This window comes from Helianthus annuus, chromosome 2 (genome assembly GCF_002127325.2).
Source record: "Helianthus annuus cultivar XRQ/B chromosome 2, HanXRQr2.0-SUNRISE, whole genome shotgun sequence".
NCBI classification, from domain to species: Eukaryota; Viridiplantae; Streptophyta; class Magnoliopsida; order Asterales; family Asteraceae; genus Helianthus; species Helianthus annuus.
Genome location: NC_035434.2, coordinates 99,375,349 through 99,447,437, shown reverse-complemented (window position 1 = coordinate 99,447,437; position 72,089 = coordinate 99,375,349). Strand labels below are relative to the sequence as shown.

At 37.0% G+C, this 72,089-nt stretch overlaps 3 protein-coding genes across 3 annotated transcripts; 2 read left to right on the top strand and 1 right to left on the bottom strand.

Annotated features, from left to right (window-relative positions):
• Window positions 1-34,480: 34,480 nt before the first annotated feature.
• LOC110915810 lies at window positions 34,481-36,352 on the bottom strand. Its single transcript, XM_022160563.2, has one exon. It carries the CDS (start codon window positions 35,793-35,795, stop codon window positions 34,635-34,637), a length of 1,161 nt encoding a protein of 386 aa, XP_022016255.1. The 5' UTR covers window positions 35,796-36,352; the 3' UTR covers window positions 34,481-34,634.
• Window positions 36,064-37,367, top strand: LOC110890280. The gene is made up of 2 exons (XM_022137883.1): window positions 36,064-36,067; window positions 36,667-37,367. The coding sequence occupies exons 1-2, from the start codon at window positions 36,064-36,066 to the stop codon at window positions 37,365-37,367; spliced, it is 705 nt and encodes a 234-aa protein (XP_021993575.1).
• A 20,393-nt stretch (window positions 37,368-57,760) lies between these two features.
• Window positions 57,761-58,825, top strand: LOC110890263. The gene has a single exon (XM_022137862.1). The coding sequence runs from the start codon at window positions 57,761-57,763 to the stop codon at window positions 58,823-58,825; it is 1,065 nt and encodes a 354-aa protein (XP_021993554.1).
• The last annotated feature ends 13,264 nt before the right edge of the window (window positions 58,826-72,089 follow it).

The following is a 72,089-nucleotide window of genomic DNA, read 5'->3' as shown; positions in this document are numbered from 1 at the left end:
TAGCCCTAAGACAACCCAGTCTAGGCCTAACTCAAGGCTAAAATGGTAATTTGCCATTTATAAAAGTGTTTTTAAAAAAACCCTTTATATACATACGCCTCATACAGGCCTATACTAGGCATTTAAGAGAGGCAAAAAAGACCAATTTACCCATGCGTACAGTCCCAAATCAGGGGTAAAATGGTCTTTTTCATCTATACGCCCCGTATAGGCCTATACGAGGCATATACGGGGCATATAAGACAAAATATGACATAATCAAAGATTCTCTTGGAAATTGAAAAAGGTTATACGCGACGTATAGACCTATACGAGGCGTATATAAGGGGGTGTGAATAGGCATTTGGGTGTGTGAATATGTAGACCCTTGCTTTTTTTATTCCTTGACAATTGATATGGCAAAGGAAATCAATTACATAACAAACCTTCACTTGTCCATTTGTGGGTGGGGGGAGAGGCACCTCATGGGTAGAGGGTTCTAACCTTCACTACAGCATCGCTGCCAACCCCAAGGGTAATGGTTGAGGTTAAGTTGTTGTGGAAGCCGCAAGGGTAAAGGTTAAGCATTGGGATGTTTGATGAGTTTAAGTTTTAAGGTGTGTGTGATTGGTGGGTGGAGTAAAAGAGTAGGGTCCATGGTTTAAGGGTACTTAGGGTAGGGCGCCGCAAGTGTTTTGTAGTGCACGGGTACTTTGTAAAGAATTTGACATGGCGCCAGTTGATTGGTTGAGGCAAGTGTAGTACCCATGGGTGCCCCTTCCCCCTTATCCAACCAAAACAATACTTTGTTCCCCATCCCTACTTTACATATCATGAAGACACGAGACTAGTATGTGGATTGCACGCCTGGTCAGTATGCAAGAAGTATAGGACGCTCGTGAGACCATGAGATTCATCACATGTATGTCCGGACGAATTGGGAAATAGGGGTCGTGTGGGAGGGAATGGGTCCAACGATTCTTTAAGTACGAATCAAACATGTAAGAATGAATGGTAAGAATGAAGATGTTTGAATCCGTAAGTAAGTACGAATCAAACAAGTCAGAATGAAATTAGGGAATTAAAAGTATGGATGAAAAATAAACTCGTAGGTGGGTGTGGATTAAACATGTATGAACACGCTTGGGTACGATTGTAGCCAACTGATAAAAACGTGAATAAGAATGTACGTACGAATTGAGTTTCTGAAATGTCAAAAGAAGATGATGATGATATTGTTAGTTAGAAAGCAAGTAATGTTAATATAACATGAAATGTTTGATATGTTAACTAAACAAACCATCGAAAGTTGTTGTCGTGATAAATAAACATATATGCATTGTGTGAAAGAATTATTGAATAAAGCTATGAAATGTGCATATTGGAAAAGTAATTCATGAGAGAGTTAGAATAAATGACGGTTAAGACTCGGACGAATGCCTCAAGTATGGACAAAAATGGAAGGTTTTTGCAAGAAAACGTTAAAATGATGAAATGCCTTTTTGTAATTATGTTCGAACTAAAAATAAGTACAGCACGTACTCCAAAATGTATAAACAGTGAGTAATAAATAGCGGTTGACTTTGAAAAGTCAAACTATAGAAGTTGACGATAATTAACAAGCTGTAAGAATAGTTCGTCAGAAACAAAAATGAACAATGTAGTATAGCTTATAAGTAAGAAATTGTGAAAGAATATAGGTGAATTAAGACCGAATACAGTGAATGAACGAATGGAAATGATATGTCAAGGAACGGTCATGTATTGACCCGTTGTGAACGGGTCAAACGAATAGAAATGATATGCTAAGGAACGGTCATGTATTAACCCGTTATGAATGGGTCAGATGAACTAATGTTTTTAAAAGAATCCAGAAAGGATTAGTATGTAAACAAGATGATTTAATAAACGCCATACTTGAAGGAATTTGAATGATATATGCTAATCCTTAATTTTGTAGATAAGGGTGGTAAGTGCACGAGCGAAAGCTCATCACACGGATGAATGAGGTCAATCCGGTTATGGTATGGACTCATGAAGGAGCAGTCTGATCCGGGTCGCGGATCATTGGTTTATGCAATAAAATCAAGGTTAGTAAAATGTTTAGTTCTTGATTGATAAGTAAGAAATCGAAGATTTGTTAGTACTTGTGAAAGAAATGAACGGTAGGATAAATATGGCATGGTATGAAATGTTCGACTTTTAATAATCAACATAAGAAGATATTTATGGCATTAAGAGGAAATCCCAAAAGCCTTGAGTGAAAATTTGGACAAACTGGTTAAACACTCGTACGATGCACTTGCACGACATACTTGTTTAGTAGAATATAAGTAGTGCATGAAAAGAGTTAATAATAAATTGATACGAATGAATTGAATAAAGGTGTGCGTAGTACAAGTAATGATAGAAAATGTAGAATGATACTTCATTTGTGTCAAGTACGAATAAATAAGAATAGAAAGGGTAATTTTGTTGTAGTATCAAAAGATCATTGAATGTTTATAGTATGCGTATGATGATATGTTGATCCCTCATATAATTATGAAAGTAATTAGAAGCAACGTTAGTAATGGAATGTTGTAGTTCGCTCAAGATGAACGAAAATGAAATAATAACTACCTAGTGATAGTGGCAACCCTAAATGGATGTTGATATTAAGTGTGACATTTGTGCTTGTGTAATCAGTATATAACTCCAAACAATTCAAATTATCAATGAAATAATGTGTTTTGATCCCAAAATTTTTTTATTTATGTTTGACATTTTGTACGTTTCGATTTTGTTCGATTTCAGACTCTTAAACACTTTCTGGAAAGTTATACGCGAACTATTACGTAAACATAATCAGTTTAACGCGACATACACTCCAGAACAGTGACATAAGCTAAACATACCCTAAATATCCTTTACATAACTTAGAAATGAGTTTTGAAGGATTCGGTATGGCAAAAACAAGTTTATTCGATCACAGGGACTATTTGCGACAAACTGCAAAAGTCTGCCGATTCGCATAGCAACGTACACTCCAGAACAAGGTCATAAGCTAAACATACCCTAAATACCCTTTACATAGCTTAGAAATAAGTTTTGAGGGATTCGGTATGTGAAAATACGCTTATTTGATCACATGGACTAAAAGCGTCAAAACAACGAAAGTATGCAAATGCGTGCATATCTCACGTTCTGACCATATCCAGACATCCAAAAATTTTTGTAATCATTAAAATATTGTATTTTAGTGATGGGAATGCAAAAATACCATTCCTTGCGTAATTTGGATCGTTTTCACGTCCGTTCAAGTTTCGTCGTAATTAACAGAAAAACGCGATCGTACGATCAAACTAACCGACATCCACGATATTTCCAAGCATATTTCAAGTCCCCTATGCTTTAACATCCTTATAAAGCCTTGAAATTGGGTTAACGGGGTTAAACGCTTCGAAAAACAAGTTTTGGGCTGCAGGGACCAATTCAACCAAACATTGAAACTTCAAAACAGCAGCTGGCTGGCGGGGCACGACTCCTGAGGCCATATGGGTCGCGGTGCACGACTCCTGGAGCTGGCAGAACTTGTTTTCTCTTTAAAACTGCTGGTTTGATGGCTTTGGCTGCTTGTTTCCTTGTTTGAGGACCAAGTAAAGTGTTCTACAAGCCCCCTAATCAGTTCCTAACACATGTATGGTGTGGATCATTCCTTGGAGAACACATTTACACTTGTAATAATCTTGGAAATTCATGAAACACTATAAATACCCATGTCTATCAACCTTCAAACTTGCTCATTTCCCATCTTCTTCTCTATAAGCTCTAAGTAGAGGCTACCACATTTGTTGGAGGCTTCTTAGCTGAGTTTTCTAGTCTTCTTTCCATCCTAGAACACTTAAGTGTTCTTCCTAGTCTTCTTTATTTATTTCAAGCTAAAAGTCAAACATTGTTTGACTTTCAGCTTTGACCATAAATTGGTCATGACAAAGTTCGTTTGAACTTTGCAATGTGATCGTAATCACGATGGTTATAGTCCCTTGCGACTATACCTACTGATTACCACGTTGACTAGTCAAAGTTTCGGTCAAAATGCACGATTATGTGCATTTTGCAACGGAACTATTTTCGGGTATCAAAACACTTTGTTTTGATACCAAATCAGTTTTCTAACTTAGTTAAACATGTTTTAACATGTTTAACTCGTCACTTCTAGTTTAGTGCTTATTTAGGGTCGTGAGTCAAGCGGTCTTAACAACCGCTTAAACTTTCGAACCCGACCCGTTTGGTCGATCATTAGGATCCGACCAAACACATTATGTGACCATAGTTGTATAGGGAATAACCTTCCGAGGTTACACCTTATGGTCACTTCGTTTAATTAGTTGTATGATAGGTAGTTTATATGCCTTAGGAAAATGACCAAAATGCCCTTTTTGCGCATAAATTCAATTTAAGCATATGTAACCTAAATTTTGACACTTAAACTGATTATGCAACATTATTAAACATGTTTAGGCATATAAAACTTATCATAGGACTAGCTAGACAATCCGAACACGCTTTTGCGCAAACGACACGTTAAAGTAGCATAAACTACCTTAACGAGTCGTGACGGGTCATAAGCACTTAGGATTACTTTCAAATCAGAATGTAGGCTTTGTTAAACCATTTCATATGAGTTCCAACACTCATTTGGTTTACAAGACCTCATTCTATCCGATCTCCCGATTTAGGTCCCGATTATTAACATAGTGATTCCATACTAGGGGCCACTTGATTCCTTGACTTCCCAAGCTTTGTTAGTTCACTAGATCAAGGATACTTGCAATCTCAAGTGAGTACGTAGTCCCTTCTTTTACTTTTTGCAAATATTTTGGCGTGATACACATGTGCCTACTTGTTACTTTCATGCTTTTCATGACATATAATTGCTATGTTCAACTAGTACACATATAGTACATGATTTCAGTTATGATTTGCAATGTATGTTGGCTGAGCATGCTAGCACATTGATTTCATAGACACTTTTGCTGCATATGTTTACTCAGCATATAGGCACATTGATTTACATTGCATTTTGCTATGTATGTTGACTGAGCATGCTAGTACATTGATTTCATGGACATTTCTACTTCGTATGTTTACTTAGCATACTTAGTACATGGTTTTTACATGACATGATTACATTGGTTATGACATTTGGTATGTTTAATGGGACAAGAATACATTCATTAACATTGATCACGCCGCTCGGTAGTATGTAATGGTACCATAGGACTTGACAAATCTCGTTCCCCGCTTCCTAGGTTTGTTTGGAAGTAGAGAATGACATAATCCGAATACATTTTTGATAAACCTTTAACTTGATAAGGGTTTATCCGACAGTCTCAAGGTTTGAATGTATGCGATAAACACAACCACATAAATGTTCATATCAAATAAAAGCACTGGTTTTCAAAAAATAACTTTTGATTTAAACTTTTAGTTTATTCATAGACATTGTTTTGTACATAACAGTTGGTTACACAATACATTTTGACATTATTTACATGTGGTTTGAGTAAAGTCTTTTTACTTGCCATACAAGACATTTGTTATACAAGCACATGGTTTATACCTGACATTGTGACATTAGACATTGTTTACACATGACATTTGACATTGGTTTTGACAAGACATTTTTGGTGGTTATTGGTAAGTGATTTAAATAACGAGGTGTGTGTAATATGATAAAAACATGGTGGATACGCCGCTGGTACTTCCTATATATAAGTGATTTCATGATATTACATATCGTAGCGTTATCTAAACCACTTCGACAAAGACATGACACATTTTATACAAAGACATGATATATTGTTCACAAGGCATTGTTTTACAAATGACATATTTTATACAATTCATTTTCATTTGGTTAATTATTTAACCATACATCATTCTTTTATATCATTTGATTTTCACATGATTTTATAAAAGAAAACATTTTACTAGATTCATGACTACTTTTTGTTAAACACTTGTTTTAACTTTCAACTCATGAGTCTTTCATCAACAAAACCTATGTATCTCACAGGCATTTTAATGCTGACGTACCTATTTTCACATGTGTTTCAAGAGCTAATGTATGAGGACGATCATGACACACTTAGGCGAACTTGGGCCTTAGTGACTTAAAATGAAGCAAGACAATTTAATTTATGTTATGTCTTCAGTTTAATTTCAAGACAATGTAAACATCTATTCTAATAAAACCAAAATTTAAATACCATGTGTTATGAAACAATAATTTTGTTACTCGAATTCCCGACGTTTCCGCCGCGGTTTGTTGTTTTACGCGGTCGGGGTGTGACATTAGGTGTATGTAGATGGTCTAAATTACCATGTGCCAATGAAAGTACTTAGAAAGAACGCTAATAATAGAACACCGAGGTAAACTCACGATAAGTACTCGTAGGGCTAATGTTATAATGGAATACCATGTATAATGCATGAGCGAGATTGAATTTAGTCGATTCATTAAGATTGGTAATTAGGTGAAAGTCTTATGCTCATTTTCGAAAGTATGAACAAGTCCTATAATTAAATTTCTACATGAATGAAACTCTTCATATAAACCATAAGAGCTTTCTTGCTATAGTATGTATTTTGAATCGATTAAATAAAAGAACCGGTAGTAATGATGCTCGCTAGTAATTCGCATTATGTAAGAATTGTCTAAAGGTATATATTCTAGAAGTGTTTTCTAGCATGCCGATTTGAGGAATGTCAATGACTGGGAAGAAAAGGTAGGGACCATCTGTTGAAAATAAACAAGGTTTCGGGACGAAACCTCTTTTAAAAGGGGGTAGACTTGTAACACCCCAAAATGTGTACATGTTAGTATCTTAGTTTTTTTAATAATGTAACATGACAAATGATATTATATTGCGAATCGTGGCCAATAGCTAACATGTTGTTAAATCCTAGCATTTAGTATGGAGTTCGTTGGTTGATGCTAACTAACCTAGTTAAAATACCTATGCATATGTCTTCTAGCAAAAGATAAGACGTATTGATCAAATTAAATACCAAATTAAACATGAGGGGCTGAATATGGCATATGAGAAAGTTAGAATATAAGAAAGGTAAAATGCAGAATTTAGGTATGTGTGGGTGTGTCTGTGCGTGGACTAGAGAGAGAGAAGAAATGAAGAACAAGTTCTTCATAACCTAAAATCTGCAATTCTAACAAATTGAAGGGTGAAATCCATGCCAATCTTATGCATGAGCCTTAATAAGTGATCATCTATGCTTGCTTAACATAAGGTAAGTCGAATTTCATGATTTGGTGATTATTGTAGAAAGTGGGTTGCAATCAATCCATGAGTTTATGTGAAATTAATATGGTTATGAGTTAGAATCACCTCATAGAACAAGTATTATGCTTAAATTTGTTCATCTTGATGATTAAAAGTGAAAACCTACTTGTAGTAGGAATATGATGAAGTATGATGATTATGTAGGTGCAAATAGGATTAATGTTGATGTATGAACTTGTATATTATGAAGTATTGTTAGATAAATTGATGTGGGGTGAAGTTTATGTGAAATTGATTGATTATAATCATCCATGTTACGAAATAGGAAGAATGTGCATAGACTACTTGTACATTATGCTTATAGAGTAATGCGCCCATAAGGTGTTTGATGAAATGTCTAAACGATAACAATATGTGAAAATTGTATGCAAATTGTGAGGGTAAATAAGTATAAAAGGAGAAAATGATATATTTGTTAGCAAACTAACATGAAAGGTGTGTTTTAGATAGAAATCATGTGGAAAAATGGATTGTTAGTATGATGTTGTTAGTTGTGGAATTATGAGATGACTAGTATGGAAGGAATTGGTTATGTTGTGTGTGCATACGTGATCTTATGATTGTATGTGTGTTTTACTATATGAGTAGGAAATGTATATGATGTCCATAGTATAATCGACTATAATGATGTGGATGTATGAGATTAATTTGATAATTCATATGATAGACAGTTGACTTTCTGAAAGTCAACTACGCATAAATAGTGTGGTAAGGCTTTTATCACGAATGTTAGGTTAGGGAAATCATTAGGTACATGCTGTATCAATATGTGCTATATGTGACGGCATGAAGAATTATGTGGAATGAAAAGATGCGACTTTTAGCTTATACATTATGTTGTTGGAATTTGACGAGTAAAGGTCAATGTAGGATATGAACGTGAAATGAATGCAATATTAGAATGTGCATTTATACTAATGATGTGGTAACCATGATTGACATGAAATCATAGGATCATGTCAAGGTGGGGAAAACATGGAAGGCTAATGGAAAGGATATGAGGAAGCATGTACGAAACGGGCACTCAAGGTAAGTGATTTCCGGAATCACTTCTTGTTTTGTTTAAGTAAAGTTATTTATCAGTTATTAAAGTATGATAATTGAAACCAAGTAAGGACTAGCAAATAATGGAAATGTTAGGACTATAATGGTTGTGATAGTCGTATGAGGTTAACTTGGTGAAACCTGGTCATAGGGGCAAATGGGTCAAAACCTTTAGCTGAAAGATTTAGCCAAAGAATATGGGATTTGAATTGGAAATGGAAATGGTATGGAATGAACTGGGGATTTGAATAATGATTATTTCACATCCTAGAACCCCGGCCCGGAGCACACGGTTAGAGAATTGAACGAACGAACACATACGTAATGTGGTTCGCTTCGGAATGCAAAGCTAGTCAGTAACTTTGAAATTTTATAGGTATCATACAACGAATAATGTTACGGGATGTTATGGGGCATTACGGGGTGCTACGGGATGTTACGGGACGTTTCGGAACGTTTTAGGTCAGTTCAGGTTGAAACGGAACTCGGACACGGGTCGAACGAGCCAAAATAAAGCAAAACAGTGTTTGGAACATGGGGCTGCTTCCGACGCAATATTCCACTTCCTACGCAAAATTTATCCGATGCAGGTTTAAAGGGAGCGTCGCCGACGCATGGTAGGGCGTCGCCGACGCCCCATACTGGTCCAGAAACACAAATTTTGTAAAATTGAACCACCATGAGTTCTGTGCCTTCTGAAACTTATCCCGTAACCTTTAAAGAGTCCCGAAATGTCTTCCAAACTCGCTGAGGAATGTTTATAAGGTGCGACGAGCGTGTACGTAAGTATATCAGGGAATGAATTATGTTTAGAGGCATATATAAGTATGGGTATGGATTTACTTAAATGTTAGCAATGGAATCCATAGGTAAGCACGATTAGAAATGAGTACGCACGTAGGTTGATACGCATGAGATCTATTTATATGGGTGTTTGTGACTAAGATATGTTAGTATAATCATATGAGAGTGTAAGTGATATGTAGGAACTTGTATGCATGAAGGTATGTGTGTATGTATGAAAGTATGTATGTGTGTATGAATATATATATATATATACATGGTTTCAATACGTTCGAATATTTACGTTACTAATGATGTGCCTTGAGAATGAAATATAATGCAGGTACATTATTATTGTCTCACCAAGGATTAGACACCTAGATGAAATGCTTGAATTTAGAAAGATAATAGAATGGAAAGTATACGTGGATAGAACGTGATAAGACTCTATAATTATGAATCTTAATTATATATAATGTGTACTAATGTTACGAATGTATGTGGTGAGTGCAGGTTGTACAAAATTATGGATCATCATTGTAGGATCGTGTACGGACCCGAACAAGTCGTTCAGAGGAGTTTATATCAGTTTCAGGTGCGGAAAACAAGAAACTGACTTAGAAACAGCTTGTTCTTCACTTTAAACACTAATTTGATTGATATATAACAGATTACATGCAAAAGGAAAACCGGCAGCACCTCAGTATCCAAGTTCACAACTGATACATCTGATTATGCTTGAAAGGTATTTATAGGGTCTTGATTCCGCTTGAAATGGTTCAAGCGGAATAAGGAACTTGTTGATTTCGCTTGAAATGTCACAGGGCACTTTCAAGCGGAATCACCTTTTCAAGCGAAATCACTAATACAAACATCCTATTTTCTCGTACAACGATCCCTGATCTAACCTATCTATTACAAGACTCGATACAAGACGAAGTCGACAGATGTATGCACTAACAGACTTCCCCTCAGATGTTGACGACTCTTACAGTGTCGAGTCTTTGTAACTTCAGTCTTGATCCGTCTCTGGGCATCACTTTTTCAATCAGCATCAACAGACTCCCCCTAACAATGTGCTGGCATTCCTTAAGTTCATCAGCATCATCTGCTTCAGGATCGTAATCTGGCTTTCTAAACACAAGCTTCTCAGGATCGATCAACCTGGCTCTAATAATGTTGATTCAAGATTGTGACATGGCTCTCATCCAGCTTAGGATATCTGCACAATCTCTACCTCAAAGTAAATTTCATGACAATTTAATGTCAAAATATATGCACTAACTCAAAATCTCCCTCAAATCAACCAGAAAGATTTATCAATTATAATGCTGATGAACCACTTGTAGATTTGATTAATATTTATTTGTTTAAGAATATACTCCTCCTCACAAAATGGTCATCATGTTTAGCACTTAGAATTTTGAAAATCAGCTCTCCAACACCAGTTGTCGAAAATCTTTTTGAATTTTTCAAAATTTATACTAAAACACACTAAAAATCTTTTTGGATTTTTATATGAAATGCAATAAAGAAATATTTACAGACAATATTTTTGTGAGTTTGTGAAAGAGGATCATATCAGTTTTTGAGACAAATCACCAACACTGTTACGCTTCATTTCATTTTAAGTTCTAAACAATTCACCAAGATTGTCAGTATATTGGTCCACTTAAATTTTCACACAAAGTTCAACTGTATCGAGGTACGATATTAATGTTTTAAGCACTTAAACTTATTTGCGTGTCCCACTACTTGAATATACTCCCGTATCCAGATCCCAATATTCAGTCTTACAGGTGAGTATACCACAGATGATATCTATAAAGGGGTTCAATGCGAAACCGTGAGAGCTCAGGTCAGAACTTCCGTTCAGCAGAGAGATGACGGCTCGACTATTTGGTGTGTCCCCTTTAGAGGATCTTTTCTTCAACAGCAATGATTATCAATTTTATTGTTTCATCATTTTTGCTGAGGGCGGACTTATATTTCAAAGCATTTGCAGAAAGTATTATACAGGGACTAGGTCAGAATTTCCATTCAGCAGAAGTCCCGGGATAATACCCCAGATATCACTGAGTATAAAGACCTAGTATCTCAGAAAGAGGGACCTTTCAAACAAGATTTCGGGGGTTACCCATATATCCAAGAAATTGTTCCCCACGAAATAAGCAAGTTTGAAATTTAGGTTTATATCTCGACACAATCTACTAAATGTGCAAAAACCTACTGGCATGTCCACAGTGAGATTGTTTATCACAATTTAACTTTTCATTTCTTTAGCATGTTGTGACAGTCTACTGATGTAATATCATTTCCTCTTTTATACACCAAAACTCATTTTTGAATTTATCATGTTTTTGGCTTTTTCAAAATTTTCAAATGTTTTTGAATTTTCTGAAAATTTTTACTCCCCCTAAAATGCAAACACATTTTAAAATATTTGAAAACACACTGTACACACAAGATGACAACTAATATCAAATCACTTCAATTCGCCATTCATTTGGCATAAACAATCAGAACTCCCCCTTTCAACAAACTATTTTCTCATTAAGATTTCAAAACACTTAAATTTGTTTTAATCAAAATGATTTTTCCGAAAATAGGTTTGTTTTTACCACTTGTAAGGATGGGTTCATCATCTTGTTCATTCAATCGCATATATAAGAATTACATCAAGTTTAAACTAATGACCTTGACGAATCACTTTCTAAGATCCAACCTCTTACCAGTTGTAAGTATATCCAAAACATTTAACCACATGTAGGAATAAACATATACACAAACCATTTTACCAAGCAAGATGCCGATTCCTGCTTCACATTTACCTACCTGGAAGCTCCGGCATAGTCCATCACCTGTAAAATTTAAACAATTTTTAAACTCTTTCATACAAACAGATTTTAAGAAAGATGCCGATTCCTGATCCGCGATTACCAACTTGGGATCTCCGGCAAGTCAGGTTTTTTCAAGCAAAGAAAATGTCCACCCAAGCCTGACCATCCTTGGGTGAAATCAATTCATGAGCAGTTGGGGTGTAAGTTGCCTTCTTTTTAGCATAAAACTCTTTTACCCCCTTAACCTTCCTATCAATCATCTTTCCAAAAATTTTCTTTACATTTCCATTAAACGCCTTCTCCACATCAAATTCATCCTTTTCAGAATAGAATTGATTCGAGATCTTAACTTTCCCAATTTTTGATTTAAAATTTTCAGTCCTCAATGGTGGAAAGTTCTCATCATCCATTTGAGGAACTGAGTTTTCACTCTTTTTAACAACATGTGGCTCCTCTGATTTTGTGGAATCAGATTCATCGTCATTTTTCACATCAGATTTCTTAACAACCCATTTTTGGTTCTCAAGTTTCACACTTCTCCTGTAAAACCTTTTCGAACATTCACCAACTTCATATGTTGGATTTTTAAACACTTTAAATTTCTCAGTTGGTGGTTCAGTTTTATCAACAACAACTTCTTTCAATTTTCCAGAAACTTCCTGTTTTGTATTAGTTGCTTTAGGACAGTTCCATGCAATGTGACCAATTTCATTGCATCTAAAACAGGTTCTTGTTTCTTTTCTCTGAACTTCATTCTTCTTCTTTGCAGCAAGAAATTCTTGATTTGATTGTCTCTAGAATGAGTTCTTCTTTTCCTCTTCAGCAGATGGTCCATGGTCCTGAAACAAATTTTGTATTTTTAGAAATCTTTTCATTTTTATAATTTTCAGGTGGAATAAAACCAAGACCTTTCCTTTTGAACTTACCATTATGGTTTGGTTTCTTTTGAAAACCAGAACCAGAATTGTAATTCTTTTTCTTGTTTAACCGTTGTTGAATTCTTGAAGTGTATTTTTTAGGTTTTTCAGTAAGATTTAAATCTTTTATTTTAGAAATATTAATTTCTATCATTTTGAAAACCTTTTTGATCATTTCAAATCTAACACTTCTTATTGGAAACTCTTTATCAAAATATAATCTGTCAGAATCATTCAAAGTATATGCAACTTCAAATGTTTCGTCATTCAAATTAGATTTTGACAACAAAAATTCTTTACTATAAACCCGTTTTCCCAACGATTTTGAACTTTTTCCAGACGAACTCGAACTCCCGACCGACAAACACGAACTTTCGGACTCAAACTTTGACTCTGACTCCTCATCCTTATCCAACACCTGATCGACCATTCTTTTAATTAATTCGGACTCATGATCTGTGCCGGACGTTGTGAATGTGATGTCAATGTTGTCTGGTAATACATCGGTTAACTGGGACTCTAACTTAATATTGACTGCCTTTTTGACTTGTTCCTCATTCGGTTTTCTAGGCGAGTACCCTTCCCAAATTGGAGGCGGACACTTATTATAACAGACACTCTGTTTCTTAGAAGTATCCTTTTTCTTCTTTGGTTGTTCGTCTTTAAACGCTTCAAAACCTACAACAGTTGGATAAATTCGGTCAATTAAGTAATCAGAACTTGTATAACTTCTCAGTAAACGTCTGATTCTTTCATTTTCTACTTTTTCAGTTTCTAACTCTTGCTTCTGTTTCGCACATTCTTCAATATAAAAATTTATCTCTTTCTGCTTTGACATCATTGTAGCATTCATCATCTTCAAAGCAGCTTCTCTTTCAGTGTTTGTCTTCTGTAAACTATTCACAGTTCTGTTCAATACATCATATGATTCTTTCAAATTCTTGATATCAAACAACAACTTTTCTTTCAACTTCTCTGATTCACTAAACCTCTCGTCTTTTTCTTCACATTGTTTGCAGGATTCCAAACAAGTAAGACACGGTTTAGTAACTTCAAAAATCTTTTCGACCTCCACAATTTTCTCTACTTCCACAATCTTTTCCACTTCAACTATCTTCTCAATCACCTTGACTTCCTTCCTGTCTTTTGCAGCTTTTCTCTCTTTGAGTTTCTTCAGTTTATCTGCAAAATAAAATTCAAAACTGTCAGAGATAAATGAGTTTTTCCAACATTTATCTGTTCAATCTCTTCATCATCATCATCACTTGTATCTGATGGACTATTTTCAGATGAAACAGATCCTTCATCTTCACTTTTCTCTTCATCTGATAACACTGCTATCCATTCCTTCATTAACCCCCGCTTTTGAATAATCTGAGCAATAAAATTTTTAACATTTGGATCAGCTGGAATGTACTTGTCCCAGCTAAAACCTTCAGCCACTTTCTCATCATCTTGATCAATAATGCCATAATAAGCCTTCTTATTTGCATCTTAAATCTTTTTTCCATGTGCAGTTTGTGAATCCTTTTGTTGATGCGGTTGATTGGTGATTTATTGATATATAGCCTTTCGATAGTAATCATCTTTTCCAAAAGGATTCTTTGCTCCACTACTCTCCTGATTTTTGCACTCTCTTTTGAAGTGACCTTTCTCCCTGCATTTAAAACAAGTAACTTTAGATTTATCAAAACCTAAAGATGAAAGATGAGCATCCAAAAAATCATTTCGTCCTGTAATCATTTTGAACTTTTCAGCTCTTCTCAGAACACTAGCTAAAGCCCATTTTATATCCATAAGCTCCAATTCTTCTGCATCGATCTGGTCGTAATCTTCCTTTGTTAGCATCGGATTACCAATTCTCCCAGCAATCAATCCTTCATAAGATTCCAATGCAGTAACTAGTAATGCCATATGATTTTTCACAACCTCTTCAGAAAAATTCTGTCCATTTTGAAGATGCAATGCCACATTGCACTGAATCATATGTCCATTACCAACATTCGCACTTTGAACACATGGAGGATTCACATTTGAAAATCCACTAGTGTTGACTGAACTTTGACTGACTGTTCCAGATGAATTTCCTGCACTAAAAGCGGTTTAAATTTTTGGACTAGCTTCAACAGTTTGAACATTCCCTTTATAGTACAGTTTAATATCTTGTTGATGACTTGAGATGTTCATTCTTGCAATTTTCTGCTGTTCAAGATCCTGTGCCTCAAGCTTTTCAATAAACTGTCCGATCGACAATCTGCTAAACTCTCCAGAATTCTTCAGAATCATGAGATATGTACCCCATTCCTTTTGTGGTAATGCGTCAGCAAGCTTTTCAACCCATTCTGCTGGAGTTTTAGTAATCTTCAACTGAGACATGGTGCGCACAAGATGGCAATATCTCTCAATGAGAGTCTTTGTAGTCTCACCAGTCATACTAGTAAACAACTCAAACTCCTTTTTCAGCATCTCTGTACTTCCTTCAAATTTCTTCTCAAGTGCTTTCCAAATTGAAAACGCATTCCCATCATGCTGAAGCAAAACAAATATATCCTTTTTGATAGCTTGCTGCAACAGACTTATCATCATTTTCTCTCCTTTATAACTCTCTCTCTCTGTATCTGAAAACTCCAAGATAATTTTATCAACTTTCATAGCAGTCTGTGGTCTGATGTATTCTGTTTCAATGCTTTCCCAAGCTCTTAGATGGTTTTCCTGAACCCAATTCTCAAAACGATTCTTCCATACATGGTACTCTTCCATTCCCATAAGTTTCGGGGGGTTTTGCATTGTTCCAGTTTCATTTTCCATGTTCATATTCTTAGCAATGTCAGCCGGAGTAGTCGGGGTTGTAGCAAATGCATTGTAGAATTCAGAATCCATGTTTCGGCAACACGTTTTTCAAAATCAATCAATTTCAAGCGAAATACACAGTTCAAGCGGGATAACACTTCAAGCGGAATACCAACTGAACAGTTTCAGCGAAATACCAATTGTATACTTTGGAGCGGAATCACTCAACTCTCAGTTTCAAGCGGAATACCCAACTGTCACTTTTGTAGCGGAATAAGCACTAAAGTTGAAGCGAAATCATAATCAATGTTCAAGCGGAATATCACTTTTGAAGCAAAAACCCTGATTTTGCTTGAGTATTTCAAGCGAAATAAGACCTTTGAAGTGAAATAACAACTTGTTCGTTCAAGCGGAATCTAGTCTAAGGTCCATTTTTACCACTTTTACTTTGATTTTAGCTCTGAAATTTTCAAGGGTTTGTTAACTTGTTGAATTATACAATTTGTGAAAAAACTTAGGCCTTTTTGACCGGTGAAACTTGTTCAGATGAAGAAAGAAGGTGTAGAAAACAGAAAACACAATGATATCCAGCTGAATTCGACCCCTCCTCCTGAGCTCTGATACCACTTGTAGGATCGTGTACAGACCCGAACGAGTCGTTCAGAGGAGTTTATATCAGTTTCAGGTGCGGAAAACAAGAAACTGACTTAGAAACAGCTTGTTCTTCACTTTAAACACTAATTTGATTGATATATAACATATTACATGCAAAAGGAAAACCGGCAGCACCTCGGTATCCAAGTTCACAACTGATACATCTGATTATGCTTGAAAGGTATTTATAGGGTCTTGATTTCACTTGAAATGGTTCAAGCGGAATAAGGAACATGTTGATTTCGCTTGAAATGTCATAGGACACTTTCAAGCGGAATCACATTTTCAAGCGAAATCACATCTAATACAAACTCAAACATCCTATTTTCTCGTACAACGAGCCCTGATCTAACCTATCTATTACAAGACTCGATACAAGACGAAGTCGACAGATGTATGCACTAACAATCATCATGAAGGGCAAGTGATTGAAGATCGAGTTAAAGAGACATGGATTGTACGGAATGGGTGCTCATGTAATATGTATTTAGTATGTTATAATCGATACATTAATGAAGGATAAACGATGTAATTCTTTAAAGAAGTTGTTTTTAAATGATTTTCAAGTATAAAGGAACATTTTAAGAAAGATATTTTATGGTACGAATTTCCGTTGTGTCTTTTCGGTTAAAACGTGTTAGGGTGTCACATAAAGTGGCGTAAACCACTTTAACAAGTCAAAACACTCCTAGATACTTCCAAATCAGAATGTAAGGTTTAACAAACCATATTACACGAGATCCTTCACTTGTTTAGTTTATACACCTCATTCTATTCGTTCTTCCGTTTAAGTCACAATATACACTAACTTATAGTTATCGGAAATATTAGGAGACACTTAACCCCATTTGAGCTTTGCATATACAATTGAACAAAGACATCTACGCAATCCAAGTGAGTATATAGTCCCCTCTTTTACGACTTCTAAATGTTTTGGGGTGATTCATATGTGCCTATCACTATTTTCAAGGTTTCAAAACAATATGATTTATATACGTAGTACCTTATTCAATAAATTTCAAAACCACTACATATGGCTTAAACTCAATGATTTCTTAAACTTGTATGACTCTTGTTGGTGCGTAATTGTATCAATGTCTAAAATACATTCATTAACTTTGATTAAGCCGATCGATAGTATGATATAGCGCTGTAGGATTTGACACCCCATTCCCGCTTCCTAGGTTTATTTGGAAGTTTGATTAGGGAATGACAGAAACAGAGTTATCCAAAACAGATATACCTTTGTGGTTAATCTAAAACTACAGCAAAAAGGCTTGAATGTAGTACCAAACGACCACACTTGTTTATACAAAGTTTTTCTAATTAAGCCATACAACTTATCTTTTGTTGAATACTAAATGTTTTGTTCTCAAAAACCAAAGTATACTTTACGTATACTACAAGTTATATTTCTCAAAAACCAAAGTATACTTTACGTATACTATAAGTTCTGTTACCCAAAAACCAAAGTTTATTTTATATATACTATAAGTTCTTTTATTAAAAAGCAAAGTATTGCAATACTAATTATTTCACAACAAAGCTTGATTACAAAATAAATTTCCATAACAACTTTTATAGTTGACCAAAGTATTGCAAATACTAAACTTTTTGCCATATTCATGTCTACAAAACCTATGTTACTCACCAGCATTCAATGTTGACGTTATTTTCACATATGTTTCAGGTACTAATGCATGATCAAGTATGGTACACTTAGGATCTGGACTCAGGTCTTAGTTGCCTAAAATAAAGAGCAAGACATTTGTAGTTGTTTGTGTATTACTTATATTTCAAAGACAATGTAAATTATGAATACAATGAAACAAAACCTTGAATACCATGCGTTTGAAACCATTTTTGTAACGTAACTCCCCGACGTTTCCGCCGCGGGTTGTTTTATACGCGGTCGGGGTGTTACAAAGATTGGCATCAGAGCCATGATTGTAGGGAACTAGGTTATTATTAATGTTTTTGACCTAGACTATAACCTTCCTAGGACCCTAATGTGAGGTAACTCGCTTATAGATTCTTAATACAATACTATGACATATCCTTAGGTGATTACAAAACAATGCAAAGCCAGTAATCAATTCTAAAAGTCAATTTTTTTCCAAAACATTTGCAAGAATTCATCATCTATCCTTAGATGATTTTTTTTAGGCTTTAAGCCTTGAAAGTTTTCAAAACCTGATCAAAGTTTGGGTTTTAATAATGTGAACACGTGCAATCAGGAAGGGTGGATGCCTGTACCCTGAGTTTTCTGTCTAAGGCTAGAGTGTTCGTACAAATCCACTTAATCGGACCAGTCACTCTTACCTAGGAACTCTTGGGGTGAGTGTCCACTTATAGGCTAAAGCATGTCTTTGTGATACATTATAAAGACCCATTTACTTTGATTAGTCACTGTGTCGTTTGTTCGTTTTAAGTAACAAATAAACGATCACAATCCTTATTTTTTGTCAATATTTTTAACGTTTCTTTTTTACTATCCAATATCAATCTCACTCATTTCCTCTCATATTTTCCTTCTCTTTTAGAATGCCACCTCGTCGTAACGCTACCCAAGACGCCGAAATGGCGGCTATGATCGCACAGCAAATGGCTGCGATACTACAAAACGTTGTGACCCAACTCAATCAAGCCAACAATAAAAATAACAACAAAAATGTACCCCTATCGTGTAATTTCAAACAATTTAATTCAGCTAAAACACTCAAGTTCAATGGGTCTAAGGGAGCTACTGGGCTCCTACAATGGTTTGAAAGCATCGAGAGCATTTTCCACCATTATCAGTGTTGTAATGAGTGCAAGGTAGAATTTGCTTCGAGTGTTTTTCAAAAGAGAGCACTTACGTGGTGGAATGGGATTATGAGAGATAGAGGTGCGGATGTGGCTGTGGCACAAACGTGGGAAGAACTTAGAGCTCTAATGATGAAAGAGTTCTGCCCACGCAATGAACTAAGGGCACTCGAGAATGAATTCCACGATCTTAAGCAAGATATTGGGGAACATCGTGCGTATACCGACAATTCTGAAGAGTTAAGCTTACTTTGTCCCACCATGGTCATGCCTTTGGATAAGTCCATTGAGACATACATTGATGGTTTACCCGATCCAGTTCAAGACATAGTCACTGGTAGTAAACCCGCTATAGTTGGTGAGGCTATCGAACTAGTCCCAACTATAACTGATTCTCAAGTCAAGAAAGGGAAACTCTTTTGCAAAGGTGACAAGAAACAATCTGCCAAGACTACTCAGAAGAAACCAAAGGAAACCAAAACCAAACCCTCCAAAAATTCAAGGAAGGGTAAGGCTTCCAAGAATTTTGAAGTTGTTACCCTAGCTCCTGTCAATCAAGTTACTCTCAACCAACCAGCTTCACCTTGTGCTAAGAGACCCTATGCTGGCACTGCACCTTTGTGCAATGGTTGCAATCGTCACCACCTATACCAATCACCATGCCGCCAATGCACCCTCTGTGGACGATTCGGACATTTGATCAACGCAAGCCGTTTTGCTATTAACACCCAAAACCAAATTGTCGCAAACCCTAATCAACCCATTGTTCCTCAAATATTTCCTACTCGTCCTCATTATCCACCTGGATCCTGCTACAATTGTGGTGGTCTTTCTCACTATCGAAATGAATGCCAGAAGCTCGTTAATGCAAATCCAGCCCGTTGACGAGCATTTAACATAAATGCTAACGAGACTCATGCTGACAATGATGTGGTTAATGGTACATTCCTTGTCAATAATCATCCTGCTTCTATTCTTTTTATTCAGGTGGCGATACAAGTTTTGAATCGCTAGACTTTGAACCTTTTCTATCTATGCCTCGAACTAAACTAGGAAAACCTTAAATAGTAGAGATAGTTAGTGGCGAACCTCTTGTACTTGATTTTGTTATTCATAGTTTCCAATTAAACCTCAATAACCATCTTTTTCCCATTGTCCTCATGCTAATGCAACTTGGGAGTTTTGACATCATAGTAGGAATGGACTGGTTAACCAAACATCATGCTGAAGTTATCTATTTCGATAAGATTGTTCGCATACCTCTTCCATCTGGCGAAATCTTAGAAGTTCATGGAGAGAAACCCTCTAGTAGCCTAAAACTCATGACTTGTACCCAAACCCAAAAATACCTCCGAAAGAATTATGTAGCCTCTTTGGCACATATCATAGAGGAGAAAGGCAAGAGTAAGAGTATTCAAGACATCCCCGTTATTCCAGATTATCCCGAAGTGTTTCCGGAAGAACTACCTGGCTTACCCCCAGTACGCTAAGTGGAATTTCGAATAGACCTTGTACCTGGTGCCAACCCAATTGCTAAATGCCCTTACCGTCTTGCACCATCTTAGATGCAAGAATTGGCGAAACAACTCCAAGAACTTTCGGACAAAGGATTTATTCGTCCAAGTTTCTCACCCTGTGGTGCTCCGGTGCTGTTTGTGAAAAAGAAGGATGTTGGGCGAGTAAAGGGGGTGAGGTGCTTTTGTATTTAATTTAAATTTCATCCATTTATATTTAGCCACCTCAACCTTAATACCACATTTCATATAAGTCCCCAATAAAGCCACACATCACCTCCTTTAGAGCCCCTTCTACCAAACTTACTTGACCACATGGCAACACTTTTTCATCTTAAAGTCCATTGATAACACCATACAACACATAGTCTAATTCAAAAAATCGAAATAACATAGAAGGTTTTGTAGTTTTTTATGTTTTTTATTTATAATTTATAATTTTTTATGTTTTTTATTTATAGTTTTCTTATATATTTGGGAGTGAGTTACTTCTTTTATAAAGAGTGATTGTAAATGGTTATGAGTGGGGACAGAGAAAACATTACTGTTCATTTGTAAATATACGAGAAATAATGTTCACCCTTATAAACTTTTTAATATATTTGAAAGTGGAGAAGAAAGAAAAGGTAAAGATAAATGTATAAAAACTATTATCTAAATTAAAAAAAAAAGAGAGAATGGAGAGAGAAAAAGTATAATACTTATTATTTAATTGAAACAAAAGCGAAAAAATAGTGATTTTTATTGTAATCAAAAAAATAGTGCGTTTAAAATTGATGAATTTTGTACTTAATATTTGAAAATGTTGCACGTTATGTCCTTTAGCCTTAACTCAGTTAATTTTTTCGTTAAATCTGATCATGTGCAAAGCGTAATTTTGTCAATCTACTTAATTTAATCTATTTTTGTTTAATTAAAAATCAAGTTTTCATATATCTTCTGCAATTTGTCAACCTCTCCTCTCTCTCTCTCTAAACAACACCACTGTGAAAAACAACACAAACAACAAATTTCACCTTAAACCCGCCCACCACCACTGCGAAAACAACACAAATAACAAATCACATCTTCCCCATTACCAAATTCATCATCATCCCACATCTACCACTGCAACCCCACCATCACATAACCCACCTGCACCGATAACCCATTGTATAACGACAGTATATTCGTCGGTGCTTCTGAAGGGTCTAATGGTGATGTGTTCAGGTGTTGAGATCGCGGTGCTTTTGAAGGGTTTAACGACGATGTTTAACGGTGACGTGTTCGTGTTCGATGACGGTGCTTCCGAAGGGTATAACGGCGATTTGTTCCGTTGTCCGAAAGTGAGAATGTCGTTGAGATCACGGTTACTCTGCCCTTCATTTTCTTTAGTGGCTGGTTTTTGCAACATAATTGATTTGTAGACGACAACAAATTGAAACGTAGACAAGGATAGGAAACTAGATTTGTGTATCATTATTGGTGTATAGTGACGGCTGATTGAAAATGGTTTAGGGTTTTATTGTTGTATTTCATTTATCTGCAGAAGTAAAAAATAATGTGAATAATTAAATAAGGTTTGTAAATTTGTGTCATGGTGCAACTATATGGGAAGTGATATTGGAAAAAGTTCAAACTTTCCATAGAAAATTGTGAGAGGATGATAGCTCGATGGGTTTTGCAGATTGGGGTGGGGGCGGTGGCTGGTGGGTGGCCAGAGCTGTAGAGATGGCTGGTGGGTGGCCAGAGCTGTAGAGATGGCCGGTGGTAGGTGATATAACTTTTATATATTTTTTACATAATAGTCCCTACACATAAGTTATCTACACAATAGGCCCTGGAAAATATGAAATGACAAAAATACCCTCATGTGCCTTGCTGACTATATTTAACAGAAAAAAATAATTGAGTTAGGGCTAAAGGACATAACGTACAACATTTTCAAACATTAAGTACAAAAGTCATCAATTTTAAAAGCAAAGGACACCGCCTGCAATTTGGTACAAACATAAAGGACAAAACTTGTAATTTACTCTATATTGAAAAAGACGAGTTATCAAAAGAAACTCAAGTGAGCTGCTCGAAGAAATGGATAAAGGCACAGGAAACATAATACAGGAAAACAAAATGCGTACTACATACTAGTTTTGTGACATAAGGCTAAGGGTGTAGGTGATATGAGTTATGGATTACCATCTAGAATGGTGGATGATGTGGTGGCAGGAATTAAACCATGGCAACTATGTACATCCTTTTCCTTAATTAGTGAAATATATTTTACACAAAATATTTTTTCTTCAAAAATGGGGATGGTGGTTTGGTCATTACCACACTATATAGGATGGTGGATTTAGATAGTGGATGAGCATGGAGTGACAAGACAGTGACATGAAAAGTAACAGGGATCTTGAGAGTCATGATCATACCCTATAACATAAGGGAATTGCCAAGCAACCTTAAACTCCCTCCACTCCTTCCAATCAGCTTGACTCAGAAGGTTAAATAAAAATGGATATAAATGAACATAGTTTATTAATTATTTAATTAATGCTAATGTATGGCTAGCTGATGTGTGCAAAATGTAACATATAAATTACATCAAATGAGGCATAAAACTAACCCTTTTTTAGTACTAATGTTGGAAAAACTGTGTTTTTGTCTTCCTTTTGCATTTACAGGACCAAATGAGCTTAAACAGCCAAAACCAACATAAACACAAAGAAAAAGAATAAACATGACATGCCCGAACCCTCGGCAGCATCCCCAAAGCAAAAACAAAGAAACGGAAGACTGACAACGGGGCCGTGTCCACTGGACACGGTCGCGTGGTCAGGTGCCTGCAGAAAAGACAAAGTTGTGGAAGCTTCTACGCCTACCACAGGGGCATGCCCAGCTCAGCACGGGGCGTCGTCAACGCTAAGATACGCAGAATCTTGCAAAATCTTGATAGTACAGATACGCTTCTGCCCACAGGGCCGTGCCCGCTGAACACGACGCTGTGTAGGGCCCTCTGCTGACAAATGCATTTAATGAAGGAAGAGAAAAGGCTGGCCACGGGGGCGTGCCCACTGGACACGGGGCCATGGCTAGGGCTCTGTGCAGAAAATAAATAGGGGTGCTTGGCTCACTTCAAAGGCATCCCTTGGCAAACTACTACTCTCCCACTTTGCCACCACTCCACCACCACTACACCACCAACACCCACCACCATCATCCATCATCCATCTTTAGAGTGTGTAGTAGTCTCGAGATCCAAGATTGATTGTAAGAGTTCTTGCCAATCAAAGGCCATGTTTTGTTAAGCCTCTTACATCACTTGGTGAAGACAAGTCTTTTATGTATTACTTTTGATTTTTAATCTTTTGGCACTTTTTATTTGGTTTTGTATTAATGACTTTAATAACTAGTTTATTATGTTGATGGTGAATTTTCTTTATCATTTGTCTGTGGTGTCTTGGTATTACTTTACTGTCGATATAAAGTAAAAGATTTACACCATTCATGTCTCTACGGTCTATATAGAGGCATGTTGGCTACCTGGTCGGGGGTTAAGGGAATGGTTTAGTAAGGTTCTTGCCTTGTTTAGTGTATATATCCTGCAAGGACCTGGGTCAAGCTTACTAGGACCTCCTTCAATACCCACTGGTATTGGATGGCGGGGGTGCGAACGGTTTGATCCCCTCATATGTAAACTACTATTAATACATTAAACTGGCTACTTGGGATTTTATCCCTGCTGACTCAAACCACTTAGCCGAGGATAACGTCACCTTCAAAAGAGGGGCCTACTACTATAACTAAGATAATCTCTTAAAAAGTCTGAAAGTGCAAAAATCATCAAAGGGTACTTAAAAGGCGAGTCGGATCCACGTGATTCATCTTGTCTATCTGCTTTTATTTTATTTTTATTTCTGCATTTTTAGTTTTTGATTTTTCATGTTTCTAACCATTTCTCAAAAAAATTAGATTGATTAGACATTGAGGATAAACCGGTACTAAAAGCTCTTGTGTCCTTGGACGACCTCGGTATCTTACCAACGCTATACTACGATCACGATGGGTGCACTTACCCAAGTGTGTGTTTAGTGTTAGTAGAATATCGTGTTTTATAAATTTAAAACTTGATTAACGTGTAAAATGGGCTTAAAATATCAATAAAAACATATCACACCTTACACACGCCAAGTTTTTGGCACCGTTGCCGGGGACACAAGGATTTTAAGAAAGCTTGAAATCGATGGCCTAATCATTTTTCAAAAACCTTTTTTAAAAATTGCGCGCACATTTTTACATTTTTAGGAATTTTTGCATTACAGTAGTCTGAACACGGGGCCGTGCTCACTGAACAAGCCCCCGTGCTGCACAAAAATAACAAAACACCCAGATACATAGTCTAACACTGGGTCGTGCTCACTGAACACGCCCCCGTGCTAAACCAAATCAGTAATAAATTTTAAAACACCCAGATACAGAATATAACCACGGGCCGTGCTCGTTGAACACGGGGCCGTGGTGAGCCTCTGTTTCCGTTTTTATTTTTGTTTTCTGATCCCGAGACTCTTTTGTGGTCTGCTGAGTGATTCTTATGGATCAATACTCAGGAGGTTACAACTACCACTATGAAGAGGATGATTATGAAGAAGAGTATTGTACCATTTGCAGTAATCCTCACTCATTACAATATTGTGACCTCTTCAAACCATCCCCTTTGTATACATACCATGAGGAACCTAGGCACGAGCCAACCACTTCATACACATACTATGAAGAGCCAAGATATGAACCTTCTCCCTCATACTCATATCTTGAAGAACCAAGGTATGAATCATCTCCATCATATACTTACTATGAGGAACAAAGGTGTGAACCACCTACCTCATATGGGTATTATGAAGAACCCAGGTGTGAACATTCTCCATCATATACTTACTATGAGGAACGATGGTGTGAACCCCCTACCTCATATGAGTATTTTGAAGGACCAAGGATCGAACTTCCGCATTTAAGCTTTTGGGATACTTATCCCGCCCACTTTGACGAACCACCAACTATCCTCCTCGTAGCCGAAAGAATAATAGAACACCTCAAACTATCGAACGCTACAAAAAAGAATCCCGCACGAGGGAAGAGGTAGTTTGCACTAAAGAGATATTAGTAGAAGAGGTAAAAATGGAAGAACAAGTAAGTGAAAAACTGACGCATGAACCAAACAACGAAAAAGGTAAGCCCGAAAACGCTAATCTTCAAAAAGAATCTAATTTTCAAGAAATTAATCTCTTAACACCTTCTTTCGAAAACCATTGTTTGGTACCTACTCATGCTAAGTTTTTGAAAGAGTTAAACAGTGACACTAAAATTGACGAAACGGTAAGCATTAAGTTAACAAACGATCAAACTACGCTAATAAAAGATGACCCATTTGAAATTAACATTACACCAGTTCCATGTTTCTTTCAAAATACCTTTATTAGTAATATTACAATTGATAAAGATCTTTGTGTTAATATAATGCCAAACTACATTTTTCTTTCTAACCGGAAAATAATAAAATCAATGGGAGTTGCTGAGGACGTGTTAGTGCAAACAAACCAAACGGTAGTCCCAACCGACTTCGTCATTCTTGATGATGCTCCACTTGTGTTGAGACAACCTTTTATGAAAACCCATAAAGCATTGATCAATCGGAAGCAAAACAACCTACCAATTGAATTAGGGGCCTATAAAAGATATGTCGATCTTGAACAATCAATGAAATAGCCAATTGGAAATGAAGACCCCCTAATTGAAGATGAGCCAGAACCACCCGATAAGGTGGATCTAGCCAAGGACCCTTATAAACGTGGCGCACCACGGAGGCATTCCGCGGAACTATCGTTAGTTTTAGATTAGTTTAACTTTTAAGTTTTCTAGTTTAGTCTTACTTTTCAGGAATAAATCACACTCGAAAAGGTGGATATTGCCAGAGGGACGTTAAAACTGCACCCCATGCATGAAAACAGAGCCTTCCGTCAGTTTTTCCATCATTTCAGAATGTGCATCATGGGGCCGTGGCCACCCAACATGCCCCCGTGACCAGGGTTCTTCAGAAAAATTTTCTAACAGGTAACAGACCACGGCCCCGTGTCCACTGGGCACATCCCATGGTCAACCTTCTATAACTTTTTGTTACTGGCAGTCAGACCACGAGGCCGTGCTCAGCCCACCACACCTCGTGTTCAGCTGCCCAGTAACATAAAAACTTGTTTTTAACATCCTTTTACACATTCAATCAACCTAAAAACTTATTTTTGGGACACATTGAGGACAATGTGTAATTTAAGTGTGGGGGAGATGCTAAAACCTTGAATTTTGCAAGTCCTAATAACAAGCCTTACACAAAACTCTATTGAAACCGCTAATCACCCCAAATTTTTTTTCAAAAATTTTCAATTTTTTTTCAAAAATTTTCATTTTTTTTTACTTGTCTTGGTTTAATTTGGGAATAACAAGTTCTAAAAAGGTTATATTTTTACAAATTTACAACCGATATCGTCGTGATAAAAAGAACCCAAATAAGAAAATTATGAAAAGGCATGACAAATCTAATTAAAATTTGATTATATATACTTGATCACATTAAAAACTCATTCCCACAACAAGTGAGTTTTGAGCCTTTATTGAGCATACATGCATATATCTTTAAACTAAATGCTCATTTTTTAGTTTCTTGTGTGAATAGCCGCTTGTTTCTTACGACTCTAGAACTTTCCAAGACGATACATTCCCGATCCTTACAAACTTGAACCCAAGTAAGTAAATGATGGAGGCATTGGGACTAACCCATTTTCCTTTCAAAACCATTATTTTTCATCTTTTTTATCACCTACCCAAAATCCCTCTTGTTAACCCCTTTGAGCCTAAACCTTTTCATTTCAAAACCCACAAAACAAACACCCTTTACCCACCAAAACCTTTTTCTTTTCAAACCCCTTTTGTTTTAGTAAAAAGCTCGGTTATCTTGTGAAAAAAGAGAGAATTTTGCAATAACCAAACAAGTTCCTCAAAAATCTTGTTTGTATATGCTTAGTTTGAATAAATGCCAAAAAAGGGGTTCACGACAACCGACGCTTTTTACGCTTTTCGCCATTTTACTAACCTTTAACCAAAACCACCTACCCTTAGCCCAAGTCTAACCCTTCCAGAAGTCCTCTTGATATTTACGAAGGTTTTTAGTTAAAAGGAGAAGGTTTGATCGCTTGGCAAGCATATGGTAGAAGTAAGTTCCATGCCGGTCTCGAGTGTTTCACAAAAATACATCTTCGGCCGAGTGTTGAGTGATCTCCCGTGAGGTATGTGAATTTGTATATAGATGGAATTTTAAAGAGGCATGTTATGCCCAAACAAGTACTTTTCCTTATGAAATGTTCTAAATAAATCATAACGAATAGGATTGTAAATAGAATAAAAATAAAACCCAATAAAGGTCTTGGATTCCCGACACTCAAGACAAGCCCAAAACTTCTCTTCTACCTATCCCATTTGGGTGTGGCTTTAGATTCAAGTGTGGGAGTATTTGATGTGTGCAAAATGTAACATATAAATTACATCAAATGAGGCATAAAACTAACCCTTTTTTAGTACTAATGTTGGAAAAAGTGTGTTTTTGTCTTCCTTTTGAATTTACAGGACCAAATGAGCTTAAACGAGCAAAAGGAACAAATATACAGCCAAAACCAACATAAATACAAAGAAAATGAATAAATGTGACATGCCCGACCCCTCGGCATCATCCCCAAAGCAAAAACAAAAAAACAGAAGACTGACCACGGGGCCGTGTCCACTGGACATAGGAGCGTGGTCAGGTGCCTGCAGAAAAGACAAAGTTGTGGAAGCTTCTACGCCCACCACGGGAGCGTGCCCAGCTCAGCACGGGGCGTGGTCAACGCTAAGATACGCAGAATCTTGCAAAATCTTGATAGTACAGATACGCTTCTGCCCACGGGGCCGTGCCCGCTGAAAGCGGGGCCGTGTGGGGCCCTCTGCTGACTAATGCATTTAATGAAGGAAGAGAAAAGGCTGGCCACGGGGGCGTGCCCACTGGACACGAGGTCGTGGCCAGGGCTCTGTGTAGGCTATACATAGGGGGTGCTTGGCTCACTTCAAAGACATCCCTTGGCAAACCACTATTCTCCCACTTTGCCACTACTCCACCACCACTACACCACCAGCACCCACCACCAACACCCACCACCACCATCCATCATCCATCATCCATCTTTAGAGTGTGTAGTAGTCTCGGGATCCAAGATTGATAGTAAGAGTTCTTGTCAATCAAATGTCATGTTTGGCTAAGCCTCTTACATCACTTGGTGAAGACAAGTCTTTTATGTATTACTTTTGATTTTTAATCTTTCGGCACTTTTTATTTGGTTTTGTATTAATGACTTTAATAACTAGTTTCTTGTATTGAAGGTGAATTTTCTTTATCATTTGTCTGTGGTGTCTTGGCATTACTTTACTGTCTATATAAAGTAAAAGATTTACACCATTCATGTCTCTACGGTCTATATAGAGGCATGTTGGCTACCTGGTCGGGGGTTAAGGGAATGGTTTAGTAAGGTTCTTGCCTTGTTCAGTGTATAGATCCTGCAAGGACCTGGGTCAAGCTTACTAGGACCTCCTTCAATACCCACTGGTATTGGATGGCGGGGGTTCGAACGGCTTGATCCCCTCATATGTAAACTACTATTAATACATTAAACCGGCTACTTGGGATTGTATCCCTGCTGACTCAAACCACTTACCCGAGGGTAACGTCACCTTCAAAAGAGGGGCCTACCACTTTTCGCATTAATAACTTAATTAATTATCTTTCAATATTCCAACCCTTTGGGATTGTATCCTTGCTGACTCAAACTACTGGGTTGAGGGTAACGTCACCTTCAAAAAAGGGGCCTACTACTATAACTAATATAATCTCTTAAAAAGTCCGAAAGTGCAAAAATCATCAAAGGGTACTTAAAAGGCGAATCGGATCCAAGTGATTCATCTTGTCTATCTGTTTTTATTTTATTTTTATTTCTACATTTTTAGTTTTTAATCTTTCATGTTTCTAACCTTTTCTCAAAAAATTTAGATTTATTAGACGTTAAGGATAAACCGGTACTAAAAGCTCTTGTGTCCTTGGACGACCTCGGTATCTTACCAACGCTATACTACGCTCACGTTGGTTGCACTTGCCCAAGTGTGTGTTTAGTGTTAGTAGAATGCCGTGTTTTATAAATTTAAAACTTGATTAACGTGTAAAATGGGTTTAAAATATTAATAAAAACATATCACACCTTACACACACCACTAGCCCACTTAGTAAAGACATATACATCTTAAAGGGAATATTTTAGGTTTAAACCTTAACAAGGACGTTTAATTTAAAATTATATAGTAGGAGCAAACTTTGCTATTAAAAAATGGGAGTTAATATTCACACACCCACAGGGGCGCAACTTTGTGGGGAGCGCGACCCACCGAAGAACTTTTTGCTCAGTAGTGTCCGGTATGTAGTTTTCGTATAGAATTTCTTAGATATATATGTTTTCGATCCCCAGTTCTATAATTTTTTAGGTATATACGTTTTCGACCACCGGTCAGAAATCTTAAGCTTCGCCATTACACATCCCTCTGTCTATCAATCTCTACACATACATAAATCATTCAATTAAACTTTTATAAAATTAACACCATAACTTTATTGAGGTGACAGCAGTTCTATATCTTGTTATATGTATATAAACAAACAAACAATGGTCCAAGGCCTAATTGTCTTTATACCAATGAGGATTAAAAGACAAGAGCTAAATGCATTTTCATTGAATGTATGGTATTAAAATACTTGGAAAAAATAATAATTGAGTTCATGGGTTACCATTGGCAATAGCTACTCCTGTCTGGAATCTTGGTCAACATGACTGGTCAAACTTTGACAAAATCATACCCTTGATCTTGAAAAAGTAATATTTTTCTTTTTATTTGTTTTGTTTCAACATTTTTGAACTTATAACTTCTCAAAAGCTAACTAGTCTTTTTTTTTAACCAAAATCTGTATTCAATCATATGTTATATACCCTTTTGAAAAAAAAATATATATTATTTCAAATAATGACTTCATTTTGGATGGCTTCGCAAAATACATAACTGACTTTTTATCTAATTTTAAAAATACCTAAATTTCAAATCAGGTATAATTAAAATGATTATATAGTCATTTACTTTCAGTTAAAATAAAAAAAAAGCTTGTATCAATATTTATATTATTTTAAATGATATTTGACATGTTTAGCAAATTTATATATATTTCTATTTATTTTGAGGCTAAAGTAATATGTTTAGCGTTTGCAATTTAAATATGACAGTTGCTATATAATAACTTGATTATGACGTTTCTTGCTATTAATAAAGTTTTATGTTAATATATTACGTGTTGATCACTTAATATACCAATTTATATTAGATATGACTCATCACATTATTTTTAATGAATTAATAAGGTTAATACTATCGTAAAATCATCTTAAATTTGTACGAAAAAATATGTCTAAAAATTCACTTGTGTTTTTATCTATTTCATGTGATTTTATGTTGTTAAAAATAGCTTTATGACAAAGTCTATTCAAGTTTGTATCATATAAAAAAATGAAGTAAAAAATAGCTTTGTGACAAATATATGTTAAATCAACGTGGTTGTAAAATTTAAGAGAAATTTTATTCAAGTTTGTATCATATAAAAAATTGAAGTAAAAATAGCTTTATGACAGGATGGCGGGACGATTGACCTTATAAAACTCTTGCCCTTCCTTAGGGACTCTCAATGTGAACTCCTTCTGCTAAGATCTTGCATGGGGGTTGTTAAGTTACTTTTTGGGTTACGGACTTGTCAGTCCCATTTGATGGTGGATGCGGCATTCCGGTTTGATGATGGCCTCCGATAATAGAAGACGCAGTCGTGGGTGGTGGCCCCTTCTTTGAAGACCTCCAACGGCGTCTGGCATCTCTGCCAATGTGTATAGGTGGTTTGGGCCTACTCTCAGCTCGAGATGTTGGGGTTTATAATTTTGTGGCGTCCAAAACTCAATCTTGGGAACTACAGGATCATATCCTTCGAAACAGTGGGGTTGTCGGACTCGACCGGTACTATCTGCAGGCGCTCGAACGCTTAAATGTCTCTCTCACAGACTTTAATATCGGCGGTTTCTCTAACAAGGACACCGCCCACTCGAAGCCACAAAAAACTTTGGCGAATGCTCTGTTTAGCAAAATCGCTCAAAGCCTGGGAGAAATTTTTGATTTGTCATCTCGCCAGAAGGCGATGTGGGAGTGCATGAAGGGTCCCCATGCTCAGGAGTTTTCGACCGTTATCCCAATTGAGGGGCTGGGACAATGTATGTCAGCAGTAGAATACTAGGCCATTCTTAAATACCAGCTGATGATCCCTATGTACCCAAAAGATGAAACCTCCCCGATATGTCGTAAAACTTGTATGGATAAATACGGAGAGCACGCAGTGCATTGTAAAGAGCTCCTTGGGTTCAAATATCAGCATGACTGGGTGCGAGATATTTTGTGGGACATCCTAAGAAGAGCTGAGATTTCGGCTAAGAAAAAGGCTCCAGTGAATTTCCTTCCGGACCATATGGAAGGGAGATCTACTCTGCAACAAGCAGATCTGCTCGTCTTTAGTTGGGCTAGGGGAAACATGCTTGTGTGGACCTCACGGGGGTTTCCCCTCTGGTTGGTTTAAGAGAAAACGGGTTTGTAGCTGCACAAGCAGCAAGAAAGGCAGAATCGAAGAAAGTTGATAAACATGCTAAAGCTTGTGGAGAGAACCAACATGTTTTTGTCCCTTTTGCCTTTGACACATTTGGCTCCCTAGCTCTAGAAGCTATCCAATTCCTGACCAGGATCCAATGGGTCATCCACAGCAATTGCTCAGCCTTAAGAGGCAATGTTTTGTCTTTGGTAGATTAGGGTTAGTAATTCTGAAAGTAAGGCAAGGTTTTGTCTTTGGTAGATTAGGGTTTGCAATTCTGAAAGAAGTGGTGGCACAGCTTGTTACCAGTCTACCTTCTGTTTTGATGTAACTTGACAAATATGAATGAAATAAACTGACCCGAATTGAGATTTTGGATAAAAAATAATAAAAGTAAGTACTTGTATAATTAACTTATATACCATAGTTAGTTCAATACCTACAAACGTGTATATAGATATGTACTTAAAATTGTGTCTATGTTAAGCCATCTATAGTGGTCATGACTCTCGTGACCATCATGACCCTCCACGTCAGTGTCATGTAACTCACCTCTAATCCATCATCCAAAACCACTAGCCCCTTATTTATTTTAATTTATCTTTGTCTAAAGAAAAAATAAATGATTTCTTGAAAAATGAAAATAAGGACCATTGTTGCCATGGTTTAATCCATACAAACCATGATGGATCAAACAAGGGGTGGTGTAGCCTTCAATTCATGTTCCTAAGTGGTGAATCATATCTCAATCATGACCCCATACCCTTTAGCCTATAGGGTGTGTAGATTTTGATTATAGAAAAGATTAATTACCTAATTATAATCCAAAAATTTCTAATTTAGAGGATGGATTTTAATACAGCAACAATTGAATAGTAATTAATCCGAAAAACTAGCGTGATGTTGTATATAAGAACATTCACATTGGAGACATTTTGTAGTCTCTTTAATAGAGAAAGTTTCATAGAAAACTAAAAAAACTAAATGACCATTTATATTCAAAGGCTTACTATTCATCAATCAATGTATAATATTATGAGTGTATAATGTATAATATAATGTATAATACCCAGAAAAAAATAAGTATTTGTGAGTGGAAATTTTTAAAAGATAAATAAAATTTGGAGGGAATGAGAATGCTTTAACATCAACCAACACCAAATTTTGCAAACCAAGACTAACTGAACAAGATGGTAACACTAAAACGAGACCACCAAAATTAAATTGATGGAGATCGACACCCTTGGTCCCCAATGGATTTTTACCCCTAAATTTATGGATGTATATAGTCAAAGTCAGCTTTATAAAGTTGAATTGAATTGGTCAAAATGGGTGAGCAATGAGTAGAGAATGCTTCCTGTCAACATTCAACAAGCGAAGATGGGGATGTTTCAACTTCTCTCCAATTCTTTATTCAAACAAGAAACAAAACATTTTCTTTTGTCAACTTCAACCCACCCAAGACTTCTAGTTACATAACCTTCACTGCATTTTCTCTCTAATTTATGCTTAGTAACCATCAATTTAGTTATGAATATCTTACATTCTTTACTAAAAATTTACTACTTTTAATTAAGAGTTAATTACTGTTGTCGTCCCTGTGGATTATAAAAAATCACTATTTCAGTCCATTAGTTTAAAAATTGTGATTTCAGTCCCTGTGGTTTTACTTTCATAACTATTTCAGTCCCTGTGGTTTCACTTTCGTAATCATTTCAATCCATTTATTTTGTAAGTACACGGACTGAAATGGTTACGAGGTGGACTAAAATGGTTACGAAAGTGAAACCACAGGGACTGAAATCGCAATTTTTAAACTAATGGACTGAAATCGTGATTTTTGACAAACCACAGGGACGAAAACAGTAATTAACTTTTTAACTTAATATATTCACTAATTAATTTATGTATTACGAATAATAAAATGGTTTATAAATATTTAATGGTTAAAATCGAATTCGCCAATGTATATACATAATAATAAGAACTAATCTAATAACCTTTTAACCTTTAATCTAGAAAAATATGAATTATGAGAAGAAAATTTTCAAGCACAATTCATCATTTGTATAAAATTGCCAGAAAAATGTGCCTAATATATAGTGGCATTAACATTTACATCCGCACAATTCTTTCAAGATCATGCATTCTTGCAACAAAAACAAAATACAAATGGATTGAAACCCTCAAACCACTGATCATTCATGTCCTCTTGCAATCAAATCAAGTCCTTCGGTTCGACTCTTCACGATCCGATGAAACACTTCTCGAACTTGTTTCTCCAACGGATCCAAACCAATCTTTAAACTTCCATGAACAACCCTCAATTCATTTGCTCGTTTCCTAACTTCTTCTTCCTTGTCTACCCCAATCGGAAACTGAATCGAATCAATCAATTCATTCATAAAGTTTGCAGCTTTTTCAATCGCGAAAATCTCCTTTAACAGCCCACAACTGTTCCTCCTTTCCCTCTTCTTCGCCTCATCCAAAACCCGCTCGTGCAGAGACAAAATCGGCGCTCCCCACACGAACGTTTTAGGGATATTGAAATGAGATTGCAACCCGCGATCCTGACAAGGGATCGCAGCCACCAAAGCCCACATCACAAACAAGAACACACAACTCATCGTGTAAACAACCAATGCAAGCCCGTTAGTAGCCGCGATTTCATTCGCTTTTGGCGGGAAAAAGTTATTCCCAATTGCTTGGAGCTGTTTCGAGGCCGACCAGGACCTCGAAACACTCCAAGACAAGGATCTAAAATTCTTCAAAGAGTTAACTCTCTGCGAATCCTTCTGATACCGCCCAAACGACCTGTTCCTATGGGCAATATTCGCGGTTGACGTATCTTTCTCATCTAGCATCCCAATCGCTAGATCGATCAAACCCTTTTTCGCTCGTCGAATTTGACCCTCTCCAAGACTCTTCTTATAATCCAAAGCACACAACACAATCTCCAACTGCTTTTGCCATTGTCTAATCTGCTCAATCCCATCTCTAATGGCATTACAAACATCCAAACCTTTCACACTCCTTTCATAATAATCAGAAACTAATTTATCCAACGGTTGTTTGGCAGACTTGTTATTAAACAATATAGCTTTAAACTCCTCTTGACAACATAGGAAAACATCTAGCAACTTTGATATCCAACTAACAGATAACAGTTCATGTGAATCAACCGCAGATAGATCATGAAATCTTTGAGTTACCTGCCGTTGAAAAGCGTCCACTTCGGTTGATTGATTAGGGGTTTCTGGGTCGATTGAGTGGACAACTGGATCACGCTTCATGCTCAGAATTGAACGCCCGAAATTTGTGAAGTTTGGAGATGATGAGCCGTGATAATCTGTTCGCATTTTGTTGTCACATTAACTGAAGAAAGATTGAAGCTTTTTGCAGTGGGAAGTTGATGGGAGTGACACAAGTGAGGTCGGAATTGTAGAAAGTTAAGGTCTTTTTCAAGATTTTGATGAAATTTGGGATTTTTTTCAAGATTGTGAGAGATGGGTTTGATGGAATTTGAGATTTTTTTTTTGTGAGAGATGGGTTTGATGAAATTTGGGATGTTTTTCAAGGGTGTTTGTGCGCCTCGGTTTGAGGTTAATGAAGTTCGCCTTTAAAAAAATGGGTTTGATGAAATTTTGGTTTTTTTTTTTTTCAAGATTGTGAAATGGGAGCGATGAAATTTAGTTTTTTTTTAAGAATGTGAAATGGGTTTGAAGAAATTTTAGATTTTTTTTTTCAAGATTATGAGATGGGTTTGATGAAATTTGATGTTTTTTTCAAGATTGTGAAATGGGTTTGACGAAAAATAGGGGATTTTTTTAAGAGTGTGAAATGGGTTTGATGGAAGGGGGGGAAGAAGGTGTTTATTTGGGAGAAAAGTTGAATTGGGATGAAGAGAGGGTTTGAAACCCAAGTGGGTGAGGGGTTTTTATACGGTGGAGTGAGAGAGGTTGTGGACCGCGTATTTTGAGGTGTGTTGAAAAGTGTAAAAGAAATATTTTTGGTTTAAATTTATTAGTTTTTAAGTTTAGTTTTTAATTAGGTTTAACAGTTTTAAATTTTTTATCTTTTTTTTCTTAACAGTAAGTTTTTTTTTATTATTTTGTTTGTTTTAAGGTTTGTTTTGTTTTATTTGTTTGTTTTAAGTTTTTTTTTATTAATTAGGTTTAACAGTTAGTTTTTAAGTTTTGTTTTAATTTTATTTGTTTGTTTTTTTTATAGGTAATAACCAACCGGGTGACGGGTTTTGGTCCAAGGTATTGACCAAGTTTCTCGCCATGATGGACCAAGGCCCGTATAGAGATATCGACTCGGTTTCCTCGAAGTGGCGAAAATTGAACTCGAGCGTTAATCGGTTTTGCGAGGAGTATAACAAATTATATACAAGTGACCGTCGTAGCGGGTGGAACGACGAAGATGTGTTCAAAATGGCATTGGAAAAGTATAAGCAAAATAATCATGGTTCCAACTTTCCTCACGTTCGCGCGTGGATGGTTCTAAAAAACGACCCAAAATGGGCGCCCATTCCTAACGAGGTGGCGATGGCGAAACGCCAAAAAACTTCGGAAACGGGTAGTTTAAGCGCCGGTGGATCGGACGCGAGGTGTCACATTAACTTAAATGATGACGCCGACTATGACGAAGACGAGTATAACGTACGTGAGCCCGAGCGTCCACCGGGCCGAGACAAAACAAAAAAGGAGCGGGCCAAGGGAAAAGGAAAGGAAACGGTGGACCCGAACATGGTTGAGTTTATGGAACACCTAAAAGTGTACAACGACATCTCGGCCCAAAAGACGAAGGCGAAGGAGCGGGCCGTCGAAGAAAAAAGTCGTGCATCGGACGAAAAGTTAAAAGAGAAAGTCCGATTGTCGAATGAGAAAATCCGAATCTCCGATGAAAAAATTCGGCTTAAGGAATGAGAAATAATGACGATGAATGTCGAGGACGAACCCGAGCCGAAACGTTCGATGTTGAAAAAACTACAACACGACATCATGAAAAAGCATCAAATTATTTAACTTTATGTTTATTTTTATTAAGTCTTTTTTTTTATGTTTATGTTTTTTTTTAATATCTATGTAATGTGGGTTTAATATTAATGAAAATATTTTATTAGTATATTTGTCAAATGATAAAAAAAATAAAATACTAAAAAAATAAAAAAAAAAACATAAAAAGTGGTGAAGGACTATGACTAGGATCATCCTACCATGCCTTATAGTTTTGGAGGATGGACCATCTTAGAGAGGAATGTGACGTGGCGCCTACGTGACGGATCATCCTCCAAGGATGGTCCATCACCATACCATGTAGTCTTAGAAATGAGAGAGAGACATTTTCTTTGGGGCTTTACATTTTCTTGGATGACACACTACTTCATTAGTGTTATACTAAATTAGAATCATAGTCTAGTGTAATTTTTATTTTTTAAACCAATTATACTACTCACATAAACTATGAAAAACGGATGGTAATTGTGGTAATCATGTTGGGTGATTTGGAAAGTTGGGAAGAGAAGTTCAGATGATGGAATTTTTAGGAACTACAATCTTTGACCTAGGAGAATTGGGTGAAATTAAATATCTACTGTTATACTAAGTTAGAATCATAGTCTAGTGTAATTTTTATTTTTTAAACCACTTATACTACTCACATAAACTATGAAAAACAGATGGTACAATTAATTGTGGTAATTACATGTTGAGTGATTTGAAAAGCTCGAAACGAAGTCATTTTCGTCGGAAAGAGAACTTCAGATGATGAAATTTTTGGGGAGCTACAATCTTTGGCCAGGGAGAATTGGGTGAATTTCAATTTCGATTTATAAATGTAATGTTTTCTTCTTGTAACATTGAGTGAATATCAAAGGTGTTGGCTATGTTGCTAAAACCTCAATGGTAACATCCGACTGTAAATATTTGGTGTGGATTAAAAGTGGAAATTTGCTGATAAATTTTTTTTTTTTTGAGTTAATTGCCAAAATCGTCCTGTGGTTTGGGCACATTTGCCATTTTCGTCTAAAATAAACTTTTTGTACCATTTTGCCCCACACGTTTGTAACTTGTTGCCATTTTCATCCAAATGCCTAACTAAGTTACTTTATACCGTCTGATGGGGTATTTTTGAAATTTCTCAATTAAAAGAGGGTAACTTGTAATTATCTTTCAAGATATTATATCAGTCTTTTATAAGCAGATATCAATTATAATAGCATAAAACCCAAGTTTCAACTAATACAATTAACACAACAACGAATCGGTGAAGAATCAGCAATCTTAAAAGCAAGTTTTGAACAAGATTTTTTGTTAATGGTCAAAAACAAGTTACCAGAAAGTGGTACTGTACGATGACAACAAATAAAGCAATTTCAACTTTTTTAGTAAAAACTACTTCTTCCCCAGAAGAGAAACACGCACAGCTGCTAATCAAATATTGAAGCTGATTATAGCATGGTTCCGTCGTTTACCTGATGTTGCAGCTGCTAATTGTTGTTACTGAATCGATTGGAGACCCTCTGTGTTCGCCGAATCTTTAATCGACAACAATTTGCTTGATCGGAGTTACGCCGCCAGAGAGCCTTCACGTCCGCTGGTTCCTTCTATGACTAATTCTGAACTGAAATAGTCCAATCGATACTGCTCCTGTCCGATTGCTGGCTTATCAGCAATCTTGTTCCAATACTGTTGATTCTTCACCGATTCGTTGTTGTGTTAATTGTGTTAGTTGAAACTAGGGTTTTATGCTATTATAATTGATATTTGCTTATAAAAGACTGATATAATATCTAGAAGAGATAATTACAAGTTACCCCTTTATAATTGAGAAATTTCAAACAGACCCCATCAGACGGTATAAAGTAACTTGGTTAGGAATTTGGATGAAAATGGCAACAAGTTACAAACGTGGGGGGGGGGGGGCAAAATGGTACAAAAAGTTCATTTTGGACGAAAATGGCAAACGTGCCCAAACCTCAGAGATGATTTTGGCAATTAACTCATTTTTATTTAAAATCACACTATTGAAATTTTACTTTTAATTAAAAAAGTGTTATAAAACTTTTACATCTCTAACTTGTATACAATGATATGTAGTCTCCAAGAATGATTAAAAATAATTAGGCCTTAGGCGAAACAAAAAACTAGGCCCACTTATTATAATATATACTAATCAATTTTATATCAAGAATCCACAATACGATGATAATTGTTATAAAATAAACAAACCAAAAGTAGTGTAGTTAATGAAATATGTTTATACACTCGTGTATATGTAAATATGTGATTCAAATTAGTGATATTTTTAGGCATAAGTAACCTCACTTTATAAAACGTTAATATTGTTTTCGAAAAATAAATCATTTTAAAATCATTAACTAAAAATAAAAGTTAATCATGGGGTTTGAACTCATGACCTTAAGATTATAACCCAAAACATTAACCAATGAATCATATAATCATCTTGTTAACAAGGTCAAAGATTTTAGGAAATAAAAATGCAAGGGAGTAAGACTATCTCCAACGCATTCTTCCCAGCTCGCCCAAAATCCAGATCAGCAATGTCTAGAGCTGTCTCTGCGTTGGAGCCGGTTGTCCGATCGTCGTCCGAATAGAAAAGTCCTTCTTGACCTGAATAGGAGTGGGATAGTTTTCTAGCTCATCAAGGTCCAGGAGGATTGGCATCTTGCTGGTGTCTTTATATAGGGAGTAGTCTTAAAACCTTGTTATATAAAATCTTGAATGACATAATATGTACAGGATGTTAGACAGGATCCTTACCAGACATGTTTGAACTTGAGTGTTGGCTTGGAGATGCCGAGAACAGAACGAAACTCCTTTCGGGGTCCGGAAGCTGGTAGATGGCTTTGATCCTTTTCTCTGAATCAGCGAGGGGAGGTGCTAATTTTCTGAAATCCACTACATAAAACATAAAGAAAATGTCAGTTCAGGATAAAGGATAGGATATTTCAGACGATCATCCTAAAACCCTACATCCTACCCAGTGTTGTAGTAGTCGCTAGTCGGGCGGCGGGGTGGGGACTAGCGATTAATCGGGGATTAATCAGCACCTAGTCAGGATTTTTACAACCATGATCCTACCCATTGTTAACCACTTCACCAGATAATCCGCTCCACCAGGGATTGAACTCCTTTTTACAGAAAAGAACTTGGACTTCCATTCCTCCTCAGTCCTGGTGGCCCGGGGAATCAAAGGGTCAGGGGTGGTAGAGTAGAATAGGAACCTGCTAGACCCGTGGGATCTAAGCAGGTATGCTGTTGGAAGGTCGCTAACAGAGAGCTCTGGAATGTGAACATTCTTGATCCGATCAAGAACAACCAACACTAGCCAGAGCATCGGTATGGTTTGACTAAAGCTGAGGCCGGTGATGCGGAAAAAATTGGTGATGAAATCAGAAAAAGGGAATCGAAGACCTATTATGAATGGGAAAGTGTTAAAACATAGCCATTCGGTGGACAACATATCTGATCGGAGCTCCCGATCATAAGGTCCAAAAATCGTCCCCTCCGGGAAGATACCGGGGGTTTGAAGGGCTGACAGATAAGCGCTGTCAAAGGTGCACCATTCCTTCTCCAGATACTGGAGAAGATTCTGCGGTAAGAATGTACGGGCTGAATCACCAGAGGTCTTATCTCTTAATTTCCTCGGTAAACGTAAAAAATATTACCGTTAGGACTCAGGATCCTCAACGATAACATTTTTTGGGGACAATTGTTATGGGTGGAATTCTGAGTCTATATCCTGAATTATATCTTGAATATATATTAGTTGTTTACAATCAGGATACCTGACCAGGATATTGGTAACATCCTGATGCAATATCCTGGTAGTTTCTAACAATTCGCTTGCAGGATCATAACGTTAACAAGGACTCATTCTTCTGAAGACTCGCTCCATTCGGTTGAGAAGTGGACGTTGAAGCCGGAACACTTGTTTTCCAACGTTCCAAAAGGAATACTCCAGAGGACCCCAAGATTTTAGGAGAGTTTGTTTATTATTTGTAACTATATAAATGGATAGCCAGATCACTAGGTCACACACTACACAACAGCTCTCGAACTCGTATAATGTTTTCTTACATTTACGCACTAACACTCCACACTAGCAATCTTTATAACACTTAGTGGCGATCTAAGCTATATCCTGCATTGTATCCTGAATATTCAAGCAATAAGAAGAACAAGGCAGCCGACGATTGTCAGCTCCCGAGGTTTTATGTCGGAGATCTAGATTGATCAAGAACTTTCCTCGTACATCCTGTGTCCACTTTTACTTTTTCAGCTCATTGTTTGATTGTTGGTATAGTTTCGCATCCTGAGGCTATATCCTGAAACTGTTTTTATAAACGAATAAACCAACATATTTTTCACAAGCATTACAAGCACACTACCTCACAACCTAATTTGATCACTTAATTGCTTCGGTAATTTTTGACCAAAACAGTATTCATCGACGATATTCTAATATCTTCAAAAAGCGAAACGATCACGAGGGTCATTTGCGTGAAGTACTAGAAACGCTTAGGCGTGAAAGACTTTACGTGAAGTTTTCGAAGTGTGCCTTTTGGCTACACGAGGTGCAATTTCTGGGGCATGTTATAAGTGCTGACGGGGTATCGGTGGACCCGTCCAAAATAGAAGTTGTATCTAATTGAAACCTCCGAAGAATCCATTAGAGATTAGGAGTTTCCTAGGTCTTACGGGTTACTACCGGAAATTATACAAGACTTCTCCACAATCACAACGCCATTAACTAAGTTAACCCACAAGGATGAGAAGTTTGTATGGGGGAGTGCACAAGAAGATGCCTTTCGAATACTCAAAGAAAAGTTGACTAGTGCACTAGTATTAACTTTACCATATGGAACTGACGACATGGTCGTATATTCTGACGCATCCCAGCTTGGTCTCGGGTGTGTACTTATGCAAAAAGGAAAAGTGATCATGTATGCTTCAAAACAATTAAAGGTCCACGAAAAGAAGTATCCAACACATGACCTTGAGTTAGCGGCAGTGGTTTTTGCCTTAAAGATTTGGAGGCATTACCTGTATGGTGTGAAATGTACTATTTTCACTGACCATAAAAGTCTCAAATACTTCTTTGATCAAAAGGAGTTGAATATGAGACAAAGACGTTGGCTAGAGATGGTGAAGGATTACGACTGTGAAATCCACTATCATCCCAGAAAAGCCAACATAGTGGCAGATGCGTTAAGCCGAAAAGAAGAATATTCACCCATTCGGGTGCAGTCGATGCAACTAGTAGTGACCTCAGGCTTACTCGAACGAATCAGAAAGGCACAAATTGAAGCTGCAAAAGAAGAGAATTTGAAAAAGGAAAGAATTGTAGGCCAGCTCAAAGACTTGGATAATAGTAATAATGGTTTGAAAACCCGATTCAGTCAAATATGGGTTCCAAACACATGTAATGTTAAGACGCTTCCTCTTGATGAAGCTCACAAGTCGCGTTATTCTATTCATCCGGGAGCTACTAAAATGCACCAAGACTTGAAACAAAATTACTGGTGGCCCGGAATGAATTGAGACATAACTAAGTATGTCGAAAAATGATTAACTTGTTTACAAGTAAAAGCAGAACACCATAAGCCTTAAGGTAAACTTCAGCTGTTAGACATTCCGGTGTGGAAATGAGAGCATACCACTATGGATCTATTAACTAAACTACCAAGAACAACACATGGATTCGACGCCATTTGGGTAGTAGTTGATAGATTGACAAAAAGTGCCCATTTTATTCCGATTCGCGAGACATACACGTCTGAGAAAATGTCAGAAGTATATACGAATGAAATCGTATCTCGACATGGAGTGCCGGTGTCCATCGTGTCGGATAGAGATACACGGTTTACTTCAAACTTTTGGTGTGATTTTCAATAGCAGATGGCTACTAAGTTGTTTATTAGTACTGCATACCATCCCCAGACCGATGGGCAGAGCGAAAGAACAATTCAAACGCTCGAAGACATGCTACGAGCATGTATTATTGATTTTGGTGGTAGCTGGGATGTCTATCTACCACTAGTTGAATTTTCATATAACAACAGCTATCATTCCAGTATTGGAGTGGCTCCGTATGAAATGCTTTACGGCAAAAAATGTCGAACCCCGATGTGTTGGGGTGAAGTGGGTCCACGAGAATTCGTCCACAAAGATGTAGTTAGGACCACTAATGAGAAAATTGAAGTGGTCCGAGCTCATTTGAAAGCTGCCCAAGACAGACAAAAGTCTTACGTTGATAAGAGACGAAGGACAATCGAGTTTCAGGTTGGTTATATGGTTATGCTCAAAGTATACCCGTGGAAGGGGGTCATCCGATTCCAAAAGAGGGGGAAATTGAGCCCAAGGTTTATTGGGCCATTCAAAATCATTGAACGTGTGGGTAAAGTAGCTTACCGACTCGAACTACCAGAAGAATTGAGTAGTATACACATCACTTTTCATGTTTCACATCTTCGAAAGTGCTTAGCAGATGAAATGGCTTATATAAGCTAAGACGACATCGAAGTTGATGATAAACTGAACTATGTCGTAAAACCTATCGCAATTCTTGATCGAAAGGTGAAAAGCTTAAGGAATAAAGAAATCGATCAAGTAAAAGTGAAATGGGAACATAGGAAGGGATCAGACACCACTTGGGAGTCCGAAGAAGAGACGAAACGCTTATACCCTTCCTTATTTGGTACGTATTACGATTTCGAGGATGAAATCCTCTTTAAGGGGGTAGACTTGTAACACCCCAAAAATATTAAATTATATATGTGTGTATACATGTATAATAATAATATTAATAATAAAATAGTGAAAAATAAAACTAGGAATAATTAACCTAGTTAAAATTTTGTTATAGAAAGATGGGTAATCAAGGGATTTTAACCATTTTATATATCTTAAAACTAGAAGGACTAATTGCGACATACTTGGAACTAATTGTTTTAAAACAGGTGATAAATACAAAACACACACTTATGTATGTGTGTGTTCTGTAGACTAAAACCACGGGAAACAGAGAACCCATTTTTCTTAAACCCTAATCATCAAATTCTCTCAACAATCAAAGAAGGAAGTTGATTAAAGATCAATTCCAAGTCAATTAAGTGATTACTATACATAGGGAATCACAAGGTATGCTTAGTTCTGATCTTTGATGATGTTTTGATTAGTTATGAGAATTCTTGAAAGAAAGTTTGATGTTATGGCATAATTGATGTGATTACAAGTCTAGGAACAAGTCCTAGATAAGAATTTAGTGATTTTGTGTCTTAACTTATTGAATTGAAGATTCATCATATATGTAGTATATGGGTTTTTGAGTAAAAGGATGACCACCTGGATGATAGTGATAAATTGATGTTATTTGATGGTTAGTACACAATTCTATATGTTCTTTGTGTATATGAGACATCTAATTTATAATATGATGAATTAACATGGTTAAAAATATTTATCATGAACTTGTTAGTATTAGTATATTAATTTCGCCCACAAGATGTTCGACAAAATGCTTAAATGAACTTGAAATAAGTGAGAAATATGAAAGAATCGCTTAGTTGATTAAGCTAGAAGCATTGTGTGTCGAATATTGAATTATGAGTTCTAAGTGATATGTTCGAAGTGAATTCTATAGGCAAGTTGGGTGGATCATCAAGTAATCAAGGCGGAACGGATAATCGTTTAAAGGAAAAGCTTTGAAGGTACGTGGCTACACGCTTCGTAAATTTTCGCTAGTATCTTATGTTTATTTACTTTGAATGATAATTGAATTGTTATGAAATTGGGTTGATACTAAAAGGGAGGATTTCCGTATGTATTAACCGAACAAAATAACTAGAGAATAGCGATAAGTACAAAGGTAAAAGTGGTGGATTCCATTATAATGTTCAAATGGGTCAAAATGACTCGAATTATACATGTTCGGTTGTACAAAGCGATGGATTTCGCTAACAAACCAAACGGGTCAAAATAACCAAAGTAATAAAACTTTGGTGATATAAAGCGATGGATGTCGATAAGAAAGCTAAATGGGTTAAATCGATGTCTAGATGTAAATCGGGAAGGTTACACAATTAAAGATTTCGGTATGATGCCCGGATAATTAACTATTATTCATTATAAGCGTTAGCCGAGAATCGGATATGCATAATACAATACAAAATTCAAGTATTGAGTATGACTAAATAAGCACAATTCCGTATAGGGAACTCGTGTTAATAATATTCGGTTAAATTGTAGTCGAATAGATCAACCAAAAATAATGGACGTATAAACCTCATGGTTAAGCCTTAGTAGTTGTAAACATCCAAGTTTGTGATTGTTAGTGTAGAAAGGATAGTTATTTTGACTAAAATGATGTTTAAAAACATAACGGGTCAAAATAACTTGAAATTATTATAAGCCGAGTGCTTAAATTTACGAAATTTTTCATTCAAACGTTGGATTTTGATTCTATATTATAGAGGATCGAATTACGATCACGTAGAAAGAAACGTGACTTAAAACGGATCAATAACGAGCAAGTTGTGGTTGTTTTCGTAAAAGTAAGAATTGTTGGAAAAATGATGGTTTCAAAAATAAACTCTCTGTCGAATTGTGCTCCTCGCGTGTTGGTGTATATGTCTGTTGACTTCGTCTTGTATCGAGTCATGTAATAGAATAGATAGACCAAGACACGCAGTTCCAAAGAAACGGGAAACAGGTCTGAACCAGCAGGTTCACACGAAGTGGCCAGTTCGTACGAACTGACCAGTTCGTGCAAACGAGACATGTGCTGGTTCGTGTGACCTGGCTTGCCTATATATATGTGATTCTTGGATTTCATTTGTAGAACTTCTGATTCCAGTAGCGAAGCTCTACCGAAGTGTCGCCAAGCCTATAAATCATTGTGAAATCAATTCAAACGACATTTAATCTACTTCTAAGTGTATATCAAGCTGCAATGAAGATCAAATCAATGGATTCTGCCTCTGATTTGGTCTAGAACTCTTCTGATTGTCTCGTTTAGATCGATTCACCGATCCTACAAGTGGTATCAGAGCTCAAGAGGATGAGTTCTTACCATTTCAGCTTGTTTTCAAGGATAAATCTGATTTCTACTCATTTTCTACACTTTTTCTTCAAAATTTCAACGAATCTACGGTCAAAATGATCTGATTTTGTGATATAACACGTAAAACACAGTTTTAATCAATCCTTGAAAAAATCAGAACCTAATTCGACCTAAAACTTGATAAAATTGACTAAACCGCGTGAAAAACTGTTCAGATCGTTCGGAATTCATTCAGTTCGTGTGAAAATAGTTCAGGTCGTTTGAAAGTGTACCCAGCTCGCACGATTTGAAGAACCAGGTCGTACGGAGTGTCAGGTCGTTTGAAAATCAGAGCCAGCTCGCACGGATTGAGTGAAACATCGTCAGTTCGTTCGAAAGATTTTCCAGATCGTACGGATTGAACAACTCAGACCGCATGAAGTGTTCAGTTCGCTTGAAAGTATCCAGGTTGTTTGGAAACTGATCAGGTCGTTTGAAAAACCAATTCGCACGGTTTAGTCCAAGTCGTTTGTAGTTGAACTCAGGTCGCACGGTTTGAATCAATTCAGTTCGCACGAGTTGAATTCCAGATCATTTGAAAATCCCAGCTCGTTTGAAAAGTCTGTTTTTGTGAAATCTTAAAACCGAAACATGGACAACGAATTTTATAATGCATTTGCTACTACCCCGGGTACTCCTGTTACTGTTGCTCAGAATGTTAAAATGGAAAATGAAACGGGAATGTTGCAGAAACCCCCAAAGCTGATGAGCATTGAAGAATATTACAGTTGGCAAGAACATTTCATAAACTAGGTTCAAGCAAATCATTTAAGGTCTTGGGAGTGTATTGAAAGTAAGTAAGTTCGACCTCGTAATAATGTGGGAGTTATAAATAATATTTCTGAATTTACGGAAAAAGAGAGAGAAATGTACAAGGCAGAAAAAATGATGATAAGTTTACTTCAACAAGCTATGAAAGAAGACATTTTCATATTACTTCAACATAATGATAGTGCACGTTCGATTTGGGAAGCACTTCGTACAAAATTCGAAGGAAGTACGGAGATGATCAAGAATAAAAAGTCACTATTAAAGAAAGAATTTGAATTGTTCTCAAGTTTGCCGGGTGAAACTACAAAGATTTTTATTGAGAGATATTGTCATTTAGTACATTCAATGAGTCGGTTGGATATCACTAAAGATCGTGAGGAATGGTTTGAAAAATTAGCCGATGCTTTACCTCAAAAAGAATGGGGTACATATCTTATGATTTTGAAGAATACCGGAGAGTCTGATAGATTGACAATTGCTCAATTCATTGAAAAACTTGAAGGACAAGATCTTGAATAACAAAAGATCGCTAGAATGAACAATTCAAGTGGTCAACAAGATATCAAGATATATTTCAAAGGTAATGTTCAAAATGTTGAAGCAAGTCCGAAGATCCAAACCGCTTTCAGCGCAGAAAACTCATCCGGATCACTTAATCAAAGCTCAATCAACAACAGTGGATTTTCTTCATATCCGAGTGTTAATCCTAATGTTTCAACTTCGAATTATCAGTCTCAAAGCTCAAACAATGGTAATGGTCATATGCTACAATGCAACATCGCTTTACATCTTCAGAACGGTCAGAATTTCTCTGATGAAGTCGCTAAAGGTCATATGGCATTACTAGTTACTGTGTTAGAATCTTATGAGAGTTTGGTTGCGGGAAGAATCGGAAATCCTATGTTAACAAAAGAGGATTACGATCAGATTGATGTTGAGGAAATGGAGCTAATGGATATTAAGTGGTGTTTAGCGAGCGTGTTGAGGAGAGCTGAGAAATTTAAGCAGATTACAGGAAGAGATGACTTACGTGATGCTAATGTTTCTACTTTAGGTTTTGATAAGTCTAAAGTTACTTGTTTTCGGTGCAGGGAAAAATGACATTTCAAGAGGGAATGTACCAACCGAGAAGCAGGTGGAGCTCAGAATCCGTTCGGGAACAATGAATATTATCGGAAAGCTATATATCACCAGGTAGCTCAACAACCGTTGATTGAAGATGGAAAGAAGAAAGCTTGTATTACTATGCCTCCAGATCAAGAAGATGAAAGATTGCCAGAGGGATTTAGCTGGGAAAAATGTATTCCGGCTGAAAGTAACTATAAGTTTAGAGTGTTGGTGCACTTACGTCTGCTGACTACGTCTTCCATCGAGTCTTGAAGTTGAACAGATCGGACATGGCACGGAAACCTAGAAATACATGTTTGTATAGGGTTCGCTTATCAGTCACTAGGTTTGGTCCGCTTATGTGTCATGTTTAGGTTAGGATCGCTCATGTGTCACGATGTAGGATCGCTTATACGTACATGTACGTATAAGCGAACCAGGTTGTCTATAAATAGGTCCATATGAGCGATCCATAAACACATAGTTGAAGGTGTATGTTCCGGTATGCTGCCGAAGTGCTGTCAAATCTTGTAATCTAGTTCAATATCAATAATACAGCAAGTTTAAAGTGAATACAGCTTCAATAGCACCGGATTATTAGTTTCCGCCTCTTAATTCGGATACGAACTTCTCTGAACGACTCAAACAGGGCCGAGAACGATCCTACAATTGGTATCAGAGCTCAGGAGGAGGAGTTCTTGCCATTTTAGCTGCATTTCTTCTGATTTTCTACCCTTTCTTCACGTTTTTCAAAATTTTTTACGGTAAAACAAGCTCAAAATCACACAGTGCACTCGGAATCATGAATTAACAAACCCTTGAAGTTTTCAGATCTAAAATCGACCTAGAAAGTTGATTTTTAGGGGGTTCGCTTATACGGTTCCGCTCAAAAAGTGACATCAGCATCCTGGTCCGCTCGAACGGACATTGAGTTGGGTTCGCTTATTCGGTCATCCTGCCTGGTCCGCTCCAAAATTTCAGTGGGTTCGCTCGAACGAACAGCTTCTGGTTCGCTCGAACGGACATTGAGTGTGGTCCGCTCCAACGACATCAGATTGGTCCGCTCATTTATCAGCTCATCAGGACCGCTCGTATCGACAAAATCAGGTCCGCTTGTTTGACGGTTCGCTCGAACGGTTTGTCTAGTTGGTCCGCTTATCTGGACAAGTCAACTGATCCGCTTATTGGTCAGATTTACTGGTTCGCTCCAAAGTTGTGGTTCGCTTTTAAGACACTGTATTGGTTCGCTTTTGGGAACAGTTATAGTACCGCTTTTGTGTTAGTTTTGCTTTTGTGAACGGAGTGTTAAAATTTGATAGTTGTAAACGATGGATACTGAATTTTATAACGCTTTTGCTACTCCAACCTCGATTACTCAAAGTGCTTTGATCGACAATGAAACCGGAACGTCTCAAAGACCACCTAAACTCATGGATATTGATGATTATAACGTGTGGTCGGAATGGTTCGGAAATTGGGTTGAAGCTTATCATCTAGATGCGTGGGAACACACAGAAGAGCCATATGTTAAGCCCACAAAGAATGATGTTGTGAACGGTACTCCATTAACACTTAGAGAGATGAGTACAGCAGATAAAAAGAAATATCGCGATGAAAAGCTTATGGTGAGTCTGCTTCAGCAAGCTATAAAAGAAGATATCTTGATACTGCTTCAACATGACGGAACTGCATATTCAATGTGGACAGAATTGGAAGCAAAGTTTACGAGAAGTGATGATATGTTAAAGAACAAAATGTCTCTCATGAAGAAAGAATTTGATTTGTTTCGGGGATTGAAAAATGAAAACACCAAGCAAATTATTGATAGATATTGTAATTTGGTTAGAAATATGACGAAACTTGGTGTTAAGAAAGATACTGATGAATTAATTGAAAAACTTGCAGATGCGCTTCCATATGAAACATGGGGAACATTTTTGATGATGCTGAGGTCCAACAAAGCAGAATATAAAAAGATGACACTAGGAGACTTCGTAAAGCATTTGGAAGCTCAAGAGATGGAGCAGAGGAAGATTGCTAGGATGAAGAACTACGATGGAGAACATGATATCAGTCTGTATTACAAGCATGGTGTTACTGATTCAACAAAGTTTTCTCCTAAGATCGAAACTGCTTACAGTGTTAAAGATTCTCCTGAGAAGAAGGCATCTCAAGGATCAAGCAACAGCACAAGATTTTCATCTTTCGATCCTAACATCTCTGTAACAAAGAATGGTAGAAAACTTCAGCGTAACATTGTATTAAGCCTTGAAAATGATCAAGACTACACTGAAGAGATTGCTAAAAATCAAATGTCTTTGTTAGGAATGATTTTAAAGTATTATAGTTGTTTTGTTGCAGGAAAGATCGGAAATCCAATGCTCACGAAAGAGGATTACGATCAAATTGATGCTGAGGAAATGGAATTGATGGATATAAAATGGTGTATGGCGAGTGTGATGAGACGTGTTGAAAAGTTTAAAAAAATTACAGGCCGTGATGATTTTCGTGATGCAAACGTTTCAGCTTTGGGTTTTGATAAATCTAAAGTTACGTGTTTTTGTTGTAGGGAGAAGGGGCATTTCAAGCGGGAGTGCAAAAACCGTGAAGCTACCGGAGCCCAGAATCCTTTCGGAAACAACGACTATCACAAGGAGGCCATCTATCATCAAATCACACCACCAGCACAACAACAGACACAAACAGTTCATGGGAGAGATGTGGTTGATAAAAGAGCATGTGTTGTTAGTCAGGGAAAATATGATGATTTTACCTGGGAAAAGTATCTTCCGAAAGACAGCAAAGTGTGTTTGGCTGAACAAGATGATGAGAAGTTGGCTGAAGGTTTTACCTGGGATGATTTTTGTCCAGATCAAAATCTTATGGCCAAAGAGATGTCTAAAAACACTTCTCATGCTTTCTTTGCTAATGCTTATGATTTGAAATGTGCAGAAAGGTGCAGAAAAGTCATGGAAGCTGCTGAAGAAAAACGAAGAAGGAACAGAGAAGAAGCAGAAGAGGAAGAGAGATTGAAGGAAGAAGCGAAAGCTGAGAAAAGAAGAAGAGCTGAGTTTTTACAACCGAGCAGAAATGTAAAAGAAGTTCCAGAATATGAAGTGAAGATTGATGCAGAACAAATTGAAGTTTCTGAAAAGTGCTTAAACTGTGATTCGCTGATTAAGCAGAACAATGAGTTGCTGCATAATATTCATAAATTGAAAGAATCGTATGATACTATGAACAGAGAAATCAACAAATATACAGATTCTGATAGTGAACAAGCTGAAGCTATGAATACTTTGAAGATAGCTTATCTGAGACAACTTGATACGGAGAACTTTAACATAAAGAAATGTGCAGATCTCGAGCTGGAATTGGCAACACAAAAGATAGAAACTGAGAAAGTCAAGAAATTATTAGATAGTTACTCATGTTCTACTTTTGTGGTTGACAGGATTTATCCGGTGGTGAAAGATTTAAAGACGTTCAAAGAAGAGGAGATATCGGATGAAGAAAAGTGTGTGACAAATGTTGAAGAAAAGTTGAAAGCTTCTGGTAAGAAACCGAGTGTATCCTACAATAGATGTCCGCCCCCGGTCGAAAATGGATATTCACCTCGAAATCCAAATTCAGAAAGGGTCAATAAAGCGATCAATTTGAAATGGGAGTCTGGGTCGTCGGATAATTTATCCGAAAGTATTGATGTCACATATACGTCATCAGATACTGATCATGAGTCAAAGTTGATAAAACGTATGGTCGATCAGGTGTTAGACACAGATGACAATGAGGAATCAAAACCGAAGTCAAAACCCGAGTCAAAGTCTGGGTCCAGTGCGTCAAAGCCAACAAATAAAAAGGACAAACGGGTTTATGATAAAGAGTTTTTACTTTCGAAATCTAATTTGAATGATGAATCGGTCAAAGTGGCATATACTTTGAAAGGTTCTGACAAATTATATTCAGATGAAAGTTTTCCAATAAGAAGTGTTAGACTTGAAATGATTCAAAAGGTTTTCAAAATAACAGAAATTAATATTTCTGAAATAAAAGATTTAAATTTTAATGGAAAACCAAAACAATACACTTCAAGAGATCAACAGAGAATCAACAAGAAAATGGGTTACAATTGTGGTTATAGTTTTCAAAAGAAACCAAACCATAATCGTAATTACAAAAAGAAAGGTCTTGGTTTTGTTCCATAGAAAAATTATAAAAATGAAAAAGTTTATAAACCAAAAACAATGTTTGTTGCAGGAAAAACAACAGAAGTTGAAAAAGAAAAATCATTCAGAAATCAGACGAATCAAGAATTCCTTGCTAAGAAGCAAGAGGACATGAAGAAGAAGGAAGATCTGAAGAAGGTTGAAAAGAGATCTTGTTTTCAGTGTAAAGCTGTGGGTCATGTTGCGAAAGATTGTCCAAAGACATTTCGACCAAAACAAGAAGTCTCAAGAAAAATGAAAGAAAAAATTGTTGAGAAAACTGAACTGTCAACCCGGAAGTTCACAGGCTTTGAGAATTCAACTTATGAAAAAGGAGAATCTTCAAAGAGTGCTTCCAAAAGAATAGACAATGCCACAAATCAGAAATGGGTTGTAAAAGGTTCAGGTAAAAAGTCTGGTGATGATTCTGATTCCATAAAATCAGAGGAGCCACATGTTGAGAAAGAGATTGTAAGAAAAATTCCGAAAGTGGATGATGTGAATTTTCCGCCACTAAATGCTAAAAATTACAAATCTAAAATCGGAAAAGTTGAAATTTCAAATCAATTTTATTCTGACAAGAAGAAAATTGATGTTGAAAAAACTTTCAACGGAAATGTAAAACGCATCTTTGGAAAAATGGTCAGTGGTAAGGCCCAAAGCATTAAAGATTTTTATGCTTCCAAAGGGTGGGTTTACAAGTCGGTTGAAAGGAACGATGAAAACGATGAGGTTACACCCAAGGAAGGTCAGGCTTGGGTGGATATATTTTTTCAAGAATAAAATCCTGACTTGCCGGAGATCCCAAGATGGTATCGTGGATCATGAATCGGCATTCTTCTTAATTTGTGTTTGAGGTTTTGCAGGACTTGCCGGAACTCCCAGGTTTGTAAGCGAGGAGTAGGAATCGGCACCCTGAGAATTCAACCAAAAGATGGTAATTGGTTGAAAAACAGGTTTGAAATGTTTTATTGCAAAATCTACAAGTGGTTGTATGTTTGTGGTTGTTATAAATAGTTCAGAATGAGGACTAGTTGATCGTAAAAGTGGTTAAACCAAGGTCATTAAATTGAACTTGAGTTAACTATTATTCAGAAGATTGGTAAAAACAATGTGATGATTTTGCCCCAATTTTACAAAAGGTAAAAACAACTAAACTCATTTTCCGGAAAAACCATTATGATTAAAACAAACTTAAGTGTTTTGAAATCATTATGGGAAAATAGTTTGTTGTGAGGGGGAGTTCTGATGGTTTAAGCCAAACGGATGGAGAATTGAAGTGTTTCGATATCAGTTGTCATGTTTCTGTATAGTTTTGTTTTTCAATTTTCTTTAGATGTATTTGAATTTTAGGGGGAGTAAGAATCTTTTTTAGAAAATCCAAAAACATCAGAAAATTTAAAAAAGTCAAAAACATGATAAAATTGAAAAATGAGTTTTTGTTGCTTAAAAGAGGAAATGATAGTACATCAGTGAACTATCACAGCACGCTAAAGAATTGTAAAGTCAAAATGTGATAAACAATCTTACTGCGGATGTGTCAGTAGATTTTCGCACATTTAGTAAATTGAAACGAGATATAAACCTAAATCAAACTTGCTTAATTCGTGGGTAACTATTCTTGGATATATGGGTAACCCCCGAAATCTTGTTTGAAAGGTCCCGTATTCTGAGATACTAGGTCTTTATACTCAGTGATATCTGGGGTATTATTCCGGGACTTCTGCTGTATGGAAATACTGACCTAGTCCCCGAATAATATTTTCTGCTAAAAGCTTTGAAACATAAGCTCGCCCTCAGCAATCTGATTAAACAATAAAATTGATAGTCATTGCTGTTGTAAAAAAGATCCTCTAAAGGGGACCCACCAAAAGTCGAGCCGTCATCTCTCTGCTGAACGGAAGTTCTGACCTGAGCTCTCACGGTTTCGCATCTACCCCTTTACATATATCATCTGTGGTATACTCACCTGTAAGACTGAATATTTGGGATCTGGATACGGGAGTATATTCAAGTGGAGTGATACACAATTAAGTTTAAGTCTTTAAAACATTAATATCGTATCTCGAATCAGTTGAAATTTGTGTGAAAATTTAAGTGGACAAACATACTGACAATCTAGGTAAATTGTTTGGATCTTAATATGTAATCAAGCTTAACGGTGTTTGTGATATGTTTCATAACTGATATGATCCTCTTGCACAAACTCACAAAAATATTGTCTGTAAATATTTCATTTTCTGCATTTTATTACATTCAGAAAATCCTCCAAAAAGATTTTTGGTGTGTTTTAGCATAAATTTTGAAAAATCAAAAAGATTTTCGACAACTGGTGTTGAGATGCTGATTTTCGAAATTAAAGTGCTAAACTTGAAGAACTGGTTTGGGGAGTGTTTTTGTGAAGATGGTAAAGTTGTTTTGATTAGAACCAGTAATAAATTCTTGAATACAAAATCATTATTGTTTTGATTCAACATAGTTTCTAAATTGTTGAAAAGTTTTAATCTTTGTAGAAACTTATGGTTTGGTAGAGATTGTGCAGGTCTTGAGCCAGATAACGATTCTGTGTTGAAGTGCCAGATTACGATCTTAGAACCAGTGAAAGTTTGAATTCCAGGCTACGATCCCAGCTGTGTGAGAGGGGGAGTCTGAAGACACCGTGTCAACATTCATGAGAGAAGAGTTTGTTGATGATGAAAAAAGAGAACAAGGATTCTTGAAGCGACAGATATTTCAGAGGCAGTTTGTCGACTGATGAAGATTGTAGATTGACATGTGCGAAGACTCTTTGAAGACTCCGTCAACATCCGAGGGGGAGTCTGTTGGTGCACTTACGTCTGCTGACTACGTCTTCCATCGAGTCTTGAAGTTGAACAGATCGGACATGGCACGGAAACCTAGAAATACATGTTTGTATAGGGTTCGCTTATCAGTCACTAGGTTTGGTCCGCTTTTGTGTCATGTTTAGGTTAGGATCGCTCATGTGTCACGATGTAGGATCGCTTATACGTACATGTACGTATAAGCAAACCAGGTTGTCTATAAATAGGTCCATATGAGAGTGTCTGTTGACCCTATGCTCTCTCTCCTATAGGCGATTCCCAGTTCTTCATGAATCCTAAGTTTTTCTTCGTGATCTTGTGTATAACAGTCTGTGATTAGAGGTTTGTTCGTTCGAATCTCTATAACGAACTCGTTAGCACTTGGGATCGATCAAGAATTAGGGTTTATTTCGTTTTTCTTCTTCATATCGCCGCTCTAGTTTTTTGATTCAAGAACCCTGATTTATTAAACTGGTAGTCGTTGATTGCGGTTAACTGAGATTAACTTAGCTAGATTGATGCTCAGGTTTAATCGATTAAGGGTGAAGGTTTCAATCTAGGGTTTATAGGATTAGGGTTTATCTTTCGTTTCTGTCTTCGTTTTTCTGGTTACGGCTTTAGGGTTTTGGTTTAACGGGTGCATGGTTGTTTAAGTTTTCTGGTTTCACGTGAGAGTTGCTTGTTTAGATATGGATGTTCGTTCCAAGACTGGTGACACTAATGCAAGTGTCCTGCATGACCGCGGTAAGCCGCCTGACCCACTTAATAGTTTTGCTAATAAACCGACCAACTTAGATGGAGCTGATAACATGAATGTACCTGTGGGTGAGGAGTTGCCCACACCTGGAACAGCACCAATTCGTGGGATCGGGTTACGAGTTACTAACATTGAAGGAAACCCTTTACTTCCGAGAAGAGGTATGTTTTCTACGTCGAATGCATCGGTTTTGGATGGGTTGATGAGTATTTCCAAACCTGTTGAAAACCTTTTCACTGGTGAATCCTCCACGATGGCTAATAAGGATAATGGGGCTGCTGCTAAGCCCATGTCATACGCTGAGTCGGTAAGTGCCAATAATGTGAAGAAAGTTAATTTTCGGTCGCTTGCTAGTTCCGTTAATCAGGAGGGTTGTGATGTTGTGTTGCCGAGAGAATCAGTCCATATGGTACAGGATAAGTTGGCTAACACCCTTTATGGGTATTTTCTGGGGGATCGGGTTGCCTTCCCAGTGGTTGATTACTTTGTGCGGATGAATTGGAAAAAATATGGTTTACAAAAAACTATGATGAACGCTAACGGTTTCTTCTTTTTCAAGTTTAGAGTTGATGTTGGAATGTCGAATGTTCTTCAGGATGGGCCATGGATTATACGTTCTCAGCCTTTGTTTCTTAATTGTTGGACCCCAACTACTAAACTTGAAAAGAAAGAGGTAACGAAGGTGCAAGTATGGGTTAAAATTCATGAAGTTCCAATTGCGGCCTACACGGAGGATGGTCTCAGCTTGATTGCAACTACTATTGGGGAACCAAAGATGTTGGATTCTTTTACCACATCAATGTGTATGGACTCATGGGGTCGTAGTAGCTACGCTAGAGCGTTGATTGAAGTTTCAGCCGATAGAGACTTGCGAGAGGAAATTACAATGGCAATTCCTGATTTTGAAGGAGAGGGTTTTACCAAAGAGACTATGTATGTCGAATATGAATGGAACCCGCATCGCTGTGCTTCCTGTTGTGTCTTTGGCCATACGTCCGAGACCTGCCCGAAGCTTCCTATGAAAAAGACTAAGAGCATGCAACAAGAGCACAATCGGAATGTTCCAAAGAATCCGCAAGTTAAAAAGGTTCCGGTTGTGGATCAGGAGGGTTATACCGGTGTCTATGGGAAGAAAGCTGCTAAGAAAACTGGGATCCCCGTGAATAAACAAAAGGCTAAGTTTGAATATCGTCCGGTGGGGCAAAAGCCAAAGGGAGAAACCAATAAACCTAAGCCTGATAACGGAAGGGCTGCTACTTCTAATTCTAATTCTTTTCGGTCAGCGAATCCATTTGATGTTCTTAATGAGGTGGACGATGAGTCTGGTCCTAGTAAAAAGCAATTGAACACGAATAATGGGGATTCGGATGATGACGATGTGGAGGAGATTTATGATGAAATGGATGGGTTTATAATGGACGGTACTCGGAATACAAAGAACAACAAAGGGGCAAGCACTCCTTCTCCGAAAGTTAACAATGGTTAGTATCGCTTCTTGGAACATAAGGGGGTTGAACCGCCCTCTCAAACAAATGGAGGTTCGGCAGGCAGTCAAGGATTTCAATTTGAGCTTGTGTGCTATTCTAGAGTCTCATGTGGATGTCGGTAAATTGGGCAAAGTATGTAAAGCTGTGTTTCGTTCTTGGGAGTGGACTTCAAATGGTGGGTGTTGTAACAAAGGCACAAGAATAATCATTGGGTGGAATCCAGCTATTTTTGATGTAATGATCGTTGCTCAATCTCCTCAGGTTATTCATTTACAGCTTGGTTTTAAATTGGATAAGAGATTGCTTTTCTGTTCTATTGTGTATGCCGATAATTATTATGTTACGCGGAGGGAGTTATGGCATCTTTTGTCTATGCATAAAGTTTTTGTTGCGGATCGGCCGTGGTGTATTATGGGTGATTTTAACTCGGCTCTTAACATAGAAGATAATTCGATGGGTTCTTCATCCATTTCGATCGGTATGAGGGATTTTCAGGAATGTGTTGATGACATTGAAGTTGTGGATGTTAATCGTACAGGTATTCATTTTACGTGGAGCCAAAAGCCTAAAAAAGGTGTGGGATTACTAAAGAAAATTGATCGGGTAATGGGAAACACTCCGTTTCTTACTGAATACCCGAACTCGGTTGCCATTTTCAAGCCTTATAGACTTTCGGACCATTGCCCTTGTATCTTGTCTATCCCGGAAGCTTTGAAACTCAAACCGAGGCCGTTTAAGTTTGCTATTTTTCTGGTTTTTAAACCAGAATTTTTGGAGATTGTTAATAAGCATTGGCTAATTAATGTTGATGGGGTTCACCAATTCCGAGTTGTCAAGAAGTTAAGGTCTCTTAAACACCCTCTTCGTTCGTTGCTGTTCAGACAGGGAAATCTCCACAAGAAAGTTGAAACTATTCGTTTGAAGTTAGATGCTATTCAGCAAAGGATTGATCAAGACCCGCAAAATGCTGGTTTTCGGACTGAGGAAGCTTCGGTTAGCCGTGATCTTCAAGATGCTTTGTTGGATGAAGAGCGTTTTCTGAAACAAAAAGCTAAAGTTGATTGGTTGAGTGCGGGTGACATGAATACTGCTTTTTCGAAATCATTGTAGTAGGATTGATGTCATTAAAGATATTCAAGGGAATCTCTATGAAGGTGATAGTGTGTATAAAGCTTTTGTTCAACACTATGAGAAATTTTTTGGTAACAAAGGTGAAATCTCGTTACAACCAACTCCAGATTTATTTCCGAAAATTTTATCTCACAATGTTGCTACGGATATGGTTCGGCCTGTTACGGAGGAGGAGGTTAAAAAGGCGATGTTCTCTATTGGCAATGATAAAGCCCCGGGACCGGATGGTTTTACGGCTGCGTTTTTCAAGAGTGCCTGGCCGCTGGTTGGTAATGATATCGTTAATGCTATTAAAGATTTCTTTGACACTGGTAATTTGCTTCGGGAGCTGAATCATACGCTTATAGTTCTTATTCCAAAGGTATCAACTCCTATGGTTGTTACTGATTTCGGCCGATTGCTTGTTGTAACGTTCTTTACAAGTGTATCAGTAAGATTATTGCTGATAGGATAAAGGGAGGTTTGAATGAGATTGTTAGTATAAATCAATCGGCCTTTGTCCCGGGTAGGAAAATTTCGGATAACATCTTATTAACGCAAGAGTTAATGCATAACTATCATCGGAATGTGGGGCCTCCAAGATGTGCTTTTAAGGTTGATATTCAGAAAGCATATGATACGGTGGACTGGAGTTTTCTAAAAAGTGTGCTTCTTGGATTTGGTTTTAACAATATCATGGTGAAGTGGATCATGATCTGTGTATCTTCTACTTCATTTTCGGTATGTGTTAATGGCATGGTTCATGGGTTTTTCAGAGGTAAACGGGGGTTAAGGCAAGGGGATCCTATTTCTCCTTATTTATTCACTCTTGTCATGGAGGTTTTGACGGGTATTCTTCAGCACTCTGTTCGGATAGATTCCTCTTTTAAATTTCATAACAGGTGTGAAAAACAGCAGATAATGAATCTTTGCTTTGCGGATGATCTTTTCCTTTTTGCTAGAGGGGAAGTGAATTCGGCTAATTGTATTATGTCCTCTCTTTCAAAATTTTCTAAGATGTCGGGGTTAGTGCCTAACAACCAGAAGAGTACGGTTTTCTTTTGTAATGTGAAAGATCATGTTAAACAGGCGATTCTGGACATTATGCCTTTTGTGGAAGGTAAGTTACCTGTCAAGTACTTGGGAGTCCCTCTTATTTCTTCTACGCTTAGATATAATGATTGTCAGGTGCTTGTGGAGAAATTAGAGAAGCGTATTATGCACTGGAAGAACAAATTGTTATCGTTTGCGGGGCGGCTTCAACTGATTATCTCAGTCCTGTCTTCAATGCATATTTATTGGTCCTCGGTGTTTTTGCTTCCGTCTCGGGTTGTTAAGGAGCTTGAAGCTAGAATGAGAAATTTCTTATGGTCTCAAGATGCGTCGTTTAGTAGAGGTAAAGCTAAAGTTTCGTGGAAAGTGGTTTGTACTCCTAAGTATGAAGGTGGTTTAGGCATTAGACGAATTGGGGACATGAACAAAGCCCTGATGGCGTCTCATATTTGGAGTATTGTGTTGAAGCGGGATTCCCTCTGGGTCGAGTGGGTTCATTCTTATCGGCTTAAAGGAAAGATTTTCTGGGTTTGTAAAGCAACATCAAATTCTACTTGGTCATGGAGGAAGATTATTCAGTTGAGGCATATTATTCGAAATCATGTTTGGTCCGATGTGGGTAATGGCCGTAATACTTCAGCTTGGTTTGATCTTTGGAGTGATTTAGGTCCTCTTGGTGATTTTCTGTCGCCAAGGACTATTACAGATGCTGATTTTCGGTTAGATGACACCGTTTTCAATATTTTCTCTAACGGAACTTGGAATTGGCCTGTGGCGTGGAGGGATCTTTTCCCTGTTCTTATTCAGCTGGATCACTTTCAATTAGACCCGACAAAATCTGACCGATTGTTATGGAAAGATGGTAGTGATTGTCAGGATTTTTCTTCGTCAGCCGTGTGGCACTCGATTCGGCATAGAGAATCAGAGGTGGATTGGAGTGGTATTGTTTGGTTTGCGCAATGTATTCCTAGGCACGCGTTTATGATGTGGCTGATTATGAAGAGAAAGCTTCTTACTCAAGACAAAATTCTGCAGTGGGATCTTTCAAGGCGAAAAAACATGAATATGATGTGCTGTTTATTGTGCTATGAGAACTATGATTCTCATCATCATCTATTTTTTGAGTGTAAATTCTCTGATGAAGTTTGGAATATGATTCGAGGTAAAGTGGGGATGGCGGCCGTGAGTTCGAGATGGGTGGATATCATCGACTGGTTATGTGCTCGTCTTCGGTCAAAGAGAGTTGAGGTTTATGTTGCGAAGATTCTAGTTGCGGCTGCTGCGTATACTATTTGGCAAGAGCGGAATGCAAGATTATTTAGAAACCAACTGCATCCACCCGAAATGGTAAAAGATACTATTCTGAAAACTGTGAGATACAAGTTGATGGGAGCTAAGCTAAAGAACAATGCTAGGGTGCGGAAGCTGCTTGGGGATTGGGAGATTGCAACCGAAACTAAAGATGATGGAGGCTAATTAGTTTTGTAGTTTTCGGTTTTTTGTCTAGATGAGTGTCTAGGTGTTTTTTGACCTGGTGTTTTCGGTTCTTTGTGTTGTTTCCTAGTTTACTTTCATGGGGCATGTCTCATGATTGAACTGGTGTAGGCTCTCTACTCCACTTGTTTCTTTTTGGTTGTGAATATATAGAATCACCGGGGTAACCCTTTACCCAAAAAAAAAAATAGGTCCATATGAGCGATCCATAAACACATAGTTGAAGGTGTATGTTCCGGTATGCTGCCGAAGTGCTGTCAAATCTTGTAATCTAGTTCAATATCAATAATACAGCAAGTTTAAAGTGAATACAGCTTCAATAGCATCGGATTATTAGTTTCCGCCTCTTAATTCGGATACGAACTTCTCTGAATGACTCAAACAAGGCCGAGAACGATCCTACATAGAGCATTTATTGCACAAATCATTCAAGAGCCAGAGTTGATGAAAGAACGGATGGATATGTTTGCAGATGATGAGAAAAGTCAAGATGAAGAGTTTGTTTCTTCAGAAGATAGTTCAGAAAAGACACCAGTCTTTGATCAATCATCAATTGATAGCAGTGATGACGATGGAGAAGTTAAACAAATAAACATTGGTAAAACTCATCTATCTCCTGAAAGTTTAAAATTCTATTTTGCAGATAAATTGGAGAAGCTAAAGGAGAGACGAGCAGAAAAAGAAAAGAAAAAGGTTAAAGTTATGGAAAAGATTGTAGAGGTCACAAAACCTTGTCTGAAATGTTTGGAACCATGCAAACATTGTGAAGAGAAAGATAAGAAGTATAGTGAGCTAGACAAGATGATAGAAAACTTGTTGTTTGATGTTAAGTACGTGAAAGAATCTTATGATGTGTTGAACAAAACAGTAAACCAGTTGGAAAAGACAAACTCAGAAAGGGAAGATGCTTTGACAATGATGAATGCAACAATGATGTCTACGCAGAAGGTCATCAATCATTATATTGAAGAGTGTGCAAAGTTGAAGCAGGAATCAGAGACTGAAAAGATTGAGAATGAAAGAATCAGACGATTGCTGCTGAGTTACTCAAGTTTTGATTACTTGATTGACAGAATCTATCAGACAGTAGCAGGTTTTGAAGCTTTTCAAGATAAGAAGTCGGAAGATACGGCTACTGGTAAGAATAAAAGTGCAAATTATTACAAGTGTCCGCCTCCGATCTGGGAAGGTTATTCTCCCAGAAAACCAAACTCAGAACAAGTCAAAAAGGCAGTCAATATAAAGTTAAAGTCTAAAACAACTGATGAGTTACCAGACAACATTGACGTCACATTCACATCGTCTGACACTGATCATGAGTCTGAGTTAATAAAGAACGTGGTCGATCAGGTGTTGGATAAGGATGAGGAGTCAGAGTCAAAGTCTGAATCTGAGAGATCGAGTTCATCAGTTGACAATTCAAAATCATCGGTCAAGAGGGTTTACAATAAAGATTTTCTGATATCAAAAAATAATTTGAATGATGAACCAATCAAAGTGGCATATACTTTGAATGACTCAGACAAATTATATTCTGATGAGGAATTTCCGATTAAAAATGTGAAAATTGAAAATATTAACACAGTTTTTAAATTGATAAAAATAAAGATTTCAGAAATAAAAGATAAAATGGAATTTTCAAAACCTAAATATACTTCTAGAGTTCAACAACGTCTAAACAAGAAGAAAGGTTTCGGTCCAGGTCATCAAAAGAAACCAAATCATAAAAACAATTTCAAAAAGAAGGGATTGGGTTTTGATGTTGAAAATAATCAAAATATTAAAGATTTCAAATCAAAAACTGTATTTGTTTCAGGGGCAAGTTCTGAAGAAGAGAAAAAGAGCTCATTCTGGAAGCAATCAAACTAATTGTTTCTTGCAGAAAAACAGAAACATGAGAAGAATGAAGCTAATCAGAAAAAGGAGAAAAGAACCTGTTACCGATGCAACGAAGTTGGTCACATCGCCTGTAATTGTCCAAAGGCAACCAACACACAACAAGAAGTGTCTTCTAAACTCAAAGAAAAAGTTGTTGATAAAACTGAACCACCAACTGAAAAATTAACAATGTTTAAAAATTCAACATATGAAGTTGGTGAGTGTTCTAAAAGGTTTTACAAAAGAAGAGTGAATCTTAACAACCAAACGTGGGTTGTTAAGAAATCAGATGTTAAATCTGGAAATGAATCTGACTCGTCAAAGTCAGAAGAACCACAAATTGAGCTAAAAAGAGAAAACTCAGTTCCGCCAATGGATGACGCAAACTTTCCACCATTGCGCACTGAAAATTTTAAACAAAAAGTTGGAAAAGTAGAGATTTCGAATCAATTCTATTCTGAAAAGAAAGAATTTGATGTCGAAAAGCGTTTAATGGCAAAGTGAAACATATTTTTGGAAAAATGGTCGATGGAAGGGAAAAAGGGGTAAAAGAATTTTATGAAGCAAAAAGGAATGTTCCAAGACCAAGTGAAATTGAGCAGGTTACACCCAAAGCTGGTCAGGCTTGGGTGTCTGTATTCTTTGCTTAAAAATCCTGACTTGCCGGAACTCCCAGGTTGGTAATTGGGGAGTAGGAATCGGCATCTTTCTTAAGAAATTCACAATTGTGATATTTCGACTTACAAGTGGTATTGTTGATAAGAACCTACAAGTGGTTAATCAAGGTCATTAAATTGAACTTAATTTAACTTTCATACAAATGGTTAAAGAAAAGGAAAAGTGATAGTTTTTATAAGTGGTTAAAAAAACAAAGTGATGAAACCCCATAATGTGTGAAATCAACAAAACTAATTTTCCAGAAAAACCATTTTGATTAAAACAAACTTAAGTGTTTTGAAATCATAATGGGAAAATAGTTTGTTGTCAAGGGGAGTTCTGATTGTTTACGCCAAAAGAATGGAGAATTGAAGCAATTCACATCAGTTTGTCATTTTACTTGTACAGTTTATTGCGTTTATTTTCAAATTTTCCCGGAAAATCAAAAATTGAAACATATTTTTGATTTTAGGGGGAGTAAAAAATTAAAAATTTTGAAGATTTGAAAAATCCAAAAACATGATAAAATCTAAAAGCCAAAAACATCGAAAAATCAAAAATGAGTTTTGTTGTGAAAAAGAGGAAATGATAGTACATCAATAGACATTCACAACATGCTAAAGAATTGGAAAGTCAAATGTGATAAATGATCTCACTGATGATATGCCAGTAGGTTTTTACACATTCAGTAGATTGTTTTCGAGATATAAATCTAAATATGAATAGATTCCTTATCTCGTGGGGAACATCTCTCGGATATATAGGTAACCCCTGAAATCTTGTTTGAAGGGCTTTCTATTTCTGACATACTAGGTCTTTGTGCGTGATGATACCTTGGGTATTATACCAGGAGTTCTGATTTTGCGGAAGCAATAGCCTAGTCCTCGTATATTACTCTGCGCTGCTTTAATCATAAAGCTCACCCTCAGCATAAAAATGATGAAACATTGAAAAATGCTAATCATGTGCTGTTGAAGAAAAGATCCCCAAACAGGACATACCTAAAGTCGAGCCATCATCTCTTTGTCTGAACGGAAGTTCTAACCTGAGCTCTCATGGTCTCGCATTGCCCGTTTACAGATATCATTAGTGTACATTCACCTGTAAGACTGAATATAGGAGTCTGGATACAGGAGTATATTCTGAGGTGATACATGCGAATAAGTTTAAGTCCTTAAAACACTAAATTTGTATCTCGAAACAATTGAACTTTGTGTGAAAATTTAAGTGGATCAGTATACAGACAATCTAAGTGAATCGTTTAGAACTTAAAGTCTAAAAAGGTCAACGGTGTTAATGATTTGTCTCATAAACTGATATGATCCTCTTACACAAACTCACAAAAATATTGTCTGTAAATATTTTAATGCAATAAAGAAATTACATTTTAACACACTAAAAATCTTTAAAAAAAACTCAAAAAGAATGTGTTTTAGCATAAAATTTTGAAAAATCAAAAAGATTTTATTTCATCTTATTTTCGACAACTGATGTTTGAAAAGATGATTTTCAAAATTCCAAGTGCTGGACATGATGAACAACAGGGTTGGGAGATTTTATTTGAAATGAGAAATGATTTTGAAATGATTAAATGGTTCATTAATTTGAAACCAAATTTGAATGTTTCAATACAAGTGGTAAAAAAGGGATTAAAATTGTTATAAATAAAAAAAAAACTTATGTTTGGTAGAGTATATGCAGGTTTAAAGCTTTGAAAGAGCTAGGTTCGACTTTTGAAGATTTCCGCATAATCATATGCAGTTTAGAGCCAGGTTTCTGATCCCGTTGCTACAGAGAGCCAGGAGACGTTTCTGAACTTGTGAAAGCTGCAAAGCGAGATCCCCGTGTCTAAGCCTGAGAAGATTTTGAGCCAGGATACGATCCCGGAACAACTTAAGGGGGAGTTTGTTAGTAAAAGAGAGTCTGAAATTTAAAAGAACCAGATTTCAGATTGCTGAAGAGTTTAAAGAATTAAGAGACCTGATCAAGAGAGGATAGAGCCAGGTTGACATTCTGAGAGAGAGAAGAGAAGAGATTGAAGAGGATGCTTACAGAGACATATACTTTGAAAAGAGCGTGAAGACTGATCAAGACTAAAGACTCCACACACTGAAGACTCGTCAACATCCAAGGGGGAGTTTGTTGGTGCATATGTCTGTTGACTTCGTCTTGGATCGAGTCATGTAACATAATAGATAGACCAAGACACGTAGTTCGAAAGAAACGGAAAACAGGTCTGAACCAACAGGTTCACATGAAGTGGCCAGTTCGTACGAACTGACCAGTTCGTGTGACTGGACATGTGCTGGTTCGTGCGACCCGGCTTGCCTATATATATGAGAGTCTTGGATTTCATTTGTAGAACTTCTGATTTCGGTAACGGAGCTCTGCCGAAGTGTCACCAAGCCTTTAAATCGTTGTGAAATCAATTCAAACAACATTTAATCTACTTCTAAGTGTATATCAAGCTGCAATGAAGATCAAATCAATGAATTCCGCCTCTGATTTGGTCTAGAACTCATCGATTCACCGACCCTACATCGCGTCACGTGACGGAGGAGACCTCAAGGGGTCGTGCCATGCGACACCTGTCGCGTCACGCGACAGGTTTTGGGAATGGCGTCGCGACACGCGACAGCTTCTAAATCCGGCATTTTGTTTGTTGTTCATTGTCTGAATACTAGAAACTTATTTAAACATGTTTTAGTTCTCATAACTAATAAGTTTGAGTGTTTTGGTTTTAGGTAACCTTTACCAACTTTCGGATGAAGATCAAGCGCACACGAGGACCGAACACACGAACTACAAAGTTTCCGCTAATATATTAGTTTCTTTTGAAACCAAACTTATGTAAAATTATTATAACCATCTTTTAGATGTTGTTTTTTTAAGTTTTGGGTAAATACTAGTTGAATGTTTTGAAGTCTAAGAAACATCAATAAATCAATGTTTTAATAAATATGGCAATATTATATAAATATGCAAGGTATGCTATAAAATATACAACGATTGAGGGTCTTATAGTAGTAACTTTTTCATACGACAATATTTTTTTTATAAAAATTTCACCATAAATAAGCGTTTTTATCTTTAAAACGAGCACAATAGTTCTATAGTTTTGAAAAAAAAAAAATTCAAAACCCAGATGCGTAAAACATAATGGACAGAACAACACACTATAACCCAAGTTCTAAAACGCAATCGGGTTTCATATGGTCGTGTTTATGTTTTAACATGGTCATGCCTCTATTCTGACATGATCATGTTTATGTTTTAGAATGATGATGTTCTTTGCACTCAAATTCTAAAAACATACACTCCAGGTCTAAAACGCAATGGGTTTCACATGGTCATGTTTCTCTTTTATTATAACATGGTCATGTTTTTGTTTTTACATGTCCATGCCTTTGTTTTAACATGGTCATGTCTTTGTTCCAACATGATCTTGAATCCTTGAACTTCCCTTTTTTAAGTTCTTCTCTTGTTACGTTCAGCCTCTTTTAAGGTTTCCGTGAATCTCTTTCTTTATATACGATCCATCCAACTTTGGATTATTTACGACCCGTATACCCGAACCCAGGACATGGCTTGTAAACAAGGGAAAGTTGTTCCTTAATGATCTAGAGTTTCCGATAGTATGTCGGTGTCTTAACTTGGGGCCAATGATTCATAACACTCTTCCATGCACACGGCCCGTAAACATAAACTTCGACCTGCATTCGGCACATCCAGTTCTAGCCCGGAAATCCTCCAATTTACTTAGGAATCTGTAAAATACTCATAAACAAACATTTAAACCATTCCAAACAGAATTTACATCAAACAATTATCAAAATGCAAGTTTTCACACTATAATAATATGTTGTCTTTCAAACACATTGATGGAGAGGGTGAAACCCGAGTGTTAATGTATTTATATTATGGGTTTTGTTGCGGTTTAAGTGATTATATGCTTTGAATGTGATAACTACGAGAGATTTTGGTTTTGCATGTTAATCACTTAAATCGGTGAAGTTAAAGTGTTTAAAGATGAAGCGGAACACCCATGGATGATAATCAAGGTATATTACATTATGCGGGATTGGTTTCGGGTTAGAAGATAGCTTGGAAGTACGAGAAATGCGAAAGAATGAAGTCCAGGGGCCTATGGGTCATTCTATGAAAGTTGAAATGTTGAAGAAGGACCAAGTGGAAAACCCGCCGTAAGCTACGGTGGGGAATTCCATCACTTGCGGCTAGATATATGAATAACATCATCAAGAGCAGATGTACGCCATAGGCTATGATGTTAGGGCCGTAACTTACGGCCAGGTGGATCAAAAGGGGACAGTAGTTGCTGGCTGTAACCTATGGCCAGACAGCCGTAGGTTATGTCCGGATTCAAAATCAGACGTGGGTGTTATTTTGTGGACGTATAAAAGGGATTTTAAAAACCCTAATGATGGTATTCACCTCTTAGACGATTTTTGGGATCAAAAGAAGCAATTTTGGACGCACTTTCACTCTCTTCCATCATAAATTCCGTTATATCAACAATAGTGAATATGAATTTGATCATTGTTCAAGCATTTGAAGATCAATTCACTGAGATGAGAAGCTAATTTCCTAGTGGTTTCCTCCGGGTGGAAGATTCCTGTAGGTAGACTAAGTGATATGTTTTTTATTGTGTTTGAACTTGGTAATCTAAGCATTCGATGCTTTTTACCATTTGATTCCCTTGACTGGATTGGATTGTAACGATTGGTTTTACTTTAGTTCTTAATTCTAATTCATTCAATTCCCGAGAATTCTAGCAATTGGGATATATTTGAAAGGGTTAGGGTTGGTAATTTCAATTGATTATTCGTATGATAACCTTCCGCTTTTTTTGCAATCGAAGTACGTAGTCTTTGGACAATTACAATCAATTTAGTGAATTATGAAATCATGTCTATGTGATTGTGACAATCAAACACGCAACTGTAGTCTATTTTGAATCTAAAATCCCGAGGAACCATTATTTTCTCTCATTGTTACAAACTCGTTTTTGTATTTCTTAGTTTAATCAAACAATCAAACAACCGATTTTACATTTTTGCAATTAGTTCCTTTATACTTAATCAACAACACTTTCCACCATACTCCTCTGGTTCGATACCCTATTTACACTATCTACATAGTTATCCAAAGATAACGATGTATTCATTAGGGAAATTTTAGAGAATCCTTATCCATACCATGCACCCACACCCCCATACTAGGAAACCGCACCCCAGATTCCGAACCCAGTCCTAGAACCTGCATCCCCAATGAGTGCAGAAAATGTACAAAAACTCAGGACATTTGGTGCGGAAATTTTAGAGAGTAGCGAAAGGATGGGACAGGTGGGAGAGCGACTTGTCTGGAAGTATGACGAGCGCAATATGGATTTTTGGATGAATCCATATCTGTAGAAATGATGGTGTAAACTGCTTTTACAAAACCTCACACGATTAATTATATATTAAGCAGTTATTGAGTATTTGTAAGGATACAATTATCGTCGGTATGTTGGGGTTTTGTATACAAAATTTGTTACTACCTTGCGAGGAGTAACATTTCCACAAGTCGGGTTGACAGTACCGTGGGTGGTAATTAATATGACTTGGAAACAAATGTGATTACGAGACCGCCCTCAATACTATACAATGGTTTTTTTTTTTTAAACTTGATTTAAACTGGGATTCACTCACCAGTATTTCCCACTAACAAAAAGTTTTTAAACGCGTTTCAGTTAACAAAATGTGAAAGCCAAATAGAAGCCAGCTGAATAGCACTGAAGGCTTGGAAAAGTGGGCAATAAAGTTACCTAAAAATAAATAGATGTTTTTATTAAATAAAAACATGATTTATTCCGATGAAAATGTGTGTACTTAAAACTTGGGTAAGTGTGGTATTTACTCTGATAAAATATTTCCTAACTACGATCCTGATGTAATTTCCGCTGCCAAAATGGACAAACACCAGATACCACTGAAACTGACCGCGCCCGCCCATACCCGGGTTTGTCAAGGGGACGGGGGTTACGACAGAAGGTGGTATCAGAGCTAAGCCACTGATTCAGCCACAGAAGTGTTCTGCTGACACCCAAAATTTATCTAAAATGTTAGGAAATAAACTATGGAAATACGTGCATAATTGTATTTTATTATTGTATGTTATTTGACTATTTGTTAGTTTACAGTATGAGCGACCAAGGGCCATCTGACGCGTACTGTCAATTGTCTGGTTCACCTTGAAGCGAAGGCGCCTCTTCACAGCCTGCCCTCTTAGGGTATTCTGCTGATACTGAAGAAGGAAAATTCGTGTTTAAGGCTCAGTCTGAAGAGACATTCCCTCAGAAAAAGAGAGGATGGTTCAGTCGGGGAGTACATGAGTGTAGGAAGCGAATGAAAAAGTTACAAGAACAGAGAGCCCTAACAGTAGCCAAAAGAGAAACCGATGCCCATGCCCAAGACATGATTAATAGGGGTTTGGCTAATTTCCATATCTTAGCAACCACTGCAGCCGACCCTAACCTGGAACAAATGATAGCACCCCAACCACAACCACCATTTCCCGACCAACCAATGGAAACAGAGAACCCCGAAAATCAAGTAGAAATGCATGATTTTAACCCCGAGGAGATACCTAGGTACCAGCACCTAACCCCTTAGACCCAAATTACGACCCGTGGTGGGACGACAATAGGGACTATGTGCAACGTTACCCCATACATGAAGATCTGCCCATGCCAAATCTAGGAGCCTACCCAGGTTTGGATCCTCTAGATCCCTATTACGATAATGATGTGTTCATTAGGGAAATTTTAGAGAATCCTTACCCATACCAGGCACCCACACCCCCATACCAGGAACCTGCACCCCAGATTCTGAACCCAGTCCTAGAACCTGCACCCCCAATGAGTACAGAAAATGTACAAGAACTCAGGACATTTGGTGAGGAAATTTTAGAGAGTAGCGAAAGGATGAGACAGGTGAGAGAGCGACTCATCTGGAAGTACGACGAGCGCAATATGGATTTCTGGATGAATCCATATCCGTAGAAATGATGGTGGAAATGGTAGTAATAATAATAATAAAATATAATAATATATAATATGTGTGTTAGAAAAAAAAACTACGGGGGCCTACTACTATTAGTGTAATTTTTATTTCAGTTGGTATTGTAATTTTTATTTTCCAGTGTTGGTTTGTACTAGATGCATATTATATTATAAGAAAGAGTAAAGGCGCAATGACCGACGTTTTTGATCAACATGCGTGTTGTGTGTTTGGTTGTATCAACTATTATTTTGTGATATTAATATGTGGTAAATGTTTAAAATTCAGATGAACAACGAAGTGAATCAGGAAAACCGGAATGATAATATTCAGAATGAAAATAACCCGATTAATGAGAATCCAAACAACAATAACAATGGAAACCAAGTAGATACACGAGTTCTTATGGTTTTGAAACAGGGCCCCTAAAATGTGCATCCAATCAAGGGGGTGCTCCTGAAAGTACTGATGGGGCGATGAGGGGTATAGGTGATGTAGGTGCCAGCACTGGAGAACGTGAGCCAGTTGTTGATTGCCATTCGACACTAGAAGCGGGTCCGGTGACTATTGGACGGTGATGTGGGGTGTGAATCTTGTGCAATAATGTGGATGTAATACGTGTTTTATTATATTTTAAGTGATAATGCGCCTTGAATAGGTTAACTACGAGTGTTCGTGGTTTTACAGGTAAATCACTTAATTCGGTGAAGTTTGGAGCATATAGTGATGGAAAGGAACAAGCACGGATGTTTATCATGCGAGTCTACATTATTCGGGACTTGTTCGTGCTGAGATATAGCTTGCATATTCAAGAAACACGAAATAATGAACTTGAAAGGCGAGTGACATTTGTTGAAAGTTGAAATACAACTAAATATGGCAGCCATCACCTTAGGAAGGTATTTATTGTTTGAGAGCATTGATTTAATGTGGTGGACTTTAAAAAGGTGAAGACTTCTACGTAGACATCGAGGAGGAGCATTAATTGAAAATCACAATCACAATGTCATCCATCATCACCACTAATATATTTATTTTATTTCTTTTTGGGCGGCTTGGCTGGATGATCTTCATGCAAAGACATTGAATTGAGGGACACACATGCAGCCATATATAGGAAA

Coding starts and splice junctions, on each gene's coding strand:
- LOC110915810 (XM_022160563.2), bottom strand. CDS start 35,795: ATGCGAACAGATTATCACGGCTCATCATCTCCAAACTTCACAAATTTC.
- LOC110890263 (XM_022137862.1), top strand. CDS start 57,761: ATGGAGGTTCGGCAGGCAGTCAAGGATTTCAATTTGAGCTTGTGTGCT.